The sequence below is a fragment of the Salvia hispanica genome, chromosome 1, assembly GCF_023119035.1.
Source record: "Salvia hispanica cultivar TCC Black 2014 chromosome 1, UniMelb_Shisp_WGS_1.0, whole genome shotgun sequence".
In the NCBI taxonomy this organism is placed as follows: Eukaryota; Viridiplantae; Streptophyta; class Magnoliopsida; order Lamiales; family Lamiaceae; genus Salvia; species Salvia hispanica.
The window spans coordinates 2,256,778-2,328,028 of NC_062965.1; the positions used below are offsets into that span (position 1 = coordinate 2,256,778).

At 34.5% G+C, this 71,251-nt stretch overlaps 8 protein-coding genes and 1 pseudogene across 10 annotated transcripts in view; 5 read left to right on the plus strand and 4 right to left on the minus strand.

The window, feature by feature from the left end:
• LOC125201703 (26S proteasome non-ATPase regulatory subunit 7 homolog A-like) overlaps positions 1-2,590 on the plus strand; it is a 3,948-nt gene extending 1,358 nt beyond the window's left edge. The window contains exons 2-11 of one of the 2 annotated variants that reach the window (XM_048099920.1): positions 7-99; positions 186-267; positions 593-689; positions 893-968; positions 1,088-1,146; positions 1,277-1,399; positions 1,570-1,627; positions 1,730-1,815; positions 2,209-2,287; positions 2,366-2,590. In XM_048099920.1, coding sequence (XP_047955877.1) covers positions 7-99; positions 186-267; positions 593-689; positions 893-968; positions 1,088-1,146; positions 1,277-1,399; positions 1,570-1,627; positions 1,730-1,815; positions 2,209-2,268 — 734 coding nt within the window. In that variant the 3' untranslated portion in view covers positions 2,269-2,287; positions 2,366-2,590. The remainder of the gene's footprint in view (positions 1-6; positions 100-185; positions 268-592; positions 690-892; positions 969-1,087; positions 1,147-1,276; positions 1,400-1,569; positions 1,628-1,729; positions 1,816-2,208; positions 2,288-2,365) is intronic. The other variant, XM_048099921.1, reaches the window with a different exon arrangement.
• An 866-nt stretch (positions 2,591-3,456) lies between these two features.
• Positions 3,457-5,523, minus strand: LOC125220560 (annotated as a pseudogene).
• Positions 5,524-15,312: 9,789 nt separating this feature from the next.
• On the minus strand, positions 15,313-16,613 carry LOC125220570 (formin-like protein 13). Its single transcript, XM_048122731.1, has one exon. The coding sequence runs from the start codon at positions 16,494-16,496 to the stop codon at positions 15,561-15,563; it is 936 nt and encodes a 311-aa protein (XP_047978688.1). The 5' UTR covers positions 16,497-16,613; the 3' UTR covers positions 15,313-15,560.
• Positions 16,614-28,382: 11,769 nt separating this feature from the next.
• Positions 28,383-32,000, plus strand: LOC125199002 (coronatine-insensitive protein 1-like). The gene is made up of 3 exons (XM_048097201.1): positions 28,383-29,035; positions 29,941-30,448; positions 30,934-32,000. The coding sequence occupies exons 1-3, from the start codon at positions 28,539-28,541 to the stop codon at positions 31,732-31,734; spliced, it is 1,806 nt and encodes a 601-aa protein (XP_047953158.1). The 5' UTR covers positions 28,383-28,538; the 3' UTR covers positions 31,735-32,000.
• A 2,356-nt stretch (positions 32,001-34,356) lies between these two features.
• Positions 34,357-36,740, plus strand: LOC125202114. Its single transcript, XM_048100457.1, has 2 exons — positions 34,357-35,100; positions 35,197-36,740. Exons 1-2 carry the CDS (start codon positions 34,424-34,426, stop codon positions 36,062-36,064), a joined length of 1,545 nt encoding a protein of 514 aa, XP_047956414.1. The 5' UTR covers positions 34,357-34,423; the 3' UTR covers positions 36,065-36,740.
• Positions 36,741-45,493: 8,753 nt separating this feature from the next.
• On the minus strand, positions 45,494-48,677 carry LOC125206729 (uncharacterized protein At2g39910). Its single transcript, XM_048105967.1, has 8 exons — positions 48,555-48,677; positions 47,947-48,487; positions 47,761-47,847; positions 47,141-47,331; positions 46,675-46,870; positions 46,448-46,512; positions 46,154-46,255; positions 45,494-46,046 (listed from the first exon to the last, which is right to left on the minus strand). Exons 1-8 carry the CDS (start codon positions 48,593-48,595, stop codon positions 45,962-45,964), a joined length of 1,308 nt encoding a protein of 435 aa, XP_047961924.1. The 5' UTR covers positions 48,596-48,677; the 3' UTR covers positions 45,494-45,961.
• A 1,794-nt stretch (positions 48,678-50,471) lies between these two features.
• On the plus strand, positions 50,472-52,950 carry LOC125219593 (LIM domain-containing protein WLIM2b-like). 2 transcript variants are annotated; one of them, XM_048121646.1, is made up of 6 exons: positions 50,472-50,684; positions 50,817-51,005; positions 51,806-51,905; positions 51,985-52,019; positions 52,109-52,198; positions 52,524-52,950. In XM_048121646.1, the coding sequence occupies exons 2-6, from the start codon at positions 50,871-50,873 to the stop codon at positions 52,737-52,739; spliced, it is 576 nt and encodes a 191-aa protein (XP_047977603.1). In that variant the 5' UTR covers positions 50,472-50,684; positions 50,817-50,870; the 3' UTR covers positions 52,740-52,950. The 2 variants fall into 2 exon arrangements, with proteins under 2 accessions (XP_047977603.1, XP_047977679.1); XM_048121722.1 differs by having other exon boundaries at positions 50,829-51,005.
• An 820-nt stretch (positions 52,951-53,770) lies between these two features.
• On the plus strand, positions 53,771-55,983 carry LOC125213502 (disease resistance protein RGA2-like). The gene is made up of 2 exons (XM_048114092.1): positions 53,771-55,353; positions 55,437-55,983. The coding sequence occupies exons 1-2, from the start codon at positions 53,771-53,773 to the stop codon at positions 55,981-55,983; spliced, it is 2,130 nt and encodes a 709-aa protein (XP_047970049.1).
• A 764-nt stretch (positions 55,984-56,747) lies between these two features.
• On the minus strand, positions 56,748-59,432 carry LOC125204029 (probable sugar phosphate/phosphate translocator At3g11320). The gene is made up of 4 exons (XM_048102571.1): positions 58,683-59,432; positions 58,304-58,407; positions 57,982-58,210; positions 56,748-57,262 (listed from the first exon to the last, which is right to left on the minus strand). Exons 1-4 carry the CDS (start codon positions 59,121-59,123, stop codon positions 57,116-57,118), a joined length of 921 nt encoding a protein of 306 aa, XP_047958528.1. The 5' UTR covers positions 59,124-59,432; the 3' UTR covers positions 56,748-57,115.
• Positions 59,433-71,251: the final 11,819 nt, after the last annotated feature.

Below are 71,251 nucleotides of genomic sequence, written 5' to 3' on the forward strand. Positions count from 1 at the left end.
GAGCAGTGCCTTTTGAAGAAGATGAAAGGGACCATAGCATCTGGTTTCTTGATCATAACTACCATGAATCAATGTTTTCCATGTCCAGAAGAATAAATGGTTTGTTATTTTTTCATGACCTTTTGTTCCCGGCTGAATATATTTTAAAGTTTTGCATCTAAACAACAAATTTTATCTCATGTCAGCCAAGGAGCATGTTGTTGGCTGGTATAGCACTGGTCCAAAACTAAAGGAAAATGACCTGAGTGTACACGGTCTTTTCAGTGAGTAAGATCTCTTTCTAATACTGTTATCTTTTCTTTCGGGCTAATTCATTACAGATATTACTATTTGCTGGTTAGTTGCTGGTTTTTTGTTTCATGATCTCATTAGAGACGTATCATGTTAAAAATGATTCCTCTCAAGCATGGTACAGAAACTTGTTCAGTGTCACTGTACAAACTCGTTCTAGTCACTATATTCTTTATGTTGGATGCTAGCACTCATTCCTACTTCTTCGGTTGCCTTTACTGGTCTGGTGTAACTTGTAAGGAACTTATTTAGTGTCACTGTAAACACTCAACGTTGAATCACACACTTCATGTTGTTTCAGCTACGTCCCCACTCCAGTCTTGGTCATTATTGACGTCCAACCAAAAGAGCTTGGGATACCCACTAAAGCCTATTACGCTGTTGAAGAGGTTAAAGAGGTATCTAGATACTACTGATGTTTTACTCTATATGTAAATGTCAATTGTCTGTTTTTTCGTTCCTTGAGTTTGAACTTCTTCCTACTCTATGGCACAACATGTTCTAAAAAGGGAATGCAAAGATGATAGTTGTACATAAAAACTGCCTTGATGTAGCTAAAACAATCACTGGAGGAGTTTGCTTATATCTTGAAAACTTGCAGAATGCCACTCAAAAAAGCAAGAAGGTATTTGTGCATGTTCCTTCTGAAATCGCCGCTCATGAAGTTGAGGAAATCGGTATGTTACTGCACCAGAATAGTTCTATGGAATACTACTGTTTAGAGTAATCTATGTAATTTTATGATATGGATCATAGACAAACCCCTTATTATTTCCTCTCATCTTGGTTATGACAGGAGTTGAACACTTGCTAAGGGATGTAAAGGACACTAGTATCAGCACCCTTGCAACTGAGGTTATCTTCTTCTCTCCTTTCTGCCTAGTCATGGAAATCATTTCTTCAGACTCTTATACTCCATGTCTCCATGTATGTTCCTGTGTAATCATCTCAGTATGATAAATTGATCTTAATGACATTTCTCCAGGTGACGGGGAAACTCGCTTCTCTGAAGGGATTAGATGCACGATTGAAAGAGATCCGAAGTTATCTTGACCTGGTTATAGAAGGGAAGCTTCCATTGAATCATGAAATCCTCTGCCATCTCCAGGTATCGTTTTCACATTTTTGCTAATATTGATATATAAACAGCAGTACAGCACTTATAATTGGGATTGTATCGCTTCACAAAAGGGATTGTATCTGTTTTCATGTAGTTCTGGTCTGAATAGATAATTTTGAAATAGCATCTCATTTTGAAATGTAACCTGACTTGTGCAGGATGTGTTCAATTTACTCCCAAATCTAAATGTAACAGAACTTGTCAAAGCATTTGCTGGTAATCAAGTTAGCTGATTGATATTTGTTACATGCTTCATTAATCAGTTGCTCTCAGGAGTTAGGCATATTTCTGATGCAACTATTATCTTCCTCTCTGCAGTCAAAACAAATGATATGATGTTGGTCATATATCTGTCGTCCCTTATCAGAAGTGTGATTGCCCTGCATAATTTGATCAACAACAAGGTGAAATATTTCTTTGCTCTTCTGAGTGACGTTTTGCATAAGACAGAATGACATATTTTAAGTCCAGCTTGCATAAAAATGAACTGAGATGGATATGTTAAGTTGCATTGAAACATCAAAATGATTTAAGTGCACAGCCAAAAGGAGTGCCCTTTGTGGCTGATGTATGAGTATATAAGCCAAACTGCATTCTTGAATAATCAAGAGGCAAGTGACTTTTGACATGTCATACGACATTTTTCCGGTTGAGACATGTTATAGCATATAAATAATGTGTTGAGTTTGCTCCCACGAACTAAAAATTGGACATATTTTGAAACCAGAACGACTTGCTGGCTTGATTTTGCGGTGGACTTAATTTGTGGCTCTGACAGTTTAGAAAAACGGTTGCAGATGCTGAACAAAGAGCATGAAAAAACAGAAGATTCGAAGCCAATTGTTGCAACTGCTTGAAGCTTAAAGCAAATTTCCAGTATAGCACTAATTGTGTGAATGATTGAAGCTAAATTGTGTGAATGATTGAAGCTAAAAGCAAACTTTGGAATGGCAGTGCTCTTACAATCCAGTCGAGTCTTGATTCCTCTCTTCGAGTTCTTCCATAGCAAAGCAAAGCCCGGGACTTGGCTATCTTGACGAGATGGTAATCGTTTAGCCATTTTACCTTTATTTGCTGTAATTGAATAGGATCTTCCACAAGGAATGATATTTCTATAGTCTTTCTGATTATGATTCTATGATGAATACATTGTTGAAATTCAGTTACAATTTTCTGTGATTATGTGATTTTACTCAGTTGCAAAGCTTGGGTTGTACACATTTACGTGAATATTTGGGCCATGCAAAAAATACATAAATAAATATCTATGGTATAATTGTGTGGATCAAGTGGTGTACAGAATTATTGTTGACCATTGAAAAAGTGAAATTGAATAATTGTGAATATGCAAAATTAGATATGGAAGATATTGGTGGGGGAAGGCTTTAATATAAATATTTGCAATTTGACATGAAATTGTTTGAGCAATCAATTAAAGTACTAATTAAATACTAATATGTCTGAGTGATAAAATATAATTTGGATATGATGTGTTCCGAGACACAATAATTGAATTTAATTCCACTTGCTAAATTTAATATTAATATCATTCATATTTATACTATTCATGGATTAATGGGTTTATAAGTAACAAAAATACTTCTAGGCTATTGGAGGAAGAGATTTTAATTTATTGACGTTGGGGATTTATTTATTTGTCGCTATGAGTGTTTCAATGGTATCTAATAAGTTTTTTGCCCCACCTTTTCTCTTTTTATAGATTTTGTAGTATTATTTATTTTATTTTTGAATTGCATTGTATCAAAATTGGATTCTGTCGAGTGAGAGACAAGTTGCATAAAAATAACGTAAGAGACCTATTTATTTTCTCATTACATGTTTTTATTATAGTACCCCAAATTAAATAGGAGTTGGAAGGGGACACAATGTCAAAGATTCATTGGAATCCACAATATTTGAAGAACTAATTGTGTTGATTTTGATATTTCATGCTATAAATAACCATTTTTAAACTACTCTAGAAATATCAAACACCGCCACAAAATGCAACCAAAACCATGCTAAAATTAGTAAACACACATTCATCATACCAATGTAGATAGATTGCTTTAATAATTTATTTCTTCCAATTCACGAAAACCATTCTACATTCCCATTCCTCCACATCACCACCTCCATAATTAATCTAAAAATCACCGTTAAAAAGAGAAAATATAACACAATCAATTCCATCTCTAAATGAGTTATCACCCCTGTCAAACATGACTTAACAAACAGTCACATACTGCATGAACTCCGGGTCGGACTCCAGCCCCGCCATAGCCCCGGGCGCCAAAACCACCTCCAAATCCACCGCCCCGCCCCCTTCCCGCCCCGGAAACGCCGATATCTTCCCGTCAAACTTATTATTCTGCCCGCTCCTCACCGCCACCGGCCTCCCCCACCCGAAATCGTTCTCGTACATCGGAAACCTCGGCGAGCTCCCCATCACCACCATCCCCCCGCCCGCGTTCCCCAGCGGAAAGCACCTCGGCTCCCTCTCCCACTCCGCCACGTACTCCCTCACCGCCTCCCCGCCGTACCCCGCCACCGTCGCGTTCAGCCTCTCCGCGCACCACCGCACCCCCCTCCCCTCCACCTCCCCCGCCGCCGCCGCCGTCGCCGCGCTCTGGATCGCGTTCCCGAAGTAGAACGCCTCCAGTTTCGGATCCAGCCGGTGCCGGCAGTTCACCGCCATCCGAAACGTCGTCGTTTTATCCGCCGGCAGCCTCCTCGCCCGCGTGATCGCGCGCCACAGCAGCGCGCACAGCGACTGAAACGACGAGATCTGATTAATCGTCCTCGTCTTCGTCTTCATCATCAGCTTATCGTTGGATTGCTTCCCCATCACCTCCGCCATGTCATTGTTAATTTGATCATTCACGATCGATTTCAGCTTCGAAATCGCCTCGCCGCTGAAGCTGAAAATCCTCTCTCGGATCGGATCGTCACCGAAATCAACGGAAAAACCTCCCTCCGGCAGCCGGAGCACTGCATCAGAGATCAAAACCGATTCCCGCCGAAAATCCGGCGATTTCGAGATCATCGTCTCCGATTTCAGTTTCAAAATCGACTCACCACTGAAGCTGAAAATCCTCTCTCGAATCGGATCGTCGCCGCCGAAATCAACCGCGAAACCTCGCCGGAGCACTGAATCGGAGATCAAAACCGATTCGCGATCAAAATCCGGCGATTTCGAGATCATCTTCTCCGATCCTCTGCAAACCTCCGCCATGTTATTGTTAATTTGATTATTCAGTTTCGAAATCGACTCATCACTGAAGCTGAAAATCCTCTCTCGAATCAGATCGTCGCCGCCGAAATCAACGGAAAAACCTCCGTCGGGAAGCCGGAGCACTGAATCGGAGATCAAAACCGATCGAAAATCCGGCGATTTCGAGATCATCGTCTCCGATCCTCTGCAAACCTCCGCCATGTCATTGTTAATTTGATTATTCACAACCGCGAAACCTGCCTCGGGAAGCCGGAGGACTGAATCGGAGATCAAAACCGAATCGCGATTAAAATCCGGCGATTTCGAGATCATCACATTGCAAACCTCCGCAAATGTGTTAAAAAAATTCCAGAAGGAAGTGCCATCGACAACGGCGTGACTGACGGAGCACGCGATAAAGACTCCATCAGCGAGCTCCGTGACCTGAACAGCGAGGATCGGACGGAAATGCGCGGCGTAGCTGACGGCGCCGTCGAACGCGAACAATCCTCTCACGTGGTCAGGAACGTCGCCGCTGGGGGAATTGAGAAGGTCGGCGGCGCGGAGGTGGGAGGCGTCGGCGTGGATGAGGTCGGCGCCGGCGTCGTTGGAGAGGATGCGGACGTGGCCGGCGGGGTCGGTGGAGAGGCGGCCGGCGAGGGGGGGGAAGAGGGAGAGGGCGCGGGAGAGGGCGCGGCGGAGGAGGGGGAGCGGGGGGGGCGGCGGGGGGAGGAGGAGCCTTTTTGGATGTAGTGGCAGGAGAGCATGGGGAGGTCGGAGACGGAGAGCTTGAGGGGGCTGAGGGTGGAGGTTTGGTCGGGGGTGACGGTGTGTTTGGAGATGATGGGGAAGGTGTGGGAGGGTTTTATCTTCATGGTTTTGATTGGATGTTTTGGAGTGGGAGAGATGGGAGAGGAGGATGGGGTATTTATAGGGATTGGGATGAGGATTTGTGTCGTGTGAAGATAGTGAGTGAGTGATTCAATTGATGGCGTGTTGAAGCCACGTGTTTAAAAGAAGATGTTGTCATTTTTTACTCCTTCCTTCCACATAGAAATGTTAAGAAAAAACGGATAAAAGAAATTTAGTATTCCCTTCGTCCGAATAGATATTAAACGTTTGTTTTTCGGCACAGAATTTTATGGAATGTTGTTTTGTGAGTTGAAGAAAAGAGAGTAAAGTAACAGAGTGAGAAAAGTAGAGATAAAGCTATTTATATTTTAAGAAACATTTCATTTTTAATGGGACAACCTAAAAAGGAAAATGTTTCATTTCTAGTGGGACAGAGGGAGTATTCTTTTAGTAAAAGTCAACATATTTCTTCTCACTTACTTTAATCACTCCCTTACTTTATTCTTTCTTATCTCTCAGCCTTTTTTATTTCCTTCTTTATTCTTCCTTTGCTTAACTCACTTAACAACTTTCTTAAATCTCGTACTGAAAAGAAACGCATCCACTACTATGGAACAGAGGGAGTAGAATATAGATCTCATATGCAGTATATATTATTATTAAGTGATATGTGAATTTGAATGAGTTAGTGGAATTTGGAGCCATCTTTACCATTTATAGTACTAGTAATTATGAATTGGAACTTCTATTCATGGATAGACCAAAATAAAAAAAAATGGGATTGCTATTTACGGACCAAGGAAGTACTTGTTAAGACGTTTTTCATTTTAAGTGATAGTAAATCGATAGTTTGGAGTAATTATAGTTGCAAGTGAATAGAGAATTGCTCCCTCCGTCCCAAATGATTCGTCTCACTTTAATCGGGTACGAGTTTTAAGAAATCTAATGAAAAGTGAGTTGAAAAAGTTAGTGGAATGTGAGTCCTACTTTTATATATTAATTTTGTAATAAAATGTGAGTAGGAATGAGTTAGTGGAATATGGGTCCACTACCAAAAATGGTAAAAATTATGTGGAACGGACCGAAATAGAAAATGAGACAAATTATCTGGGACGGATGGAGTACTTATTCTTGTATGTGGTTAATAATCTCATTTGGATCCAATAAAAATTTTAAAAAATTACAGTATTTATAAAGAAAATGTCTACTTTTATTTATTAATTTTATAATAAAATATGAGCGAGAATGAGTTAGCGAAATATGATATCCACCATTAAAAATGGTAAAAAGGTGAAATGTGACAATTTTATATGTATGAATAAAAATAAAAAAAATGTTACAAACTTTCCAAACGGATGATACTATTATAGATAGGCTCCATTAAGTGGTAGTATGATTTGGTGCTTTGTGTTTTTCTTTTTCCTTAAGTGCATATGCCGTTTTTCAGTTTATGTTCGCCATTTGCACATTTTGAGTATATCTTCTTATCTCCTTTTTTTTCTTTTTCTTTTATTGGCTTTGGCGTTTTTAGGTTTATTCTCTTTAATTACATATTTTGAGTATATCTTGCTATCTCCTTTTCTCTTTTTGGAACTTTCGTTTTCAATTTTTACTCCCCATTTGCATATCTTGCTATAAAGAAATGACGCACTTCTATATGTAAATATCTCACTAAGTATGACCCAATCACTCTAATAACTTAAACCATACTTCATTATAGTTTTTTTTTTATAAAACTTTCGATTTATAGAGATGATTATACAAACGCATCATACACTTGTCAAAATTGTGCATCTTTTAATTTTTAAACACTTGTCATTATAGTTTATTTACTATAATTTCGATTTATCTTGGAGTGGATAAGATCAATGGAAATTATAGATTGATGGCACTTTGGGAAGCAACTCTGTTGCTATTTTTTTTTTTTTGGCAGTGGCAGCATAAGGCTCCAAGTTCCAACTTCAATTGTAATTAACCATCTTGTTTTTAACATAAGGCCAACAAATTCATAAATTATTATTTATTTCTTAATAAACTATCATATCACAAAAATAATTTGTTTCCGAATATTGAATTAAGGTTTGAACACTCTTCATATTTCCCAAAATAATTAAATTTAAAATGAATAAAATTCCCCATGCATGGATATTTCACATTATATATATAGAAAAGAAAAGATCATTTTGGTGTGGTGCAAGGTGAATTTGTTATATGCCACGTCGGATCCCCGTGTATGTGTGACAAAAGAGAAAGACAGTCAACATAAAAATGTTGTTTAACAACAATTATTATCAATATAATAGTCAAATGCCAGTATTTGTTTTTTTAAGTAGTGACAATCAGTCAATTTCTCCTTTGAACTTTTAGTCATTTAAATTAGCATTTACAGATACCATTATAATTAAAAGTCGGACATTATTGATTTTTAGAGTCCAAGTTCTTAGACCTTCAATTGATTGAAATTTTAATTTATTATTTTTCGACCCATAAATATATAAATGTAAAATGTCTGAGAAAATCCCCACCATATTATTATAATTTTCTTTGACAGTGTTAATTGATGCAATGAACCCAAGTGAATTATTGGGATAAGACATGGTATTTAAATAAACATGTAAATATGTAAATAGTATCAATGAGTAGGCATGTTTGTTGCCAATTTGACTGCTGACATTTGCTCTTCAAGTTGCAGTTTTATCTCATATTTTTATTTCACAAATTTAAACATGCATGCATATACTATATCTGAATCAAATTGCTTTATCTTCGAAAAAATATTGACAAAAAATAACTATTAACTATTAATGTATATATCAAATAGTAATACCCCATCCTAAATGTATCTGGCCATATCCCATCCTAATTTTATGAACAAAAAATTAATATAGACTTAATTTAAGTGAACGATTATAATTGATTTTCACTATGATATAGGAGTACTTCGTTATGTATATAATGTTTACTTTAAAATATCACAACAATACTTTATAAGTTGTACTAGTATATATAGACCGTATTAAAATTAGGGGCGTAATCAAATGCAAACTTAAATATTGTACAAAGTTCACGTTATAAGATCTGGACCATTAAAAATCTTAACGGATGACAAAATAACAGCAACAAGAAATATCAACCGTTGATGTTGTGTTGAAATTGTGTTGACACCGACTCACACTGTATTGACATTATTTTTGCTATCATTTTATCTTTATTGATATTTTTTAACGGTCCAAATCATATAATAAAGTTTCCATTTTATTACTAATGTGTGTAAAAATTTTGTGTCATAAAAAATAGTTTATACTTGCCATGTTTAAAACAAATAAAAACAAATTAAGAGTTCTAACATATCAGAACTAGGCCTGTGTAGCCCAATCTTTTTGACGTAAATAAGTAAAAGTCAAGAAATTACAACTCTTAGTACACATTCATGGTATCATATTGCCTCCAATAATCGAATATTATCTATGTAACATATGTAATTTTTCATGAATTGAATGCAACTCTTATTATATACTTCAGCCACTATTATATTTCGGTTACATTTTATTTATTTAAGTGTGAATGCATTTCATTTAATCGATATATATGCATAGATATCATATAATGGGACCAAAACATTCACATTCCTCATTCGATATAACGTAGTCCACATGTATTTAATCTGAATATTCATCCACATTTTCATAGTCAATAAATGGAGAGAGAGACTTCCACTCATTTTTCAGCATTCATGCATTACATTTATCTAAATGCATGAACCGTACACATGTAGCTGAATAATATTCCGAACATATGTATTTTAATTGGAAAATTGGCTTAGTAATATACTACTAATTAATAATTAGTATATTTATAACTAATTGTTCCACCACAAGTCAACTGCATACCAACTAATAGCTTTATAAAGCTTATTTTGTCAACGGAAGTAATTAAGAAGTTATGGTAGTTAATCAGTAGTTACTAGTTTATTTAGTAAATCATTCTGTCAGAAAACAAAATGCAAATTAATGCCCTAAATGCAGATTTTATAGTAGACTATGGTATTTTGGATGCAATTGGCGGAATCTGATTATTTGCATGCTCAAGGACTCGGTATCTTGTTTTATTATATGGATGGACACACCGTTCAGGAGATTTGATAAGAAAATTTGGAGATCCCTCTTGTACATGACCTCTTGATCAATCTGATGGCTTGGGAATAAAGTAATCTTCGAAAAGATAAACCAAATTGGGATGTAGAGAAAAAACTGTCTTCTTTGGAGGCTTGGATTATGGATTAAAGGATGGTGTCCAAATTTTCCTTACTTGCCCGAGCAAGTATGCGAAGACCTACCTAAAATTAGAAGATGGTTGGGACACAAATGAAGTATACCTGGTGAGTTGTGGCTTTTCATCTTTGTTGATGTTTGGCACTTTGCTAGTAGTTTTTGGTTTGTCGATTATTCCTTTTGGGTTGGCTTTGTTTGCGGTGGTAGTAGGTTGTGCTTGGTATGATGTTTTTGTGCCGTTCTTTTGCTTTTGGAGAGCTTTAGTTCTTTGTTTAAGTTTTGTACTCCTTTGCTCACCATGTTGAATGGTATGAGCCTTTATTTTTTTTTTTAAAAGAAACAAAATGCAAATGAGTATATTCTTCAAATAATTGAGTAACGGTGGGATGTATGAATGCATCATTCACTTAATACTCCATTACATAATACTATTACCTTTTTTTATTAATATAAAAGTATATTTTAAAATGTTAAAATGAATACGAGATATATTTCGTATATATAATATAATGGCTAATATTTAAATAAAATTCTGACGAGTCCAATATATTCTAAATTCTTATAAATCAAAATTCCAAGAATATATTCTCCAATTATTTAACAGAAAAAAGTCAAATTTGAGAAGTCAAATTTGTTTGAATTGAGATAAGTACTATATGCATGTACGTACATTATTGGGGAGTTTCTTTTTTAACGTCACATGTTTCCTTATCAAAGAAAATTGGTGGTGTTGGTGCTAAGTTTTAGGCTTTCAATGTAATAAATTGGACATATTTTATGGGTGCTATTTTTAAGGTAGAGGGTTGTAATATGTTTTTTGGGATTAAATTGGTTAAATTCTCATCGTTTTTAAAACTATTTCCTAATGGTTGCTCATTAATTATAGAACAAATTCTTTTTATTGCGATTTTTAATTTTTTGTTATTTCTATTATGAACTATTTTGTGTATTGGACACTATGTTCTGCTTGTCAAATTTGCCTTGGCTTTAAGACCATCTCCAACCATACTCCAAAAATGAGTTTTAGTGTAGAAATCTTCTCCATTCGTACATCAAACTCAAACCTATTTTTGGTGTTTTTTTTTTTAAACAATACCAAATATGGTGTTACTGCAAAAATTTTATGAGATAAAAACTCAAAAATGGTGTAAATTTTGAATTTAGTGTTAATGGTTGGAGTAAAAACTAATTTTTAGTGTGACATTTACTCAAAAATGGATTTGTGTTTGGTGTAAATGGTTGGAGATATTTATATTTTGTAAACAATGAGGCAGTTAATTTTGATTAAAAAATGGAAAAGTTCACAAACATCTCCTCTTCCTATTTTCCCTATTTTCATAAGATATACACGCACACAACATTCCAATTAAATTCTTCACAAAATTATAGTACTACTAATTAATTGTTCAGTGGAACACACATATTACACTATTACATAAAATACAGAATATAAGATTCATGAATGAAAAAAATAACATTCTTAGTGGGATCTGTTTCAAGACTCTTGAGTCAATGGGGCACATATAAAATCAAAGATAAGGCTTGCATGATCAAATGGACTTTGAATAGTATTATACTCCATTTAATATATGTAAGGAGACAAATAAAAATAATATAATGCATTTGTTGACGACTTTTGTGGGGGAAATACATTGCATAGTACAACATGATGTTTTGTTTCAAGAATGTTAATTATACACATCCATCCAAAATTGAAGGGAAAATAAATAAAATTCTAAAGTGATTATAGACAGTAATTGAAGACGACATAAAGTTCATTGTCTACTTGCTTAACACAAACATAAACAAACTTTTGTTGATAATGGTTGTCCCTACATTAGGTTGACTATACAAAAACTAAATAATAGCATTAAAAATAATGAGGAAATGAAAATGTTATTTTTAAGAAAAACATTCAAAGACAACCCAAAGGGCAATGAAACATAACTTAGACCCACATCAAGAATTATTTATTTATTTAAAAAAGAGAGAGAGATTTGACCTGCCATGTGGGAGAGTTACGAATAATAGAGACAGATATCTTTAAATATCGTCGGGAGGGCCTAATTTTCTTTTTAGATCAGTCCAAAATGACATGATATAATTTTTTTTAAATGTCAAATTACGTTGTTTCAGATTTTGTAATATTATTATATTTTGAGAATATAATTTTTTTTTATCAAATAAAAAAGTAAATAAGTTTTTTTTCTTATAAAAGTAAATAATTAAATATTTCAATTAGGTTTTAGCACTTTAGTCCGGGTTAATTGGGCTAGAATTTTTCATTCCTAATTTTTTGTTATTGATCTAATCTTATCAATTCAATTTGTTAGTTTTGGACTCGATTGATATCTCTTTTGATATTAATCAATTTGTATATTTTATTTCTTCTTTTAGTTTTAGAAGGTACGCTGTTTAATTTGATCAACTATAATACTCCCTCCGTCCTAGAAAGATTGTCCCAATTCACTTTTTGCACTCGTTTTGTAAAAATTAGTAATAAATAGGTAAGTTGAAAGAAAGTAAAATAAGAAAAAGAATAATGTAGAGAAAGAATAATGTAGGTAAAACTATTCTCTACATTATTCTCTCTTTTACTTTACTCTTTCTCTATTTTAACTATTTATTATTATTTTTGCAAAACAAGTGTGAAAAAGGAAATGAGACAATCTTTCTGGGACGGAGGGAGTAGTAGCTATAAGCTTTATTATGTTTATATTAAATCCAATCCAATCTTTATACCAAACAGTTTCCAATTATTGGAATTTTCAAGCCATGTGCTTAATTTTAGGGGACTAATGAGAAGAAGAAAAAGAGAGAATGAACTACACATATTTCGGCGGATTCTCTTATGAATGAAATCTGAACTCAAGAACTATTTATAAATTATAGTTTCTAGAAACAATGATGAATTTTCTTTCATTAAAAGATATTTTGAGGATAAAATAGTATGTAATCATCCAATAATTTATTCAAGACAAAGATGCCACTAAGCTAGTCAGTGCAAATATAAAAGGAAACTATTTTTATGTGGTTATATTATGATGGGTCATAAATTATTTGTCTTTTTAATATTTTATACATAAATTTCTCTTTCTAGCATTTTTATATCTAATTTGTAAAACCATTTTATTATTTAATATATTTAATTATAAACATATCATCATTGCGACTCATCATACATGATGGTCAAAATGACTTTCCCAAATCAAAAAATGTGATACACACCATACATGAGATAGAGAATGCCGTGGAAATATTGGGTGAAGAATTATTTATTTTATATTTAAAAAATCCAATAAAAATATAATGAGTGGTGGGTGTTTGTTCAAATATCATTTGCAATAAATAGTGACGTGGGAGAAGTAGACAAACTTGTTATCAATTTGAACAGTGAGTTTTATAGTACTCCCTCCGTCTCCTATAATTTGTCCAACATTTGATCCGACACGAGTTTTAAGAAATGTAATAGAAAGTGAGTTAAAAAAGTTGCTGGCATGTAGGTCTTACTTTTATATATTAGTTTTAAAATAAAATATGATTGGAAATGAGTTAGTGGAATATGGAATCCACTACCAAAAATGGTAAAAGTGAAAGAAGACAGATTTTTAGGGACAAACGAAAAAGGAAATAGGTGATAAATTTTAAGGGACTGTTTGAGTATTTTATATCAAAACAAACTTTTGCTCCCACTCTATAATGTCATTTTGTATAAATAGAGATTGCGTGGGTCTACAAATATTGGTTAAATTTATTAATTATGTACACATTTTTACCCCTTTTAGAGCAACGTTTAGACTACTAGGTTTCTAAATTCAATGGATTGAATTTGTGGTCACCTAGCTAGGACCATTTATAATTTTAATATCATAGTGGAACTATCATAAAATTATTGAACGACATTAATGAACAACATTTAAAGTGAATGAAATTGAAAATAATATATTGCGTACGGTATAATAGGTAGGGCTAAGGCGAATCACTAGATTTTCCATCTCTAATTGTTTAAGATACAAATAAAAATGGGTGTTCTGATTTTAGGTAACTCATTTGGTAAAGACTTAAAAGTGATAAGCATGGAGATCACAAGTTCAGTCTTACATTATATTGGAACAAAATTTCTTTTTGTTTCTAAATAGCAGTACCTCCATGCCTGAAAATTTGTCACTTATTTCAATTTTCGTCCATCCTAAAAATTTATTAACTTTCACTTTTACTATTTTTGGTATTTGACCTCATATTCCACAAAATCATTCTCACTCACATTTTATTATCAAACTAATATATAAAGTAAAATTCACATGCCACTAACTTTTTCAACCCACTTTCTATTACTCCCTCCGTCCGCGAATAGGAGTCCCGTTTTTCCATTTTGGTCCGTCCACGAATAGGAGTCCCGGTTCATAATTACCATAAATGGTAAAGAGACCCCATATTCCACCAACCCATTCCACTCACATATCATTTAAAACTAATATATACAAGTGGGACCCCTATTCCACTAACTTTCTTCCACTCACTTTTCTTAACATTTCTTAAAACCCGCACCGATAAGAAATAGGACTCCTATTGTTAGACGGAGGGAGTACATTTTTTAAAACCTGTGTCAGGTCAAATGGTGACAAATTATAGGGGACGGAGGAGGGAGTACAAAGGATTAACTAGAGCAAATTACTCTAATGGGCTCCTCATGGTTAGACTAGGGCCAAGCTAAGCTAGATTAGCTTGATCGAGTTGACATTTCCAATCACCAAACTAGTCATGTAAACTAAACATTTACCAAAGTAAATTATCTCTCAATCATACTATCTATTAGGCCGTTCTTTAAATGGAGCCTTTTATAAGGTTACATTTGCTACAAAACTTGTTGAGGACAAAAAACTCATAAAACAAATCAAATGCTAATCACAATTTCATATGTATAAAACAAATACAATTGATGTTTTGTTTCTTTGTTATGGGCTTTCTTAGTTTTGGTACATCTTGAAACCACAGCAACATCTGAAATCTCAATAATTGAGCATGCTACCACCTCAGTCGCTCTATCTATTGGTACCAGCCGGGGAACTCCCTCTTTGCGAGCTACTTACTTTATCGGAACCATCTACTAGATTGTGTTCCGACATCTTAAGGGCATCGTTCTAAACTTGATTAAACAAAGCAAATGTGACGTTTCTTACAGACGAAACACACTAGTATATTCAGATCAAAACTGCACAATAACAAATTAGCCCAACTACACAACTGAACCCCTATAAAACTGCATAACAATGCAATGCATATCAATCTCAGCACAAAGTCACTGCAGAAGATCAAGAACTAAAAAAAGGAACCAGACCGGATTCCAGAAATCGAGCACAATGTAGTGGAAAAAGAGTTCACTCCTCGGAATACCAGAAGTTCATATACATATATCAGCACAAATATCTCATGACACACTTCTCAGAGTTCAAATCCTCAATCGAAACACAATTCACAGAAAGCTCCAATCTTTATCTATGAACTTTAACACAAAGCCATAGTCGGATCAAAAAGTTAGAGCGAATCAGATAAAAACTACAAGATAATGCAATGCACATCCATCTCATAAACAAGGCAGTGCAGAAATTCAAGAACTACAACCAACGAGGCCGGATTCTATAACACGAGCATAACTTACTCCTCGCAACACCACAAGTTTATATACATACATCAGCACGCAAATGTCACACAGCTCAAATCCTCCATCGAGGCACAATTTCACATAAAACCCCAATCTTTATATATAAACTTCAACACAAAGCCATACTCATAAATCAAATCACAGATTAAACTAATAATCACTTCGATACTCCCCATACCGATGATCATCCCTCGCAACAGCCGAAGCCACATCATTCTCCACCCTTTCCCCAATCTTCTCCTCCTCATATTTCACACCCTCCTCCAATGTCATCCCTCCGAGAGCCCCTGCCGCCGCTCCCACTGCCAATCCCATCCCCGGCTTCCCCACGCTCCGCTTATGGTAATCATACGGCGTGTAGTCCACCGGAGCGCTCGGCCCCGACGCCACCGATCCACCATAGCTCTGCTGCCGCTCTATAAAAGGACGCGGCGGCGGCGAGTAATAGGAGGAATAGTACCCCGAGTGCGGATCGGAGTAGGAGTAATAAGGCTGCGGAGGCGGAGAAAACGACGACGGCGGCGGGAGAGTGGAATACGGAGAGGGAGAGTATCCTCTGTAAGGCATCGGCGGCGGAGGAGCGGAGAAATTGTAGTAATTGGAGGCGGGGGCGGGGGCAGGGGCAGGGGCAGGATGGTAATTTTCCACAGGGCGCTCGATCAGGCCGATCTTCACGCGGATCTTGCCGTGGGGGCGGCCGGAGGGACGGTGGAGGTCGAAATTCATTAATCGAATCGGCGATTGGGGCGAATCGGAGGCGAGATCTCGGAGGTCGAAGCGGTGGGCGCCGACCAAGGGTTTGGGGGTCTCGGAGGGCTTGGAGTGGAAGACCTCGAGCGTGAGGGCGGAGTCGCGGAGGGGGAGGGAGAGGGGGAGGACGAAGCGCTCGTTCCAGACGGGTCGGGTGGATCCGGAGTCGTCGGGTTTGGTGGCCTGGCGGCGGTCCGGGTCGACCCAGAGGATGACGTAGGGTTTGAGGTCGCCGTTCCTCCAATTGACGTTCTTGAGGTGCTTGGCGGAGACGATGGTGACGTCGAGGTCGTAGAGCTTGGGCTGCTGCGGGCGGTGGGCGGCGGCGGAGGCCATGGCGGAGGCGGTTTGGTTTTGGTGGGGTGGGATAACGTGCGCCGCGGGGGGGATGAGTTGGAGTGCGCAGGATTGTGTAGAGTGAAGAAATTTGGAGAGATTTTTAATTTTGTTTAGTTTTTTTTTTTCCTTTTTGGTTTTTGTGGATAAAAGGTATTGTGGGCCCTGTTTTAATTATGGATTAGGTGAAATTGGTGCAATATTTTGTGAATTATTTTTATTAGATTATATAATAGGGTTTTTGGCTTTTAAAACCAAAAACTTTCCCCGAATTCCGGTTTTTCCCATGAACTTCGAGATTTGTTTTTAAAACCATAAACTTTCATTTCGTTTAATATTTCCCGACTCGACCCGAATAACCCATTTTCGGCCAGAAGCTTCCCACGTGGACTACCGCAAAAATGACATGAAAGCCGGAATTTTCACCCTAAAACGACGTCGTTTTCAACCCAATTCCATTTAAAACATTACATAAATTTCCTAAACCCTAAAATCGGCTTCTTCATCCATTTTCGAAATTGGCTTCTTCATCCATCTTCGAAATCAATTTTCATCCATCCATCTTCTTCATCCATCTCCTAAACCCTGAGATTGGCTACGAAATTAGGCGTCTTCGTTCCAGGTCGAAATTCAAATGTCGTTTTCTTCACAAACCTCAAGCTTCAACGTCAATTGGCCCGAAGGTGAATTCGTAATCTGTAACCATGGAGTTCGGGCTGAGATTGGGACGTCGAGGACTGATAGTAATCCGGGAAGACGATTTTATTGTTGTCCGTCTTGGAAGGTATTCTCCACTCCCTGGCCAACTTTAGAGAAAAATCGAAGAATTGCGGTTGAAAATCCCAAAATATGCGTGAGAGAAAGGAAGAAGATTGAGAAAGGAGCCCTAACTTTTCGATTCTGTTTTTTTGTTTAAGTGTTGCTGTTGTGAATATTATTTAAATGGTATGTTGTTTAAGTTTTATTTTGCCTATTTTATTTTGCCAAATAAAAAGGCCTATTTTATTTTGCCAAATGTTTAAATTGTGACTGTATATTGCCACGTAAACACTTTAAATAACAATTAGGATTAAAATTGACACGTAGACATCCGGGTTTGGCCGGTGACCCGCCGGGGGAAATATCAACCGACATGAAAGTTTATGGTTTTAAAAACAAATCTCAAAGTTCATGGAAAAAACGGGAATTCGGGGAAAATTTTTGGTTTTAAAAGCAAAAAACCCTATATAATATTACCTTATTCCTAATTTATGAAATATACAGAAGATATTTATGAAAAAAGTAAATATTACTTTGAATTATGAATATTTTGAAACGGTGATAAATAACATTATATTGTAGGCAGATGAAATTATATATTACTCCATTCATGTCATTGGGAGTTTCAGTTTACTAGTGTAGTGCTTTCGTGATAATGAGTCTTTATTTACTATTTTAGTTCATCCGCATTTAAGAGGTTCGATTCAATTTTTTCTATTAATATTAGGTACATCACACATTTCATTAATTCATTCTACTCATATTTTATTAAAATTGATATAAAAAACTAAATTTCATATTACACAATCCTCTTTTCACCAACTTTTCTTTATTGTAGTAGAATTTCTTAAAACATGTGTTGAATTCAAATGGACCTCCTAATGACCACAGACGGGGTGTTAAATTTTTGCTCTTGGTGTGGCACCTTTGTGTTGATACTCCCTTTGTCCTATTTTAAATGGCGCATCTTCTATTTTAGATGTCACACTTTAAATGATACATTCCTTAAAATAATAATATCACTTTTTTTTACATTCTTTATCCCACTCAATATGACCACATTCTTGAGTAGTACGAAATTTTAAAAAGTATTATTAGGTGGAATAAAATAGAGAGGAAAAAATATATTTAAATATTTTAATGAAAAGAGAGAAGAGAAAGGTGTTATTTTTAAAATTAAAAAATAAGCATTGAAAATGAAAGATGATTATTTTGAAACAGACGGAGTACTTTATTTTCTCGATTTTGACTTGTAAAACAACATTGCAATAACTTCAGTGTCAAATCATTATAGAGAGAGAGAGTTATTGTGGATTGCTTCAATAAGTAAATAGAAAATTTTGCTACCCGCCATTTTGGGCTTTGCCTTAATACAAAGCCCACTTACTCAAAGACTATAATTCTTTTTGTCTCTACAAGCTTGTTGTTGGGTTCAATTGATATTTCTCTCCCATATCTTCTATTTTGGGCATAGCTCAGTCTTTAATGATTGATTATATTCAATAAATTATTGTCTTTCTGGATAAATTTATATATTCCATGAAGTTAGATGAGGAGAATTATCACTGAAAAATATTGCATTGACAACAATTGTTACCCGAGACTTTCCTTATAGGGAAAATGGATTTTCTTGATAAAAGAAAAAAGTTATCCATTTATATTCTTATTTCCACCCTAATGATTCAAATTTAGTTGATTTACCATGCCCAATATGCAATATACTTATATCTTTCGATTGCATCATATCGGGAGCATTTGAATCAGCCGACTTCTAACTACTTATCAAATGGTGTGGTGAACGTGGACCACACAAGGGAAACACTAACGGATCAGAGATGATCGACAACATCATTCTTAAATGCAGCATAGGCACGATCTATGATTTTATCATTCATAGACGAGGATAAGATTCATCTATTTAGCAGCACTTTAGGATTTTTAGCAATCAAACAAAAAAAAAACTCATTTCAAATGATTACGGTGTCATAACATAATTCATTTGATCTATAAATTTTACATATATTTTCTTACATAACTAGTGTAGGATATAAATTATATTAAAGCCCATAACATGTATATACAAATTTCATAAATTAAAAAAAATATTAGTCTCTATTTCTAATGTTTCAATCAATCTTAATATGATGATAACTAATAAATGTTGCAGTTAATATGGGTAAACTCTAATAAATTTGGTAGGCCTATACGCAATACTGATAACAATAAGTAAAATAGTAAATTAGCTCAATTGTACTAGCAAGCTACTATTACATATTTACAATTGACCATTTTTTTTTACTGCTACTACTATTTTCTTTTGTTATATGTCAGTATTTTTATTCTGAAATGATTTTGGATGAAATTATTTTTATATATACATGTCAAATTTATTATTTGTAATTGTTACTCCTATTATAATTCTGAATTATTTCTGTGTTGTTATTTTATTGCTAATCATTTTCAAGGGATCCAGAAGCAAACACTCTCTATTGTTTCAACGGATTATTGATTTCTTTTTGAGAATTTGAATTATTGATTTAAAAACGAGAAATATGAAAAAATATGCCGAAAGCTGAAATTAGACCATCTCCAATCGTACACCAAAACTCATTTTTGGTGTAGATAATTTCTCCAACCGTAAACTCAAACTCAAAATGTGTTATAACTATGTGCCCACACTGATTGCAATATCTGCTAGTGCTCACAGCCTCTCACGTCTGTACAAATTCATAAAATAACAAATTAAAAGAATATGAATTTAGACAGCAAACAAAAACAACTGGAATTTTGAATCTAATGCGAATTACATTTGGTAAAATTATTTATGAAAACACTGTAATTGTATTTATGTAAATTAATTGTATAATGTAGGCCCACCCTACATAAATTCTTCACATGTAATTTGAGGCCCACCAGCTAAATTTATGATTGGGCCCTAAAACTTTTTCAGGAGTTCCATGATGGAATAAAATTCCAAATTAAAATAATTTTCAAATTTCCAAAAAAATCATTATCGTTGTCATTTTATTTCTTCTAAATGGTTAATGATGGTTTTACATTTAATTCATGATATTAGTGACTCCAACCCCTAGTTTATTGGTCGTAGAAAAAATGTATTAGCAACTTAATTGCATATTATAGACTATCATTATCACTTATCACTATGTCAGTACTTTTACTTGGTACATCCAAATTAAAAGAACTATAAACACTTGGTAGAATAGTCTCATTCCTACAAGGTAAATTTCAATGACTCTTGGAACCATTTTACCCATTTTTTAAAAATCGACTATAGCTATACAAATAATTAAGTTGGTACATTTTTTTATAAAAAAATGATCAAACCCCAAAGGGAGCACATGTTGTCACACAATCAACATTAACCAAACTGAAATTAAAAAAAAAAAAACACAATAAACAAGGCACATAATGCATTCTAACAAATCAATAAAGGAATAAGAGATAAAGAAGGCAACAACAAGACAACATTAACCTAGACCAGAGTTTGGTCGAACAGCAACAATAGCCACACAACATAAAATAGAGCACATACCAGTAAAACGAAGTGGAATCAAAGTCATCTCTCTAAGCCGAAGACTAAAGTCTATACTTCCATTCGTATCAACTTTATCAATAATTATTAGATCAAGAAATTAAAAAATAACATAAAATTGTTTTTTTTTTTTAAATACTAAATCTTCAAGATTGAAAATGTTGACATTATAGCTTTTCCAAAACAACATTTCTCATCATTGCATTTAACTTACTTGAATTTTCAACATCACAACAGAAGTCCCTTTAGGATGGCCTAAATATGGAGTTTATTTTAGAAATTCTATATCACCTTTCATTTTCACTATATTTAAAACAGTCTATTGATTTAAATTGATAATCCCAGTGAAAACAAGCTGAGTTATGTAGTAGGAATAAATATTTTGATTACTATATTTCTTTTTATTTATAATTCACACTCACTCATTCAATGTTTTTTTTTCAATTATTGAAAATACTTCATATCAGTGTAGACACCATTTGATCGAAGAAAAATTGTTTACCAACTAAATTGTAATATATCATCGAATTACTTAATTAAAAAAATAAAAAATAATAACATTTCAATGTCAATGTTAGTAATACATCGTCGAATCATTTAATACGTTACTTTATACGCATTAAAAATTAATTAATATATATAATTTAGCTGTCGGAAAATGAAATTTGTTTGGACCTTATGCAGCAGTTGCATTCAATAGATTAATTTATTGATGTTTGAATTTGCAATTCAACACCGTGATTAAGGTACTATTAAGCTATTACTTTATTAATCGCCTAGGATAATTTCATGTACATCTCTATAAATGTAGGATTAATATAATTTTATCACAATCTTTAAAATGATTTTACTAAACAATTTAGTAATTGTGTCAATTATATCGCAATCTTTTAATTTATTAAATTTGTTCCAATTTTTTAATATGTACTCAATTTATCAATTACTATACCTTAATATTTTAATTTATTAATTTTAATTAATTTGGTGCAGATGAGGACATGTAACATTGCTATTATTTGGTACAGATGAGGACGACACAAAGTATTGCTATAATTTGGTACATTATAACATTGATCCTCAAATATTATTTTTTGGAATTTGACATATGGAATTATATTTCTCAATTATTTCCATCGTATTTTATAAAATAAGAATTTTCACATTTTCTTATTCATTATTTTCATTCCAATACGCGATAATATAAGAAAATATCTCGTGGTAATATTATCCCTCAATTTTTCATGATAAATTTATATCTAAAGATGACGATGCGCCCTAATCCGAATAACAACTTAGAATATTTTTATGATAAATTTATGATAACAACTTAGAAATTTTTATTTGTAAAGGTGAGATTCGAACTTGTAACAAGCTATACATACACCATTTGATAACGTAAATTCCACAATCCATAAAATAGTTGGTTGAAATTTCTTTATGCTAATTCCGATTTCAAAGTATTTTTCTATTGAATCATGATTCGATACATCATCTTTTTTATCATAAAGAAAGATACATGAACAAGTATTCGATACCCTTCAAATCTCCTGAGTCAAAGTCAAAATAACACTTGGAATATTTATATGTAAATTACACCCATACTATTTTATCACAATTTTTTAATGTTTATTGATTGTATCTCAATTCTTGCATATGAGCTGCACTCCACAATCCATAAGCGAAAAAAAAAACATGTACTGTAGTTAATACATTTAATTAACATATAATCAACTTAAATAGAATTTAATAACCCTAATTAATAGTATCATAAATCGTGCAATTAGTGATAGTTAATGAGTGCGCGTAACACCAGCGCGCACTGATGGGAGAATATGCCGTATCAATATCTTCATTTTTATAATTTATTAATTTTATCCAACATTTTTCAAACTTAGTAGAAGTATCAATTTTATCATTAGGATTTCACTCCAATGGTTGAGCCATAACATTTAGTGTCAAAAGATATCCTATTATTTTGCTCTGAAAAATAAGATACAATAATATTATATTTCACTTTGATTTTTAACTTTTATAAATAATAATATACATAAAATTAATTGATAAAATTGACACAATTGATCTATTCTGTAAAAATATGGACTTTGGTAACAACACAAGTTTTAATATGAAATTGGTAAAGTAATTGGTTGAATTGTTATTAATGGAAAACGAAATCCAACATAAGAGATAAAAATTACCAAAATTGGAAGAAAATAATTTTGTGGGACAAATCAAATTGTAAAAAGAAGACTGTTTTTATGAGTGGAGGAATATGATATGGATAAAAAAAAACTACTACTACTAATTAAAGTTGAGACATTTTTATTATCAACCCAATATTTATTGAGGAAAAAAATAGTGATCACTTCCATATGTAAAAGAAATATTTTATACTTAGAGTGACTATTTTTTGACGCCTAAACTATTAAACTCAATTAATGGTTAATCAAGTCACTACAATTCATTGAACTTGAGCAACAAAATAATTAAATGTATAGTTTTATCTAATAAAGTAGTAGTATATTATTTTATTTTTAATAAATGTGACTAGCATTTCATTTACTCGCTCCCTTATAATACTACTCCGTATTATAAAATAGATATCTCATCATAATAAATGTAAAAAACAAATAACACTTTTAATTTACTAGTAAACATAGGCAATATATGATCATAAACATCATTATATTGCAAGATATTAAATCATAATTTAGTTGATAAGATGCATCTTTTCCTCCAATCAACAAATTAGCAGTTCAATTTGAACACTATATATAGATAAATGAAGAACTATCTATCATTGATAATTTTTTATATAAAAAAATTGTTATAGTGCAACATATGAATCAACATAGCTAATCTAGATATGGACCCTATTAGTGAGATTTATTGATTTTGAATATTAATGCGTAGTGTATGACCTTGTATTTGTGATTTAGAAATTTAATAATAAATTAAATTTTTTCTTTAAAATAATAAAAAATCTAAAATGATGAAGGGGACCACCAAAGTCCAAAATTGATGGTTGATGTGAAATATTGTAGTGGTCCATGGTCTTGTATTGCCGCAATCAAAACAATATCTTTAATTACATAAATTCATAGCCTTGCAACTAATCAATGTATTCATACTACTATTCATAAATTGTGAATGAAGGTTTTCCAGTTTTATTTACAGATTTTATTTATTTATTTATTGGAATCCAATTTCCATTACCTATCTTATTTAAATGGAATACAAAATACTTAAGCTGAAGATGGCAAACAAAAGTACAATCTTAGGGCAACAAATTCAACCAAAACTTGCCTACGAAATGGAGAAAATGGAGATGCAAGAGGTGTTTCGTCAATCGCCACCGGCATCGGACAATGAATAAAAAGACGACAACTCGACATAGAAGACACATACGAATTAAACACCAAACAAAGACAAGACTAGAAACAGCCAACAACGCAACACAAAACAACAACAAACTACACTGCACCAAATCCTTAAGTAAAGCAAAACCGCAAACCGACGCCCAAACGAAATGAATCGACATACTCGAATCAAATCGGTAATCTCTAGCTAACTATAAGTGAGCTCCAACCTCCGTCCCAACATCCAACATTCCTTAATTATTCCACACCAATATATATGTTTCATATAGATTATCACCGGCTCTGCCAATAAATATTTTATTTTAATTTTAATATTTTTGGTAAAATGACCCATATTTTACTATAGTTTATTTTATTTATAATTTATTATAAAAATTATTCTATAAAATAAGATGTTAATATTTCTTTATAGATGTTAAAACTTGTTTCGAATTGAAGTACAACATTTAATGGCATAAGAAAAAACGTACTGTTTTATTTATTTCATTTCACCTAATCTTACACAATAGTCTATAGATTATTTATAGCGAGCTGAAAAAAATACCAAGTTCGTTCATGCAAAGGACGTTAATTACTTTCCTAATCTATATAAAATCTTACCAATTTAAATTATCATGTAGGCATAGACACAATTATTAATCCTACTAATGCTAAAATATAAGTTTGATGTTTTTAAATATTGTGTGAAAAGGGGAAAATTGTGTAGGCTGCGTAGACAATTTAAATTATTATATGCCGTATGCACAAATTTTATACTAGTATAATAACTTAGCTAAACTCTATGGGCTAAAAGGTCAAATGACTAATATAATCATCTTTTGACTTAGAACAATAGCTATAATCATTTAAGTAAGAACTACATATAAATATAATATAGATTTATTGAACAGAATTTCATTTATTGCAATTTTTTTTATCAATACATAAATACTCAGAGGCGGGAATTGGCGAGGAATCTACCAAGAACGAAGACAATTTAAACAACAAAACACGAAAGACGCGAAAAAAAAGAAACACAAATACCTAACAAAGAAAAAGGATAACAAATAATAAATGTACACAACAATGTGATGACCCGCCGATCTCATTTGATAGAGTCATCGATCTTGCAATATACAACATATATAACTCCTACACGACAAACGAAAGAGGAAGAAACATAAAATCTATAAAGATAAACAATAACTAAATCAAAGCTAATTATTTATAATAAAATAAAATAGAATAGAATAAAATAACCAGCAAGGTTTTTAGCATTAAATAATAAACTACTACTAATAATTAAGGAAAAATTTCAGATTTGTTATAATTTTATTTTAGCTATATATAGTTTTAAACCAATAGCTCAAATGGCTACAACTACAAAACAAAAAATGCGTTAATGTCACAAATAGTAAAAGATGTACTAATTCTTTTTAATTATTTTTTTTTACAATAAAGCTTAAAGCTGGATTGGTGAACAACTGGTTGAAGCATAAAAGTAGATATTTTTTATGAGAAATTAAAGTTTAACTCAATTAACAAAAACATTGTTTTAATTAGATAAACAAGACTTCAATCTTTAGAAAGCCAAGGATGATGATGATATTATAAGAATGTTAATTCAAGACACTCAAAATATCACACAGTATATTGTTACTAACTTACTAAGTTGATCTCCACATGAGTGGGGGACCCAAAAATGAATCAACTATTGTTTTTGTTTTTTATTCATAAATATGTTTGCATATGTATGTATGTACATATGTGTGTGTGGTGTGTCATTGTTTGATTGAGCCAAGGCAACTAACTAAAGTTACTTTGAAAGAAAGAGTAAAGTAAACTAGATAATAGTACTAATTTAATTGCATTATTAAGATCATAAAGTCAATTTCTCCAAGGCCTAGAGTCTGGAATATTTTGTCTCAAATATATATAATAATATTAATGAGCCCACCTTGCCAAAGATTATTTGCTGTGATGCAATATGTGTGATTTGCAGACAAGAAATATATTCCCATTTTACATAAAATAATAAGCATTTGAGTAAGGTACAAATCTGGGATCCACAATTTGTTTTTTCTTGCTTATAACAAGTTCATTTAGGTTAAAAAAATCAGCAGCCTATAGATCTTAAAGCTTAAGGGGGAAAATCCAATAAAAAAATGTTTTAAGGAAAATATTTAGCTATATTGAGTTGCGGGTTTATTCTCTTTTCACTTTCGCATCTTAGATTTAGCCGTGCTCACACGTCGTTGCAAGTTGCTGAGTATGCGAAGGTTGTACTGTACGCCTAGGTGCGGTTGAGCATGCTAATTTGTGGTCCAATCGCAGGCGCAATATGGCATTAATTAAATATTTTAATAATTAAAAAATACTCCTATTTTCATTAAATCTGCTATTGACTAATATCGACAATTAGAAATGGACAACAAGAAATATCTAAATTATTAAACGAAATTCTTATGTAGTCTAGAACATTGGGAAGCAATTATTGCAACAATTTACAGTGATGTATATGTTTGGCCAAAAGTTTAATCAACATTGGCCTACATGCTGAATTTTAATAACTACAAGTGGGCCATAAAAACATAAAATATGTGATTGTAAATATAAAATTTGAATGTTGAATCAAGTCACAAAAAGCTGTAAATTGATGCATGATCTTCTAGAATAAAATGACAATTAATTTCTTTTTTTCTTATATTACTGGAATTTTTATTCGTACTATACCTGATCTAACTGAGGCTTCATTTTGATGATTCACTTTCATTATTATTACTTATTAGGGTGATTAAAAAGGTGAAATAGACAAAAGTGATAGGAGTATATAAATAGAAAATCCAACTTTTACTGTTTAAGGTTTGTTTTGCAATGAATTTTGTCATAGCTATATGGGACAAAATATACGGAAATTAAAGTATTTTTCTTCGAGTAATAATTAGAAATTACTATAACTTTTATGGCTTTTTTGGAATTTAATAGAGTGCCATGTGAGGGGATATATCATGCATTATCATACTACTATAGTCCAAATATTTGGTAACAACCACTTTATATCGTTTGAGAATCTTAAAAAGGATATTGTACGTTTCGAACTCTACAAAATTTTAATAATTTGGAACCTTAAATTAAAAGCAATCAACTCGAAATATATGAGAAACTATCATTATAAATCAAACAAAACAACAAGACCATGCATGTTTATTTATTTATTTTAATTAATTATCAAGTAGTAATAAATACTCCATATTATGTTCTCCAATTAAATTTGATCAATGATTCAGAAAAGTGGAGTATAAAAAAGTTAACAAATCCCCACACCCATTAGGTTCAGTTCCCCATTTTCGATACAACAAAAATTGACAGGTCTCCCCTCAAAACAGTTACCATGACAGGAAAAGCACTAAGGTTTCTTGCTTTTATAAATTTTGGAATAATACTTAAATAAAAAAAATGGATTTTACATGTTACTATAGTTTCTTCAGAAATTACCGAGCGTGGAAAAAGTCGAGAAGATTGAGGATATATCAAGCACTTTCCGAGCACTTGTATACGTCCTTGAAAAATTAAGGACATATCGAGTACTTTCCAAAATAATTTTAAAAATTTCCGAGCATTCGAAATTGTTTCTAATTTAATTTTAATATATTTTGAAATTTCTGAACACATTTATGTGTGTTTTTTTTTTATAAGTTTACTTAAAAAATTCAAGAATTATCCAAGTACGTATATTGTGTCATAAGTGGAGTATCATTATTTGCACAAATGTATTGAGAAAATTATGTTACATATAGTATTATTTGAACATTATCACTTGATACTTCTTTCGTGTAGTCTATATTAACATTATTTATTTCGTATACAACATTAATAACGACAATATTAAGATAGTTAAATAAAAACAAAATACATAATGCTAACGCCCACTTAATTATCTATCCGAACCATTAAAATCATGATTAATATCATTAATTTCACAGTTACATACTACTACTCCACAATTCAATAATCAATTTGCTTTTATTCATCAAGTTCAGTTATATAGAACAAAATTAAATATCCACAAAATTAGTAATATAAAAATAATTTCAAAAATGACACTAATATTATGCATTACTCCCTCCGTCCGCGAATAAGAGTCTCATTTTTCCATTTTGGCTCGTCCACAAATAAAGTCCCGGTTTATAATTACCACAAATGGTAAAGATTTACTGCTGAATCGCTCTCCAATCAATCCCCAAATCCACAATCAATCTCGCCGGCGCTCATCCAGTTCATTTCTCTTCAATCGATCGACGAATTCGCCAATCCGGCAGCCGAATCGTCGATTCCACATGCCGAATTCGTAGGCGAAGCTGATCCCGAGCGATGGAGGAGAGGGAATCGAAGAGACCTAACGGCTTCAGCGCCTGCGGCGGCGCGTACCACACGGTGGGGGAGTGCGTGATCCCGTACGTGCAGGACCCGCGCGACCGGGACGCGGTGTCGCTGGTGTGCAAGCGGTGGTACGAGATCGACGCCATCACGCGCAAGCACGTGACGATGGCGCTCTGCTACACCGCCACGCCGCAGCGGCTGTCGCGGCGCTTCCCGCGCCTGGAGTCGCTGAAGCTCAAGGGGAAGCCGCGCGCGGCGATGTTCAACCTGATTCCCGAGGATTGGGGCGGATTCGTGACCCCCTGGGTGGAGGAGATTATCAGGTCGTTTTCGAGGATGAAGGTGCTCCACTTCCGGCGTATGATTGTCAAGGATTCAGATCTCGAGCTGCTCGCGAAATCGCACGGGAAGGTTCTCGAAGTTTTGAGGCTGGATAAGTGCTCTGGTTTCTCTACCGATGGGCTCTTGCTCCTAGGCCGATTTTGCACGTACAAACCCTAACCCCTAATTGTTTTAATCTGATTTAATTTTGAATTGATATTTTTTAAATTTCAGTTACACCTTTCGTCTTTATTTCAGTTTCCATTTTTTAACATGATTTTTTGAAGCAAGCTCCTGATCTCTGGGAAGAATTTCATGTGTTTATGTTTTTAAGAAAGCAGTTACGCATTGAATTTCTGATATTTATTACTGTTGAGGTGATGCTAGCTGGTAGTTGCTGGATCTGAATCGTTTGAAGAAAGCAAATCAGATTTGGTTTGCCGATGCATAAGTTTGACTTTTCGTTTTCAACAAGATATGGCGGCGATTTGTAGCTCTTATGTCCAAGTCAGCTCGTCAGATTCAATTTAAATTGATGATTCAGGGGTGGTTACGGTTATCGATTAACTGATAATCGAACCGAATAGGCCGGTTATAACTGAAAATCTTGGTTTCAGTTGGCGTTTATTAAAAAGTTTGGTTTTGGTTACAACTGTGCAAAACTCGTGCATACCAATGTTTGTCGGATCGAATCGAATGGCTGGGCTTAAAAAAATTAAAGGAATTATGTTTTGCTAAATGCTGTGACGTAATTATGAAATATGACCCAGCTAATATGAATGTTTATGGTAAAAGGTCTCTATTAGTAGAGCTATATGGTCAAGGAAGAACTGTTTATGATGTGTATGCATTCATATAATTGTTAGCTTCAATGTAATAAAGGAATATTAACACGAGGGTGGATTTTGTTGACTTTCTGCTAGGTTCATTAGTTGATATCACATGATGAATTCAGACTAAGGAGGATTACATTCAAAGTTGGATAAAGTTATCATTTTTACTGCACTGTGGATTGCAAGTGCTAACTCTAGTTTGAGAATATGAAGATCTGAACATTTTTTTTTCTGTGTAGGAATTTGAGAAACTTGCTATTGGAAGAGAGCTCAATAATTGAGAAAGACGGAGAATGGCTGAATGAGTTTGCAAGGAACAATACAGTTCTTGAAAGTTTGAATTTCTACATGACTGATCTCGTGAAAGTCAGATCTAGAGATCTTGAACAGATTGCAAGAAGATGCCCAAAGTTGGCCTCAATGAAAATTAGTGATTGCGATGTCTCAGACCTTATAGACTTTTTCCGTGCTGCAGCTTCGTTAGAAGAGTTCTGTGGGGGATCTTTTAGTGAGCCCCCTGGACAGGTTGGTGAAGGTGTTTTTAATGAGCAATTGGAAAGGTATTCCAACGTTGTATTCCCTAATAAGCTATGCCGCTTGGGTCTTACTTACTTGGGGAAAACAGAATTGCCCATTGTATATCCTGTCTCTTCCCGACTTAAAAAATTGGATCTCCTTTATGCTCTGCTGGATACTGAAGGCCACTATCAGTTACTGCAAAAATGCCCTAACCTGGAAATTCTTGAGGTAAATTTTAATGCTTTTGTTTGCCATTTGAGATATATGCCTTATTGCTAATAAAATGTTAGTAATATGCTAGATATATCTGTCTGAAGAAGTGCCCCATTAGATTGTATGCAAATTTTTGTTGAAAATACAGTGCCTATCAGTATTGTCCTTGTAATAACCTGGTCTTAATCAAACAGTGGCTTCTAGGTACTATATCGGTAAATCGGTTGATGTTTACCTTCGTGGTTTGTAAACTTTCTGAGCACTATGCATCTTTGTTCTTGTACGCGGGTTCGTGAGAAACAGATGACTTAATTAGAATAGTAAATTGATCGATACAAGAAGGCAGATTGCTGCTATACAGCATGACCAAAAGTTTATGATTTTCAACATACAAGTTATGAGTCTATGCTTTGTATGGGCTGGAGTTTTTCAGTATTTGATGCAGCAATATTTGTTTTCTTTGTGCATATGAAACTAACCTTAATGACAATATTGAACAGACAAGAAACGTCATTGGAGACAGAGGATTGGAGATTCTGGGTGAATTCTGCAAGAAAATGAAAAGACTGAGGATAGAGCGTGGAGCCGATGAACAAGACATGGAAGATGTCGAAGGTGTGGTCTCCCAGAGAGGACTGATGGCTCTGGCACAAGGATGTCTCGAATTGGAGTACTTGGCTGTGTACGTGTCCGATATCACAAATGCATCACTGGAGTGCATGGGAACATACTCGAAAAACCTATGCGACTTTCGGTTGGTCTTACTGGACAGAGAGGAAAGAATCACAGATCTCCCTCTCGACAATGGAGTCCGGTCTCTATTAATGGGTTGCCACAAACTGAGGAGGTTTGCATTATATCTACGGCCCGGTGGCCTGAGCGACGTGGGTCTGAGCTACATAGGCCAGTACAGCCGCAACGTGAGATGGATGCTTCTGGGATACGTAGGAGAGTCAGACGAAGGCCTGTTGGAGTTCTCAAAGGGTTGCCCGAGCCTGCAGAAGCTGGAGATGAGAGGGTGTTGCTTCAGCGAGCGTGCACTGGCAATGGCAGCCCTCCAGCTGACTTCTCTGCGGTACTTGTGGGTGCAGGGGTACCGAGCATCAGCAAACGGCCGCGATCTGCTGGCAATGGTGAGGCCGAACTGGAACATAGAGCTGATACCATCGAGACAAGTCGTAGTGCAGGACCTGGAAGGAGGGCCGATAGTGGCGGAGCATCCAGCGCACATACTCGCGTATTGGTCCCTTGCCGGCCCGAGAACAGATTTTCCATCAACTGTGAGGCCCTTGGCACCTTGAATCACACTTTCTTGTTACTTTTGTTTGCATACACACTTTTTTTTTCCTTTAGTTGCCTTGTCTATAGATCATGTCTTCTTCTTCTTCTTCCACTTTTTCTGAACTTTGATCTAGAGATTTTTAACTAATAAATTTTGCCTTGTAGAAGTGACTTCAATAATCTGATTTCTGTAGGGCTAAAACAGGATGTTGTTGTTTGTGTATAAATTGTAAATACCTAATTGTTTGATTTCTTCCACATTCTAATTGCTTCATGTGATTGGTCATCTTTGTTCTATATTTGGTAATAGTATATGTCAACATGAACCTGTTTTGGAACTCTATTGATGATTTTGTTGTTTTTGTCTATCTTGTTTGATTTTTGCTTTTGAGCATGTTTTTTTTGTATAAAAATAAAATAAAAAATTTCTATAATTGTTTCTAACTAACGTCCAAACTGTTATTAGACATATTGATTGATGATTCTGCTTTGTCAAAAAAGAAATGTGGAGTAGATGATTAAGATTTGACTCCAACTTTCTTATGTCCTACCAAAGAATATCACAACCAAATAAAAAAAAATATTCACCAATTTTATTCCCACTTGCAAATGTGCCAAGTCTTCAACAAGACAACAACAAAGGTCCAAATTCAAGAAAATGCTTCTTTTTCAATTCAAGTTATCTTGAGCAAATAGAAATTGTCTAAGATATTTTCTATTTCACCACTCAAACACTAAATCCAAGAAGAAAATATTTATGTTGTCTCAATTTTTTTTATTTTTTTTATTTCAGTTAATTAATAGTACTCCTTTTCAAGCATTTCTATTGTTAATTAGCCATATACTCCGATAATACTACTCCCTTCGACTCATTTGATTTCTAAGCTGTAACAGTAAAACTTCTGCTCCAGCTTATGGACTATGGAGTATTTGATTTCTTTTAATTTAATTTGGTGGGGGTGGGTTAAGAAATGGGCCTTTTTACTTGACTTAAAATACTTTTGATTTCCCTATTTTGAAAAAATGTCAGCAATTGTTCCATTATTTCAATTCCGAACTAGGTTAATGCAATTACGAAAAATCAAATTTTAACATTTATAATTATTATTTTTTCAAATTTTAAATTTCATAAATTCGTAATTCTATTTGTCCTAATTTAAACAGATATGATAATTGTCTTTATTTTTTTTTAATTATAGGTTTAAGTGATTTGTTTTAAAAGTTTTAATGTATTGATTGTGTTATTTCACTTTTAGGTTAATGGAAAAAAATCTTAAAAAACTTGAATTTCTACTAGTTCTTTTAATGTTGAATAAGAATCACAATAAGTGGAAAATCATGTGATATTTGATAACAATCCGACGACATTGAATTTGAAGAAAGAGAAATTAAGGCCGATCATGAATTACTAAAGTCTATTAATAGTTTTGATGTGAACATTTGAGATCGTATTTGTAAAAAATATGCATTACGAAATAATTTTGAATCATTTTAAGAATATGGATTCTCATAGAAAGACAACTACCTCGCACAATATAAGATATTGATATTTATATTCTATATATTTTTGTTAAAATATAATTATTTAAATATTATATTTATTGTCTTGTTCAATTCGACCCCACGGTTATGAATTTCTGGATCCGCCATTGCCCACTATGCCCACCCTCCTCATCACGATTATACCTGTTGTGACAGAATAGAGCAATTGTGTAAGCGAGGTAAATAGAAACGTAAAGAATACACATATTTACGTGGTTCACCAACGTTGCATTGGCTACGTCCACGGGCGGAAACAGAGAACGGATATTATTAAGAGTGTTTTCAGATTACAGAGTTATGCTCCTTACTTCTATATAAATAGGCGCACAAATGACGGGCTAGGCCCAATACAAAATTAATGCCTAAAACAGAAACATGGCATAGCGTCGGGCCGAGGGCAAACTATTCAGGGCATACATAAGAAAAATATGAATGATGCCCAAGTCATGGATCTTTCACAATAGAACTTCCGACAAAAATTTGTAGCATTAAGTAACAATTACAATTTGAGAACTATTTATAGAAGGAAAAACCCTTAACAAGTAGTATAACCCTAATCTAACTAGAATTCCAACAAATTCTCTCTCTCTCTCATTCTAACAACCTCCTCATACTCCATAATCTATTAATTACTCCATTATGCCCCCTTAGTATTGGATTAGTATTGGATCATATTCTTTTTTAGATTCTCATTGAGTCATTTATTCTTTTAGCAAAATATGGTTTAATGAAATCTTCACGTCCATCCCAAAATATTTCTGGCAATGTAAGAGGTAGTTACAAAATCTGGGTCAACTTCTAATGGGAGGTCAAAAAATAAAGATAAGTGGTCCCGATAAATAATGTGGTGCATGAGAGTCTTCCATCTTCATTAATCCACCACTACGAAGACCAAGCTTTTGGTCGTTATGGTATTGGACTTTAGTCTAAATATTAGAATTTAACTCAAAACAATTACTATCTGAATACCTCAAAATCGAGACAACAGAAATATAAAGAGATGCTCTTAGTGACTCGTGGGACATGACTATACTTATGAGGTGGAATATATACAACCATAACTTCCAGGGACGACTTGTGTTGACTCGGCAAAGACTTGATGCTCTTTTGATTGCACTAAGACTCTGCGGTACAACCAAAATCCACGAGAAGCAGAAATCGAAACTCATGGATTATTATAATTCTCCTGAGCAATATTCGCTTGATTCAACAATGCCATGGATAGGCATGTACATTGCAGCAGCTTCTGCCGTCTGCACACTTGCAATGGCGGCCGATGCTATCAGTGGCTTCCGAAGCAACAAGTATTGGCTCCCGTGTAAGTATTTCTCTCTCAACGCTTTCTCGCTTACAGTATTAGCCGTAGCCATGAAACTGCCCATAGATCTAACAAACGTGGACGTCACCTACGACGATAGAAACGCGAGGATTGGCAGCGTTGTTTTGATGTCGACTGCTATGAGTAATTTCATGACATCTTTGGGTTCCATGGAGAACAATGAGATTGTACTAAACCTGGCAGCTTTAGGCATTCTTGTCATCACTATTGCTGCAAATGTAATCATTCATCTTGCTCAGATGCGGACTGATGTATATTCAGTGTTGCTGCCCGAAATGGCTATTTCTGTTTTCATCGGGTTATCCTTCCTTTCAATATTATGTTGTGTGTCTCTGGTGGCTCCGGGAGCCAAAAGATATATAGGATTGAAGTATGATCAAATGCGCGAATTAGTCTCAAGTAGACAAGTGGAGTGGGGAAGGTCTAGTGTTGATGAAGTCGAAAATATGGTGAAAGCGTATTGGGTGATGGCTCAAACTAGCAGATCCCAATTCGTTCTCGCAAGGTCTGCCATTTCTTGTATTTCGGGACTCTTTTGTGTTTGCATAGCTCTATTGTTGGTAGAAGCTCGGGTTTTAGATGGACTTGTGTACTTCTCTAGGGATGCTGACTATATGGGTGAGGAAAGTGAATCAAACTATGGCTGGTCTGTCCGCTGGATTTTAAACACTCAGTCAATTGGAGTGGCAATTGGAACTATCGCTCCTCTGTTCAGATGGTTTGTTGCTTCATGGCTAAAGATTTCTGAGACGGAGCGAAGGAGCTTCAGAGATGAACTCAAGGTTGAGAAGTACTGGACTTGGAGGCTAGTGGAGTGGAGAGACAGATCACTTCCTTTTCAACTTCAAAACCGCTTTTGCAAGAAGCTTCTTCGTGATGCAGTAAGATCCTTTCTGAATTTCTGCATTCGAGTTCAGATTCTGTTTGTTTCAGCTGGAAAATCGGTTTTATTCCTCTCTGCTAGGCTTGGTAGTGCAGTTTTCTTGTATTTCTCCAAAAACAGAAGTTCTGTTTTAGTAGAAGAAACCGAATCAAGGGAAGGAGCACACGCGGATTTCAGGCAATATGTTCTTCTGCTTGAAGGTGAGCCACAGTTGCCTAATAAAATCCTCAACAACATCTGCAACGAGGCGGATAGGTTGATACAAGTAGGCGAAAAAAGGCAGCCCGTGAATCTGATCCAACTCTTCAAAAAATCTTCAAACTTCTCTGGGGTGGGACGATTTGACAGCAGCCAAGTTCCAAGCTTGCATTCTCAAGAACCTCCAAATTGTTGGTCTTTGCCCGTGGTGACTTTGACCGCCGTTTCACTTGCTCTTACCGGGATTGCTTATGAGAAGGCTAACCAGTTATTGGTTTGTATGAGTGAGGGCTTTCCCATTGTGAAGCTCATCGAGGAAGCTCTAGATGGAACCGGAGAGTTAGAGAACATCATAAAAACAGCTTATGTAGTTTGGGATGAAGTTTAAATCAACATGAAATGGGATGGAGAGGATTTGAAGAGCATGAGAGTGAGAGGCACAGCGTGCAAGGAAACACTCCAAAGCCTTTCTAACAGGGCAGGAAAAACCGTGACGGATTTTTTGGCTCAGACGAATGATATTATAATGCAAAACCCTTTGAATTGGCCTCCTAGAGTCATTGCTGCTAATTCAATGTACAGGATTTCTGAGACGATCTTGCTAAGAGTAGGAGATGGCGAGCACCAAGATGATGACGAGCTATTTGATAGTATATCGAGCACCATCTCAGATATACTAGCAGCATGCCTCACCAATCTAGTGCAGGTCATCAGGTTAAAGTGTCACAGAAACGACATCAGAGAAAGGGAGGAAAGTGTTAGGAGAGCGGTGATTCTTCTTGGTGAGAGCAAAGAGATTCTTGAAATTCTGCAGCTGCGTGTGCTTCCGAGTTTGGACGTGGAGAAAGCTGCTAAGATTGACGAGTGGAGGGCATCCATGGCGATGGATATAGTATAGTAGGAGTAGTAACTTTCATGTTGTTTATCTACTTTTAGTTATATGGTGTAATATTTCTTGTCTAGGGTGGCTATAACCTTTATATGTGTAATGTCTTATTTTGTTTTGGAGTGTTTTGCATTTCAGTTGCAAAAATAAAATAGAAGTATGTTCTTAACTTTTTATATGCTATTGCTTCTTAAAAATAAAAAAATATGGTTATGTGTCACGTGTATAATGCCACAAAGAGATGGATGTTCATTTGATAAGTCGGATAAAAACTATAAGTGTATTCAAGATGAAAACTAATCATATACTCCCTCCGTTCCATAGTAATAGAGACGTTTCTTTTCGGCACGGAGATTAAAAAAAATTGTGTTAGGTGAATTAAGTAAAGAGAGAATAAATTGGAAAATGAAAAAGATACAGAGATGAAGAGAGAAAAAAGTAAGAGAGAGTAAAATATGTATAGAAAAATGTGTTGACTTTTATTAAAAAGAGAAATGACTCTATTACTATGGAACGTACCAAAATGGCAAAATGACTCTATTACTATGGAACAGAGGGAGTATGAGAAGACTAATTTAAAGATGAATTTAATCTAGAAAGGAAATCAAGTTCTACATAAATTCGGGCACAACAACTAACAAACTAATGAAGAGATAAACTAAAACTCCTAACCAGACCAACTCTCATATGCATGCAGACGTGCAAACTCAAGCTGGGGCTTTGAACTTTAACAAATCGACCCAGCAACTATAACGCTATTGGGCACGGATGTTATTGGGTATTTTACGGTAATACTTTCCTCTGTCCCATAAAAATATGTGCACTTTCCATTTTCGTCCGTTCCACAAAAACATGTGCATTCCATTTTTAGAAAGTTATAGTATCAATATAGGATTTCTCAGACGATCTTGCTAGGAATGGGAGATGGCGAGAACCAAGATGACGACGAGCTATTTGAGAGTATCCATCACCAACTCAGGTCTACTAGCAGCATGCCTAACCAATCTAGTGCAGGTCATCATGTTGAAGTGTCACACAAACGACATCTGAGAAAGAGAAGAAAGTGTAAGGCGAGCAATTATTCTTCTTGGTGAAAGTAAGAAGATTCTTGATATTCTGCAGTGGCATGCATGTGAGCTTCCGAGTTTGGATGTGGAGGTAAACAGAAACGTAAAGAAGACACAGATTTACGTGGTTCACCAACGTTGCATTGGCTATGTCCACGGGCGGAAACGGAGAACAGATATTATTCAGAGTGTTTTCAGATTACAAAGTTATGCGCACAAACGATGGGCTAGGCCCAATACAAAATTAAAGCCTAAAACAAAAACATGTCATAGCGTCAGGTTCAAGGCATACTGACAATACGCATGGTCGGCATGCTCATCCTCCTCATCACGACCACAAGCATGGTCAACATGCTCATCCTCCAAGTCATTATGATCACAGTCATGCTCCTCCTCCTCAACATGTCATTATTGATGAAAATTCGAAAGCATAGCATAGTTGAAACACTAACAATAAGGACACTTTATACAAATTGAGATCAATTACTAGCATTTAAATATTTTTAAATCTAACCATAATTTAGAATGCAAAAGAAAGCGTCTAAAAGTTGAGGGCAAATTATCTTAATCTTTTGCTTTTTAGGACACTTCTATTTGTGTCAAATAATTTTAGGTGGAACACCAACAATAAGGACACTTTATGTGTTGGACTCAGTTGGTTATATAATTAGACACGTAAATTAACGTCCATAATAGCAATTAAAAATATCCTTAGCCGTTCTTTTTGTTGTAGTGGTATTTCTTTAATAACTAGGCATTAGAAAAATGTAATGTAGATGTGGATAAATATAAAAAAAAATTAAAGATGTGTTCATAGCACGGGTGTTACACTAGTTATCATAATAAGCAAAGTAATAAATTCGTTTTCTTCAATAATGATACATTTTTAAAAATATTCCGGTGGAGGAGCATGGCGGCGATGTTGAGGCGGAGGAGCATGATGGTGGTGTTGGAGAGGAGAAGCATGGCGGCGATGCTGAGTCGAAGGAGCATGAATTTGGTAGTGTTGGGGAGGAGGAGCGTGGTGGCGATGCTGAGGCGGAAGAGCATGATGGTGGTGTTGGGGAGGAGGAGCGTGGTGGCGATGGTTTCTTGGTGAGCCATGGCTTCGAGGAGAGGGAGCGTGACGACCTCGGCGGTGGCGGTGGTCGTGCTTGAGCAACTCTATATTCGATAACATCTCTTCATCATCATTATTTCCGTATGTAATAGAATCCAATACATCTTCATCTAAATCACGAGCTAGAGATGGGGTCATCACGAGAATCAAAACTCCAATGAGCATTAAGAAAGAGAATGTATGAGACATTTTGTTCAATGATTGTATTTTCGATGTGAAAAATTGAAGAAAACTTATGATATTTTATACTGGAGGTGAGGAGTAATGTTAAGTTTGTTGGTCAATGATATTAAATACGGAAAATTTACGATTAATGCAATTTTCTCATTTTATTTATTATTTTCAAATATAAGGTAAATGTAGATAATAAAATTTTGTTCTTTCCATTTATAATTACAGGTAAACAATTCTGTGAATAAGTAAATCCCCGGATATTTTAAATTCTGTGAATATTAACGCACGGTTTATTTGACTTGAGTCCAAACTTCACAACTATTGAAAATTTCCACTATTGAATTAACTTAAAAAAATTTCACAACTATTGAATTAGTTTCGACTTTTTGAAAAAATAGTTACTTCAATTATTTTTTTTATAGATAGCTAATGAAAAACCTTCTGACAGTGTACATCTTGCTTAAGCAAGTACGAAATCAAATTTTGGGAAGGTTGAAATATGCCTCAGCATAAATAGTTTTTCTTTCAATTAAAACTATCTCTTTGATTCGAAACACTTAAATAATTATTAATTTTTTAAAATAAATAAATTTGACCCCCATATTATATACTATATTGCGAAAGTGGATGTCTTGAAGAACAACTTTTACAATAACTACATCATTAAGAATGCTAAATTGCGTTTGTAAATATATTATCAACACTTTAAATTAAAACGTCTTTATTATTTGTGTTCCAACTAAAATTAGAGAATGCATATAGAAGTATCCTTTAAAAAATAAAAGATTAAAATAATTTATCATCAACTTAAGAACGATTTTTTTACTTCCTAACTTATAATTATTTTTCAATATTTTTAACGCAAATAATTGCATCGCCATTTTTCATATCTTTAAAAGATCAATCTTTTATAATGGATGTCCTCAAATTCCAAAGTGAAGTAACAAGAAATTTCCACATTGGTATAGAAAGTTTTGATTTTAAATATTTTAAAAACAAGATTTCACATTAATTACTTGCTACTTAGAAAAACTATTTTCTCTTGATTAATTAATTGACAAATATAGGAGTTTAACAAAAGCGGAATACATTTAACTATTAAATATAGTATTGATAATTACGTTAAGAATTTTAAGGCATAATTAATAAAACATAAATGAGAAGATAAAAGCGGTTAAAGCATAAAAAAAAAGAATAATTGGTTGAATAAAGTGATTAATATCCACATGGATAAATTCGTCGTTTTCATCTTCCTTTATTTGATTGATTCTCATTGCTATTGATTATTGATCATATAGCTCTTAGATGTCTTATTTAGACGAGAGATATTGAAGAAAGTTTAAAACATTTTATTATAAAAGAAATTTGATGTTATATTTAGATTTGTGGGTTAATATTGTTGTATCTCATATGTAAAAATCCATATCTATCATCATCACCATCACCATTTTCTAATTTAGACATTTTTAAAAAGAAAATGGAATTGAACAATGTGTCTGAAAGTTTTCCTTATAAACTCTTGCAACTTCTTTCCCACCGTGAATAGAAAATGCAAGTCAAAATAGTGCACTTGTATAACCTTTTACTTTTATTACATTGACTAAATAAAAGTGGAAGCTAAAAAAAATATCTTTTAAAGGATACAAGTATTGAGATGTAATTAATAGTGTTTAATTTTTTTTAAAATTAATCATAATTTAGCACACAAAAGAAAGTGTCTATATGTGACTGTGTGAGGGCAAATTATCTTGACCTTTTGTTTTTTTAGGACGCTTTTATTTGTGTCTTATAATTTTAATTGAGTTACCAACAATAAAGACACTTTATAAAGCGTTGATTGTATAATTAGACACATAAATTAACATCCTTAATAACATTAGAAAATGTCCCTAGACGTTCTCTTTGTTGTAGTGGTATTTCTTTAATAAACATGCATTAGAAAAATGTAATGTAGATGTGGATGGATATAAAAATAAATTAAAGATACGTTCATAGCACGGGTGTTACAGTACTTATCATAATAAGTAAAGTACTAAATTTATTTTCTTCAATAACGATACATTTTTAATAATATTTCGGTGGAGGAGCATGGCGGCGATGCTGAGGCGGAGGAGCATGATGGTGGCGTTGGGGAGGAGGAGCGTGGTGGTGATGGTGAGGCGGAGGAGCATGATGGTGGTGTTGGGGAGGTGGAGCGTGGTGGTGATGCTGAGGCGAAGGAGCATGATGGTGGTGTTGGGGAGGTGGAGCGTGGTGGCGATGGATTCTTGGTGGTGAGCCATGGCTTCGAGGAGAAGGAGCGTGACGACCTCGGCGGTGGCGGTAGTCGAAGCGGTGGTCGTGCTTGAGCAACTCTATATTCGATAACATCTCTTCATCTTCATTATTTTCATATGTATTAGAATCCAATGCATCTTCGTCAAAATCACGAGCTAGAGATGGAGTCATCACAAGAATCAAAACTCCAATGAGCATCAAGAAAGAGAATGTACGAGACATTTTGTTCAATGATTGTATTTTCGATGTGAAAAATTGAAGATAGCTTATGATATTTTATACTGGAGGTGAGGGGTAATGTTAAATTTGTTGGTCAATAATATTAAATACAGAAAATTTACCATTAATGTAATTTTCTCTATTTATCTATTTTCAAATTTAAGATTGATAATAAGGAAAATGTAGATAATAAGATTTTGTTTTCCATTTATAATAAAGTAATTCCTCGGATATTTAAATTATGTGAATATTAATGCACCGTTTATTTGACTTAGTCTAAACTTCTCACTATAGTTAATAAATTTTGAAATTTGCGTATAAAAATCTTCACAATTATTGAATTAGTTTCGAGTTTTCAAAAGGACATATAATTATTTTCTGTTTTTTCATAGATAGCTTATCATTAACCATTTGATGGTGTGCATCTTGCATAAGCAATTAAAAAGTCAAATTTTGGAAGGTTGAAATATGCGCAGCATTAATTAGTTTTTTCTTTCAATTAAAATAATCTCTTTGAACTGAAAAGTTTAAATGTTACTTAATTTTTTAAAATAAATAAATGAATTTAACCCCAGATAATATACAAATCATTAATTTTTTTTATTAATCTTCTTTATAAAATGTAGGAGAAAATCAAAATACAATACAAAACCTTCACTACAAAAAAAATAGCAAAATATTTTTAATGCATTTAAAAACGAAAATTTACATTTATAACTATACCATCAACATTTTTAAAAAGTATATAAGGGATATAATGGAAGTGTTCTAGAAAATAAAAAAAATGAAGATAATTTTTATTATCAGCTTAAAAATATTTTCTTTTATATCCTAAATTATAATTATTTTATAAAATTTTCCAAACACAAATAATTGTATCTCCATTATGATCCTAAATGAATACTAGCGCTTGTCCTCAAATTACAAAGTGAGGTAACAAGAAATTTCCAACTCATTCATTTGGGCCTCGGACAATTTTCATTTCAGACTAATTGGGTGTAAAATTTCAAAACTTTAACTCTTTTTATGAAATTTATTAAACCAATCCGTTTTAGTATATTAAATATTAAATTAATGATTTAGCTCAAAATCATTACTTTAATTTTAAAATTAAAGGCATGAGACTTGTTCATTCCTAACTAAATGGTTACGATATCAATTTCTGCCTTTGGATATGGAACAGCTCTAAATTTTTGTGTCAACTGTCTCATCCATTGATATATTTACAAATTAGTATGGAAAATAGTTACTGAATCTGCCAGTGGATACCTTTAGTAGTTAGGCTCCTTTGCAGCCTAAGTGTCCTATTTCCTTCTTAATCTCAGCCCTTGGATCCTTGAATTGGATGGTTGTGATCAATGCATTATTAGTCTATAATGTTGCATTACTAGCTGTTGTGCATTATTAGAATGAAAATGTGCATTATTAGTCTATAATGTTGCATTATTAGCCGCTGTGCATTATTAGAATGAAAATGTGCATTATTAAATGACACGTGGCATTAATCTAACCGTCAGATGACAAAATCGTGGGGCTAGGATTAAGAAGAAAAAAGGACAAAAGATATGAAAAGGATTTGAATACATCCCTATATATATAATATATATATATTGCTGTATAAGCGTTGTCACATTGTCATTTTAAGAGGGGTTGTCATTTTAACACAAACCTATATATATATATATATAGGGTATATAGGGGTATATTCAGATGAAAACCATAATGTATATTAAAACATCAAACCATGTAAATAATGTACATTATACACACTAATAATGTATATTTTATTCATGTATAATGTACTGTTCTAAATATTGTACACACTCATAATGTACATTTACATTATATGAATTCTGTACATTATGCTGACAGTACATTATACATGAATAAAATGTACATTATTAGTGTGTATAATGTACATTATTTTACATGGTTTGATGTTTTAATATACATTATGGTTTTAATCTGAATACACAGGGATATATATATATATAGAGGGAGATGATCAAAATAAGAATGCATTTAAATCCAGAAATGCAGCCCAAATCTTGACCCTAGGATTAGATGATCTAATGGTCAATAATTAACCAAAAATACGGAAGGTCATAATTAAGTAGTTTTAGGTCATATTATAAGATTTGGGTTTATGTCATGTTAAGATCATTTTAGGTCATGCTTTGTTAGCATGACCTAAAAATAAACTAACTATGACCTAAAAATGCCCTACGTATGACTTTGTTCTGCGTTTCTGTATTTAAATCTGGTCTTCATAGATCAAAACCATATATATATATATATATATATATATATATATATATATATATATATATAGGGGAGCACTAGGGTGCCCCCTTATTTAGAGTCACAACGTACATCCAATCTGGTGCTGCCATGTGGCACAAAACATGCAATATTTTAAACACAAAAATGCAATCTAGTTGTATATGCATTTTCGCAGATTGCATTTTAGTTGTATGTAAATTGCATTTTATAGTGTTGAGTTTTGCATTTTCACATAAATTGCATTTTTTATTGTTAAGTTTTGCATTTTCACATATAAAAATGCAATTCGTCTATATATAAAATGCAAATTAAACAGTCAATATCAAAAATGCAAAACTCAATGATAAAAAATGCAATCTGCATATAACAAAAATGCAATCCGCCGAAATTCATTTATAGCTTCTACAAATGCGTATTGCATTTTTCTGTATACAATATTGCATTTTTCGTGCCATGTGGCAGCACGTGGTTGGATGTACGTTGTAACTTTAAAATTAGTTGTTATACTAGTACACCCCTATATATATATATATATATATATATATATATATATATATATATATATATATATATATATATATATATATATATGGTTTTGATCTATGAAGACCAGATTTAAATACAGAAATGCAGAACACGGTCATACGTAAGACATTTTTAGGTCATAGTTAGTTTATTTTTAGGTCATGCTAACAAAGCATGACCTAAAATGATCTTAACATGACATAAATCCAAATCTTATAATATGACCTAAAACTACTTAATTATGACCTTCCGTGTTTTGGGTTAATTATTGACCATTAGATCATCTAATCCTAGGGCCAAGATTTGGGCTGCATTTCTGGATTTAAACACATACTTGTTTTGATCATCTCCATATATATATATATATATATATATATATATATAGGGATGTACTAATATGCTAACTAATTTTAAAGTGCTAACGTACATCCAATCACGTGCTGCCACGTGGCACGAAAAATGCAATATTATATACAGAAAAATGCAATATGAATTTCGACAGATTGCATTTTTGTTATATGAAGATTGCATTTTTTATTGTTGAGTTTTGCATTTTCGATATTGACTGTTTAATTTGCATTTTATATCTATACGGATTGCATTTATATATGTGAAAATGCAAAACTTAACAAAATAAAATGCAATTATGTGAAAATGCAAAACTTAACAATAAAAAATGCAATTTTCCTATAACTAAAATGCAATCTGCGGAAATGCATGAACAACTTCACAAATGTGTATTGCATTTTTATATATACAATATTGCATTTTTCGTGCCACATGGCAGCACGTGGTTGGATGTACGTTAGCATTCTAATTAAGGATGCGCCCTATTGCTCCCCTATATATATATATATATATTGCATTGAGATTTGATCACATGACAAGATTGTTTAGTACTTGGTGTGAGGGTGATAACCACTAAATTGGAGCATCTTTAGCTTTAATCATACTAAAAATTATATAGATACCATAATATCAATATTGTGGTTCACATATTTTTTTATTTACTTTTTTATTGCAAACTCATTGTTTTTAGTTTCTTTCTTAGCTAAATGGAGTTATATTATTATACCAGTCTTTGAAATGATTCAACAAAAATAAACTTTTACTAGTATCTAAAATAAATTTCATATCCCATTACATTTTTTTCATAAACTTTTCTTCGTAAAATCATAATTTCTTAAAAACCCATGTCAAGTCAAATTGAGTCATTTAATCATGGACGAACGACGTATCTTCAAATTTTTGCTAGAAGAATTTAGATATTGAAACCCAAATATATTATGAAAAGAATATCTTCAACAAAAGTTGTATTGCGATTTGCAAAAGTTGGTTCTTGAAATGGTAGAAACACCAAAACCAAAAAGAAAATAAAAAGCTCTCCTTGCGGAAGAAACTTCTTTTTCATCTTCAAAGGGCCTGCAGAGTCCGAATATGCATCAAGATCGTCTGGTCCTTTTCACACTCGGTAAAGTAGCAACGAGCCTTTCACTTGCGTACCAGCAAAAGCCTAATGAGGGTGCAGCAGCCATCGTAATGTGCCTAAAGTCTGTGGCATTGGCGTCTCAAATTACCTTTCTCTCAGCATCGTAGAATTGAGGCCACTGCATATGCACAGGGCGTATACCAATGGGGCATGTCATCATTGAACTCCAGACGTACCAATCGTATTTTTTCTGATTTTACCTCAAGGGAGTGAAAGGCACGAGCGTATACCAATAGGCGATCTCTTTAGGTTAAGGATGGCACGAGAGGTGCTAAGTTTGGGTCATCTTTATACTTCAACCAGGTTGCATCGAACTGTGGTCTTTTCGACCTATGAATCAACAGAAGGATAAAGATGCAGAATATAAATCCATGTAGGAGGAAAATATGACAAGAAACCGATTTTTTTTTTAACACTATAAACAGCATGACACTCACGTCTGGATCAGCTTTAGAATCTGAAGAGTTAGTGATCGAATATCTTCACGAGCTACTTTCAATGCTGCATCCTTATATAGAGTTACAAGTTCGTCAATCAACCTGAGAGACAATAATAAACATTACTAAGTTGAAACTCATTAAGAAATCAGAGCGCCATAAAGGTCGGCTTGAAGATCTAAAAAACATAAACTTTCTGGAAAATGGAAAGTAAATAGCTGCATAGAAACTTCCAGATCTTGATGCTCAGGTAGTTTTCATATTGCTGCTACGAGGAACAGCTCAAAAGAATACCTTTCTATGTGTGGAGAATTCCTTATCCATGTAAGTCTCACGACAGCCGTCAAACGTTCAAGAACCTGAAGTAAGGAAGGTGTATATGAGGAACAATGATAGTTTTAGAGCAACGAGTTAAAAGCATAACCAAATGAGTTATAAATGGTTCACGTTAAGGGTCTTAAGAAGTGCATAAAAAAGTAATGGTTCTCACAATACATAAAATCATTAAATGATAGTCTTACCAATAAAACAGTTTCGTCATCATCAGCATGCATCCATTTGAAGAAAAGGGGGAAAAGGCGTCTAAAATGGGCTAGCAGTACGAGTCCAAGAGTGTCGAGCAAAGGCTCGCTGTGTGTTAGCCACACAACACGCCGCTGCTTATTTCTTGGTTGCCTTTCTAAATGGTTTAACATCTCACTCAGCAGCTTCTCACACCTAGATAAAATAACAAAGTCAATGAACAAGAAATCGGCAGAACTATGCCTATAGGTCTGCTACCTTTTAAAAGTACAAGGTTACGCTTTACGAGAAAATAAAAATCCATAAATTAAATCTTGCATCTCAATTGAAAGGAGGATAAGGTGACTTTCGGTAAAGGCATACTTTTTTGTTTACTTTTTTTCTATTTGTCTTCTAACGAATAGTCCGAATAATTCTCTAAACAGATAGTACGAGGGGGGCATAAGCAGACGATTAAATCAATACCATGAACTACGAGGATTATTCTTCTGAAGTAACGCGATGAGAAGCACTGACATCTCCACCACATACTGCCATATCTCATCATCAGAAGCAATGTTTTGACAGCAAGCATCGAGAACTACATCCGCATATCCACCAATCTCTGCAGCATTTACTGTTTTCGCAAGATGTATAAAGCTTATCATGCCTTGGCCCTGAAGAGCAAAACCCAAAGGCTCAGTTTAAGGAGGTAATGAAATATTTCAGAAATATCAAGTATGGAAGTATAATGACGCCAGAAAGGATAAAAGAACTACACAGAGATCCACAACCAAGCTTGATTAAAGTACAAAACCATTTCAAGAAACTAAACTAAAGGTTAAAAGAGTGAAAAAATACAATCACTTCTGCTACTCCTTTTTAACTTCACTCATTTTAGTCTTAGCTCCAAAATTGAGATAATTTATATATCAAATATTATATAGCTACCCCGAAAGTTCGATTAGCTATCCACAAAATTCCCGAGGAGGAACCACAAGTACTTGGCAAGCATAAAAGGCAACAAGACAGCAGGTTAAAGACTTACAATGTATGAAGAAACAATATAAGAAAAGTAAGAAGTAAACATCCACTACATTACTTACTTTCACTTCTGGAGACCAGTGATCAAGCGCCGTCAACAAACACGGGATCATCAACAAGCAAAGCTTCCCTATATATGGAGCATCCACCTATAACAATTAACAAGCACAGATCATCAAAAATTTCATTTTTTAAAATCCAATTTCACAATAACAAAGAATAGCAACAAATTCAACACACACAGTGACCTGTTCAACAATCCATCTCAGCTGATAGGCCGCCAAAACAGCGGAGGCCACTGGAGCCCGAGCACTTGCAGCTGAAACTCGATCATTCTCGTCTTTCGCATCAATTGCACTCTCCTTAATTCTATCCTTCAGCAATGGAAAGATCTCCGGTATGAGCTCGATCAAGAGCTTCTTTCCATTATCTGCCGCACCACGCAAATCCAACTCCAGTTCAGCTACGCCTTTCGTCGAACACTTGGCGTGCGCGTCATCGTCGTCACCATCACCGTAGTAAGCACTCGAGAATTCTTCGAAAGCGGAAGCGGCGTGAATTGAGAGTGAGCTGGGGATCCACGAGAGGTGTTGGGAGGTGGAATTGGAAGCGGAAGCCAACGCCGCGCAGAACAAGGCGAAGTCTTTGATTTTGCTTGGGAGAGCGGCGTCGGAGATTGCTGCGTCTGGCAAGAGAGAGATGAGCTCCGATTTAACGGAGAAAGTGGCGTAGGTTTCTGGCGGAGCGTAATGGGTTTGGAGGAGTGATTCTTTCAGAGGTTCTGATAATCTGCGGAATTAGGGAAATTAGAAGAAGTTTCGCACCGAACCCCCAAGAATACAGAGAGGGAAGTTACCTGATGAGATCTTGAAGAAGGGAAGAAGATGAATTCGCCATTGAAGACTGGTCTGCACTTCGCACCTTTCTTGTTCGATGAAATGTTTAATAACATGAATTAATTACGTCATAGTATAATTTGATACCCCAATTTCATCATATTGTTTGCGTATTAATATTCGATTTTGCTTATATCGTTTTAGTATTTTAATAAAAAAAATTAACTCTAAAATAATTGCAAAGAAATATTCAATATTTCAATTTTTGATTAAAATGTCCATACAAAATACTTTTGGATGTAAATATATTCTAAATTTTGTAGGATGAAATATATAATACTCCCTCCGTTCTGCTTTAGGAGTTCCGGTTGAGTCGGGCACATGTTTTAAGAAAAGAGTGTTTGAGTGTGTAATAAATAAATATTGTAGTGGATGTCCGGACCCACTTTTAAATAAATGTTATAATGGATGTTGGGACCCACTTTTAAAACTTTTGTATTAGTTGTAGTGGATGTTGGGATCCACTTTTAACCCTTTATAAGCATTTTTTATTAATTTATCTCAACCGAGACTCCTAAAGAGAGATGCCCAAAATTGATTAATTGGGACTCCTAAAGTTGAATGGAGGGAGTAATTTTTTATGAAAATATCTTCAAAAGAAGTATTTCATCCGTTCCTTGTTAATAGAGGTATTTTTTTTAATAGAAAATTAAGAACAGTGTTAAATGAATAATAAATTATACTCCTATTTACAATAAATTAATAAGTAAACATTTTTCTTACCTGGAGATAGAGAATTCAATTAAGATTCCTAACTATTTAATTCTCCTACTTTCATAAAAAGAGAAGTACTACTCCACTATGAATATACTACTCGTATAAGACTGATCAATAGAGATTTTTAATTAGGCGTAGTGGCTTATGAGTGGATCCAAATAATAGAAGAAAGAATGTCTTCCAAACATTAAATAACTTCTAATAATGATATTCCTTAGTAAGGCTAGTAAGATTTTATTCTCTTTAATCAACCTCTTTTTAGGCCACCAACAAGTAAAACAAGTAGTTGGGCCCCACACCAACTCATAGGATCCATAGACATACATCCACAAATTTACCTATAGGCTATAGTCAATTTTTTTTCTTTCTCTTTTCTTAAAAAAAAATATAGTATTAGTAAGCATTTTACCATCTGAGTTACATTTCATCGTTCTATCTCTTTTTCATCTGATCTCTTCCATTATTAGTTGGAGTTGACACCACACCGTAGTTCCTATTGACGAAATCACATACAATATCACTAATCTAACTTCTTCAATTATCATGGATCATCTCATCTCTTTCACAAATTTTGATAGTATAATTATCTCTTATCCATTTCTCGTATTCATTATTCATATTTATAAGTCATATAAGCGAAAAAATACGGGTGGCAATGGCTTTCAAGCCCATTACCTCGAACTTCGTAGCACCCCATCCCATCCATCCTTTAGCCTCTCCGAATTCATTTTCGTTTTAAATGAACTGCTATTTATATACTCTTTCCGTTCTAAAGTGAGCGATATGTATTTCTTATCGAGATATTAAAGCAAAATGAATACTTATTCTTTAAGCAAAACTTACTCTTTCTTCTTTTCCGTATATTCACTATTATCTTTCAATTATCTCACCTGACACCTTTCTTAATTTTCGTGCAAAAAATAGTCACACTATGCGTCATTTAAGTCAATACCAATATTAGCGTTTCGCCAAACTTTTCCCCCACGTGCGAGCTACCCCGCTCATCCCATAGCTTAATGGCCCTAATCCAACGCGCAGTTCGGTTCGCTTTGGTTCCGCGCCAACGCGACGCACCAAGATCACCGAGGTGCGGATGCCCTTGACCCTAAAAAAACAGGACAAAATAGAACTTGTTGACAAGGTTGAGGAATATCTTCATTACAAGAGTCAAACTGCGCAGATATTTACCATCTCTTTCTCTCTCTCTCTCTATATCCACAATCATCATTATTCTTCATCATCTCGTGCTCTCTCCCTTGTCGAGAACGCATAACTAAAGTGAGATTCGAGGTGGGGAGTCCCATCCACCAATTTTGCACCTTTACGGCTTTTCTTCAAGCACCTCGATTGCTTTTTTTCCCTCTTCCTTCGAGGTAATGTAATTTTGACCAGATGGGTTTTTAACATTCACTCAAAGACTCCATTTTGATGTGAATCCTTCGCTTTAAGCTGTAGATCGGCTGTTACAGTGGAAATCACTGCTTGATTTTGGAGTTTTTTTGCAGTGACTGTTACAGATCTATTGATTTTTGGGTGGTTGAAAGAGGTATAGAAGAAGAATGTCTTTCACTGGGACGCAGCAGAAATGCAAGGCCTGTGAGAAGACTGTTTATCCAGTGGAATTGTTGTCTGCTGATGGAGTTAGCTATCACAAATCTTGCTTCAAATGTTCCCATTGCAAAGGAACCCTCAAGGTTGCTTCTCTCTCTCTCATTGTTGTGTGTTTTCTGAGATCAAATCAAGGTGGTTTATTTCTTTTGTGTTGCAATTATTTGTTGTATGCTGCTTTGGTTTTGGAAGAATTTATTCAAGATCCATCATTTTTCTATGTTTAGACTTTTAATTCTTGATGTTTCATGATTTGCCTTTTGTCAAGTTTGTATTTTGATGATCTGTTAACAAATGATGTGATTACAGCCATATTTATATGTGATTTTGGGATATGGGAGTTTCATTGTGATTTCTTACTTTTGTTGTTTTCTGTTTGGGTCTCATTATACCTAATTGTTGCATATAATTTGGTTGTTTCGAAGCGAGAATTCACTCGTTAATACGAATGCATCTATGAATTGTGCCTAACCATGATAAAGGTATTAGTTATATGATGTTTGGATGAAGATTCATGGTAAAAGTCTCTCTGAAAAGATGTTAAACTTCTTATCGATCGATTATGCAATGGATAATTGCAAGTGCGTGTGATACAGGAGCCATATTGTTCGATTGGTCGCCTTTCATCTTTACAAATAATGATTTCTATATCATTTGGGTTATCGGTGTATATAGCATAACATACTTTCGATGTTTGTGAGTTAACATGTCAAGATATTAGTGATCAGTTAGGGAGAAGCTCGAATTGTTGAATGAGTACATTTGGGCATTTGAAGTGTGAAAGTTGCACCAATTGCTTTCTAGTGAAGATAATAATATGTTGATCCTTTCGTTCTCCTAAGGGTCATGTATACTGATTCGTGAATTTCCCACCGTTTTTTCACAGCTGAGCAGTTATTCGTCGATGGAGGGTGTTCTCTATTGCAAGCCTCACTATGAGCAACTTTTCAAGGAGACTGGCAGTTTCACCAAGAACTTTCAGTCACGTAAGGCTGCAACTCCTCTCTATCTTTTAACGATTTTTCGTTTTCATTTGTTTAATCAGTGCCGTTGCAATTTCTACAGCTGCAAAGTCAGCTGAGAAGTTAACCCCGGAGATGGTAAATTTCCAAAATTTAGGCCTATATCATTTGTACCATGCTCTTAAGAAACGGCCTGACTCTTTTTCCGTTTTTCTGCAAAATTCCAGACAAGATCGCCTAGCAAGGCTGCTGGCATGTTCTCTGGGACACAAGAGAAATGTGCAACGTGCGGTAAAACAGCTTACCCACTTGAAAAGGTATGGATACCGATTAAACATCAGATAGAGTGACATCTGAGGCAACCCCGAAGCTGTAATTTTAGTTGCAAAGCTCTGATGTGGCTAAATCTTTTACTCATAGTGCACATTTCAGCCCCTGCGATATTCACGTAGCATTTGGCATTCACTGTGTGTGCTTACGACCTAAATTTTGCTCAATAAGCATCTATATACAGATTAGGCTTTATGTAGAAGATGGATACAGTTTTTGACAGAAAGATGTTTGCTTTTTCTCGCATGTTATTAGTTCGAACACTGGCAAGGGACTATAATACAATGCATCTCATTTCATCATTTCTTACAGGTGACTGTTGAAAGCCTGAGTTACCACAAGTCCTGTTTCAAGTGTTCTCACGGAGGATGCTCTCTAACTCCGTCAAACTATGCTGCCCTAGACGGCGTCCTATACTGCAAGCCCCATTTTTCGCAGCTCTTCAAAGAAAAGGGGAGCTACAACCATGTGCTCAAGTCTGCATCAATGAAACGCCCGACTGCAGTTGTTCCCGACTCTTCAACATGAGGTGCCTTCAGTATTTTTACTATATCGGCATGAGCTTGCCTTTGTGGGTGTGTTTTTCGACATATTTCTGTTTGATTTCGATTCCTGCAACTCTGAGGTAACTTTCACTACAGCTGATTGTAATGCATTCATTGCTGGTGACAATTTGGGGGAAGTTGTGTTTCCCCTCTCTGTTTTTAATGACATTTAAATTCACAAATCATTTGCCAAACTTGTTTCATGTTTTTTACCCTACAATACCTCATTTTATTGTGTTAAGTTTGGCCAAAAAAAATGGTCAATGTTCATGTTGACATAGATAGCTGGGAAATTGACATGGCATAATCTATAAAATCATTCGGACATTTCTATCCATATATGTAGATCTCAAACCTATGAATGGGGATATTCCCGAAACTCACATATGAAAAGAATGTGAGTTCGACAAAAAGAAAAGCAACTTGGATAACGCATCAGATCGCCCTTCGTAAGAGAGTAAGAAAGTTGAATACTCCCTTCGTCTGCCACCGAGAGGAAAAAAAGTGGTTATGCATATTAATTGTAGGGAGAAAGTTACTAAAGATAGAAATGTGTTACTTCTCCCAACTTTTGTCACAGTTTGACTGGGTACGAGTTTTAAGAAATATAATAGAAAGTGAGTTGAAAAAGTAGGACGTGGGTCTTACTTTTAAAGTATTAGTTTTATAATAAAATGTAAGTGTGAATAAGTTAGTGGAATATGAGGTCCATTACCAAAAATGGTAAAAGTTGAAATATGACGAATTTTGTTGGACAAATAGAAATGAAAAATGTGAAAAAATTTCATGGACGGAGGGAATATCAGGCAATCAAGTTTCATGCCCGTATTGGCTTATAAAGAGCTAGCGGGAGAATCAAGTTTATTGACAAGGATTATAGCAAAAGCAAAAGCAAAGCAAAAGCAAAAGAAAAGCATATCCAATTCTACTCTGGTTTCCTCATTGTACCAATAATCCGTTTCCATTCCTAAACTCTAAACCTTCTCTCTGAAACAATTATCACCAGCTGAAAGAATGGAGGGAGAAGCTGCTGCCGCCGTCCTTCAAGTACTTGTTCAAAACCTCATCGACCATTCCAAGAAAGAGTTCTCACTTGTCCGAGGCCTCAAAAAAGAAGCAGCAAAGCTGACCGATCGTTTGGGTACACTCCAGCAATTCTTGAAGGATGCAGAGATGCGTACCATTCCCGGTGGATCTGTCAAAAGGTGGCTCAAGAGGCTTGAAAATGTGGCCTTCGATGCTGACAACGTTTTGGATGAGTTCAACTATCATCTCCTCTGCAAACAAATCAAGCCCATCATGCCCAACGAACCCATCAAACCCATGAAACATAAGGTACTCTCATGCTTCTCCTCACCATGCGTTAAATATTCACGCTCCCGAAATATGGCTCTTAGGATCCAAGAAATCAATGAGAACTTGGAGGTCATTAACAAAGAGGCTGCGGATCTTGGCCTCAAAGAGATGCTTGCCACCAATGTGCCCACTTTGCCTGATGTGTCTCGTGAAACTGACTCGTTCACTCTTGATCCAATTTTTATTGGAAGAGATGAGGAGGTCTCGAAAGTAGTTGAGATTGTTATGACTAGTGTCACAACTGATGAACGTGTTTCTATTCATGCTATTGTGGGAATGGGAGGATTGGGGAAGACTACTTTGACTAGGAAAGTCTTTCATCTTTTAAAAGAAAAGAATCTGTTTGGATCATATATTTGGGTGCATGTTTCTCAAATTTTTGATCCAATGGCTCTTCTAAAGAAAATCCTCAAAGAGTTAGCTCCTCATAAAATTGAAACTGAGATGAGTAAGCAAGATACTATGAAAAAGTTGGAAGAAAGTTTGAAAGAAGAAACTTATCTTCTTATTCTTGACGATGTTTGGAATCAAGATCGTCCCGCATGGGATGGTTTTATCCAATCCTTGTTGGGCGTTAGTTCTATTAAGGGAAATGTTATTGTTGTTACCACCAGAATTAAGGAGGTTGCTTCAACTGTGAGTCCACATTGTCCACACGAGTTGAAAGAGTTATGCGAAGAAGATTGTTTGTCAATTATCAAAGAAAAAAGCTTTGGAAAAAAAGATTTTCCATTGGAATTTGAGGCTATCGGGAGAAAAATTGCGAAAAGATGTAAAGGTTTGCCGTTAGCCGCCAATGTAGTTGGTGGAGTATTGCGAAATAAAACTAAAGCAAAATGGATCTCAATCGAACAGAAATGGCTTGCACACAATGAAGGAGCTCATATCACAGATATATTGAGGTTGAGCTATGATGAATTGTCTGTACCATCACTCAAGAAGTGTTTTGCATATTGTTCTGTTTTTCCTAAAGGTCATGGATTTGGAAAGCAGGAATTGGTTGAGTATTGGATGGCGGAAGGATTTCTTGAAGTTGATGGAAATAATGACTTGGAAGTTGTGGGAGAAAACTTTTTCAATATACTTCTGGACAACTCTTTACTGCAAATTACAAGAAGATATAATGATCGGGTGGAATGTGTGATGCACGATCTTCTGCATGATCTTGCATATTCTATTTTAGGTGGTTCTCAAGATGCATCTGACATCGTCCCAGTTCGATACATGTCCCTTGAAGACAAGTCAAAGGGTGTTTTGGAAAAAAATGCAAAATATTTGCGAACATTATTGTCCATGGATAACAGTTATGGTAACATGCTCTCAGAGTTCAAATGTCTCCATGTTTTAACTTTTGGAAGCTGTCGAGTTTGGAGATATTGGAATGCCCCAATTTGAGAGGACTACCAGACGGTCTGTGCACCCTCAAATCTTTGGAGAAGTTGATTATAAGGGATTGTCCAAATTTGGAACATATGGGCGTACAACAATCAGAAGGAAGCATCACCCTCACATGTCTTAAAGAGTTGGAGATTGAGGAGTGCAATGCTTTGGTGTATCTGCCATGTGAACTGCTAGGATCCTCGCTTGAGACACTGAGGTTGGTGAATTTAAGTAGCCTAAAGAATGTAGCCGAGATAATTGACTGTCTGCCTAAATTGGCCCGTCTAACACGTTTGAAAATTCTTGGTTTTCCTCGATTTTTGGCCTTTAACTATTATAGAGGTAATCATATCCTGGAATTAGATTTTAGTGTGATGGGATCAATGGAGACTGTTGATGGCATATTGCAAGGATGCAACTTCTCCTCAATTAGGGGATTGGAATTGAAGGGGAGGGAAGGTTGGAAAAATCTGCCGGAGATTTGGAATTGAAGGCTCCAATTCCATAGCCCCAATTCCGTGGTACCAAACGGATTTATCTCATTATTTTAGCATTTTAATAAAAATGCCCCATGTAATTGCAAAAAAGTACTCATTATATTAATTTTGAGTAATTCTGTCACAATATTACATTGATTAAATAAATATGTTATGTTTTGCCTAAGCACATGGAAAATAGTGGAAGATATATATATATTTTTCCACAACTTTTTAATCTTTTCACATAATTTGCAATGTGGGTAATTTTTCTCAGTCGTTTTCCCACCTTTTTAATTCCAATTTATGATTATATTTAATATTATATTACTGTGATAATATTTTTGCATGCTTTCCACCACTGAAAACATTTGACAATAAAATGGTTTGATGAGGCAGGAGTGGTGACAGAAAAAGATGATGCAGTGTGCAGGAAGGAATGTTGGAGAATTTTCTTGGAGTGAAAAGCAATGCCAAAATTCATACAGTAAGAAAGATTGACAATTGTACTCATTTTACACATGATTATGGCATGATAATTAGAAAACGTTAAGGTATTTAAGAAGTTTGGATTGATTGTTTCCTGTAATTAGTATCCAATTCCAATTCCAATTCCAATTCCGTGTACCAAACGGAGCCTAATAGTCATTGCTAGGAATTTCTTCAATTATACCCCTTGCAGTTTAGCATTAGTATCAAAAGTAAAAACCACAAAAAGGAACAATTAAGTAACAATATTGAGAGATTGTTCTTTAGGCACAAAAAATACACAAACAAAATTGGCTAATATAGTATTCTTTCATATATCATTTGATGAAGTAAGGATGATAACAAATTGATAAACTCTGTGTATGTCTATAGTTAATTGACATTGTAAAAAAATTATAATCACAAGCTGTGTAAATGGATCGAATCTTTCCCAAAAGAATTAAGGTAAAAGTGAGCTTACTTTGAGAAGCCAAGATTGGGAAAAATTAAGACATTTGAGTCACTTATTTATACTTCTACTCCACTACTGCTGGTACGTGTCGAACCCTTTGTTGCTCTCTCGCTCTCCTCCTTGGCCCTTTGGGCAAAAATACGTCTTCCCGGGGCCAAGCTCTGTCAAATTACAATATGGATGACGTCTTTGTTGATGGCCGCGCTCTCATTTGCTGCGCTTCTTGGCTTCACTATAGAGGATAACACCAATGACGGTAAGGGAGTATCCAAGCATCCCCGTTACAGAGACGGGATTCTTGAAGATCAGTATGGAGACGACCACTGCTACTGCCCCTTTCGCATTTCCAAGCACCTGATATTCATTGAGGAAACAACAGGTCAGTTTTAGCTGGAAAATCCGCGAACAATTATTTCACATAGCCACGGTATTGTGCAATATAAGATCATGATGTATGATACGCAAACAAAAGATAATTTGATCCAAAACAAAATCAGGTACGAGCAAGCCAACGATGTTAGGTGAAATGGAAGAGATTTTAGAAAGGCTTTCCACAAGATGGAACGATATGGGGATTCCTTCATCCATTAGACACCTATGAGCTGTCGATATGTTCCACACACACTCAGAAATACACGAGGGAAAAGATTCTACCCAAAATGATTCTTAAGTAAATGTCTCAGAAAACATGAGGGAAGAGATAAACGCTGTTCGAAACCACTGAAACAGCCTCCGCAGGTAGAGATATACATGTAACTTGATCGTGCAGAAAATGAAATACACCAACTGGGTAATATGAACAAGAAATATGCATTCCAACAAATTATCACATGTGAAAATAATATCAAATTATCAATGATTCGCGAGGAAACGCTCTTTAGATTGAATGTGCTTATTTATCAGACAAATTATCTACATATAGGTAAAGATACAATCTTCATCTACACTTTCTGCCTTTTAGATGTGAAAAGCAAAAGGAAAAAAAAAAGTTTGTTACTTTTCACCAAAAGTTGAAAAATCATTAAGAATTGATAAGAGAAAAGCTATGACATATGAACAAGAAGAAAAAATACCTGAAGAGTTAGAGCACTGGTGTGTTTCGTGACCAGAAAGTTGGTCAAATTTACGAAATACGCCAGCGCAGAGTTGAACAACAGCAACCAAATAATTCTGACATCTTCTCTAGCTAATGCTAATGTGATACCAACAACGTTTTCCTCCATAAAAAGCGTAGCGGGAAGCAGCAACACAACAGCTATAGGAGCCATGTACAGCAGCAGGTTCATAGAATTCAATTTTTCCCTTCATTGAAAACAAAAAACTTTCAGAAATCCACATAAACGATACGAATCTCTTCCCTATCATTAACCGGTATACAAACACGAGGAAGCTTACCCTTCAGACGAAAGCAAAATCCCCTGAACCACTGATTTCAGTGCCCTTGCAGCTGTTGCTCCGACACACATTAGAAAACCGAACAAATGGAAACTCGGCTCACCCTAACAGCAAGAATTCGAACCGAAATCAGCTACCACTCGATTAACTAATCCGAATAATGACTATATCCTTTGAAGCTAGAACTAACACAAGATCATTCAATCCCAATTATCATTCAAATTGCAATTTAAACCCCTTCTTTTAATCGATAAACCCCACAGAATCATTTTCCATTATATGAATCCCCCAATTCACGATCCCAAAATCATCTCAACAATACAAAATCACAAACAAAAGCAGCCTAAATCAAATCAAGCAATCAACCGATCACACATACCCCACTGGCGATGACGACTCCGGTGACCACAGGAATCAGAGTCACGTAAGTCAACCACGCCTCCCTCTTGAGAGTCATCAAGTAGGCGAAGACGGCGGTGAAGAAGGGCGTGGTGGCGCCGATGGCCTGATTGAAGCTGACCGGCAAGTACTTGAGCGAAATGTTGCCGCTGACGACCGAGGTGCAGAAGATCAAGCTGAGAGCCGAGATCTTCATGAACTGAACCCTAGATCTTATCGTCTGCATCGGCACGACCTTCATCCACGCAATGGCGATGTAGCTGAGCAGCGCGCACGCCGTCATGTGGCACATGGTGAGGAAAATCGGGTACTTGAAGCCGTAATTGCTCAGCAGGTACTTGTTCAGCAGCAAAACCCCAATGTTGGACGAGTACCACGACGTCACCAGCCCGATCGTGAAGAATCGGCCCGTGGATTTCATCGTTCTGATGATTGGATTGGGAAATTGCCGAATCAATTGGGGGAATCAGCGATTGAAGTGTATAATTTAGGGATTGAATTGGGGGAGTGAGGGGTTTTTGGATTGATTGGATCAATTAGGGCTGAAAAGGGGGTGGATGGGGAGAGACGAAAATGTGGGATCCGAATCCGATCATCGGAGCAGCATTGGCTGAATTCGGAGGGATCTGGATTGACAGAGACGAGAAAGATCGGAATTTGAGAAGGAGATTGGGAGAGATGAAGAAATGGCGATTTCACAGTATGCAGAGAGTCAGTGAAGAAGAAAGTCTTTAATAACAGAGAGGAATTGTTTGGGTTAAAATTAAGATGGATCAACTAATTACTTTATTGAGGTGAAATGTAACTGTAATTACTATATAAGTATAAGTTGGTTTTATAATTAAAAAATTATGTTAGTTGATATAGAGATAAATAGTGGTGGTTTGACCTACACTATTTATTTAGTTTTTTTAATTACAAAATTTGTATCTACTACATTAGTATAGAACATTGGTAAAAATAAATTAATAAAGTTTTACTCCCTCCGTCCCATAAAAGTTGAGTCGTATTCCTTTTTCGTCCGTCCCAATAAAGTTGAGTCATTTCCTTTTTTAATAAAGGACAAAACATCTAATCACTCTTACTTTATTCAATCATTTACTTTACTCTCTTTTTATCTTTCCTACTTTTTTCATCTCTCCTATTTATTTAATATAAATTCTTAATCTCCGTGCCCAAAAGTTTTGTCTCAACTTTTATGGGACGGAGGGAGTATTTAGTACTACCTCCGTCTCTTAAATTTTGATACACTTTGATCCGACACGGTTTTTAAGAAATGTAATAGAAGGTGAGTTGAAAAAGTTGATAAGATGTGAATCCTACTTTTAAAGTATTAGTTTTATAATAAAATGTAAGTATGAATTAATTAGTGGAATATGAGGTCCACTACCAAAAATGATAAAATGTGAAGTGTGTCAAATTTTTAGGGACAGAATAAAATAGTAAATCGTGTCAAAATTTGAGGGATGAAGGTAGTATCTACTGCAATAAAGGTGATTTGACCTACACTATTTATTTAGTTTTATTTAGTTTTTTCTTTTTCATTCTATTTGCTAGTACAACACATTTGGTTTTTGTAAATTTTAATCAATAGTTTAATTTTGATATTATTAAATAGAGTTTGTTATACTGCATTAGTATATTTTAATATGGTTATTATTCAGCATTTAATTTCATTTAATTCAGTTAATTGTCCATAACTAGGTAATAATGTTTCTTCCCAAACTAGATTATTTTTCTCATAGAAATTAGCGCCAGAGATAATAACTTACAAAAATGGTAAAGAATATCATACACATGCAGTTTCGTAAATACCAAAGTATCTCAAAAAAAGCCTTGAAACATTCCTTAATTTTTGGAAGCAACATTTTCATTTTTTTAACGAAGATGACACCTTCCTATAATTTTAACATTATTTTTATATTCGGCACCTACAGCTATAGGTTATTCCTAATTGATCATTCGGTAATAAATTTATCGTCCACTTTGTATCTCGTCAAACACTACTAACCCAAACTGCATGTTCATATCCAAATTTACTATAAAATCTGTAACTTGATTGCCTACTTTAATATTGTGATTCCTTATTATATTGCAGATTACTTAATTTTTGGAAGCAACATTTGCATTTAATGGTTAATAATATTGTGATTTGCTATGATTCTAGTTCAAAGAAAAAAAAATCATTTCTTAACAATTTAGTAAAATGTTTAATTCACCTTAAAACCATTTTTTTTTACTTCGGATAACTATGCCCTTCATTGGAGTGGAAACATAATCAAATTAAAAGAGGTGGTAAAATAAGAGATTTAAGCATTAAATAAACTTATAATATGAAATTTATTCATTTATATTAAATTTATAAAAGTACATTTTTATGGTTAATCACAGCGAATGCATGACACGCAACAGTCATGTTATTCAGATGAAACTGAAAAGCAAAGGCCTAAATTGAGTAGTAATCACACTTAATGCACTCGATCCCATATTATGGGCTTTTCAAGAAAGATTTTCAATTGCTAGTCATATAATATAAACTAAAATAAAAATTAATAAGTGGTACTTCCTCCGTTCGCTGTTAAGAGTCTCATTTCTTGTCGGCATGCGTTTTAATAAATGTTAAAAAAATTTATGGAAAAAAGTTACTAATTGAATACGTGTCTCACTTGTGTGCATTGGTTTTAATGAAATACGAATAGAACGAGTTAATGAAATTTGGTACCCTATTACAGTTATGGTAAAAGTGAATCAGGACTCTTATTTGCAGACTGACTAAAGTAGAAAAACGGGACTCTATTCGCGGACAAAGAATAGTAAAGTTAATTCCAAAAATTTCAATTATCCCAAGATGGTTTTTTCTTGACAAATTTGATGCAAAGTTTGTATATAAGTAAAGTTTTAGTGATATCAAATAACAATGATGTAAATGTGTAATAATGTGGTGATGGTCGTCTAAAAGACATCCTTTGAGAGTAAGAAACTACAGATATAAAAATTAAAATAAAATAAAGTAAATTTGGTCAAACATGAGGAGTAATTTTTTAAAAGTTTTGTGACTCTTCATTCAAATTTTGAAATATATCCCGATAAATCTGAATTTCACCGAACTCTATAATTTTAAAAATAATTAATTCTAAATAATATTCCATCCATTTTTAGGGCGTCCTTAGATAAATGACTCATATAATCTTTTATCAACCACTTTAATCTCAATTATTTTACAGCCTTTAATATTATATTCTTTCTTATTAAAATTAAACTCATTGGACACCAATTAATTTTCTCGTGGCAACGGCAAAATAGAGAGAGTATTAATTTAGCTTGAGCCCAAAGGCCCAAATATCATTACTAAACGGGCCACGTATTCCTTAGATGGGCTTTAATAACCTAGGTCTGATATGGAACACACTAGATTATTTTCACATTAACTTTTAGGCAAATCATGAAATGAAATTATTGGCTTCATTACAAATCAATTGGAATATATATTGGTAGGAGACATAATCAAGTAAAATTTTTACCTCTCGACATGAGAAATTTAATTGATCCATTGTATAATCTACAATTATCATTAAAATATAGCATTCCTACTATCTAATTACATTATTAAATGTTCCTTTAGTCCTTCATTATACTAAGATATAGTACAAGTATTCAACAAATGAAGATTACATACTATGAAGTTAAACTTACAAATATTTATTTGCTCACTAATAATTAATCCTATTTTCCTCTCAATAAATTATGCCATAATTAATTGTCAATGAAAAGACTAACATTTTTTAAATATAAAAAATGATCGTGTATATAATATATTAATTTTGACTTGGTCCAAGTAATTTTAGGACTAAATGAGAAGATTCCACATTTTTAAATGAAGAGTGATAAACCATTACCTATGCACTTAATCAGATTTTGATTGGCATATTTAATTAAACATTAAACCTTCTTTTGTGCCGACGACTCAACAGTAATCACAATTGTAATAATGATTACTAATTTACTATAGCTTGCAATTTTTTCTACCACTAATAGCATCCCCAGTGGGGACGGACTTCCCATAGCCTTCCCGATGGACTTTCCAAAAACACCTTCTGCCACGTCATAAGGACCTCTCACATCACTGCCACGTCATAAGGGCTTCCCATTGCACAGTGATAGACATCCCATAGCCTTCCCGCGCGGACTTCCCGCAATAAAAAAACTCACAAATTCACCAAATTAAACAATTTACGGAATTAATAAACAATGTACGGTATAAAAAATTCGGCATGAATGCGTGGAAAATGCAACGATTTTATTTTTTTTTAAAAAAGCATACATATGCGTTGAATCTATGATATGTTTTTGTTTTAGGCCTTCATTTTCAACGAAAATACATGCGTTAGAGTTTTTAAAAAATTCGCATATATAGAGTTTGCAACGGGACGTCCGCCGCGAACGTTCGTCGGTATGCCACAATGGCGGACGTCCGCCCGCCGTTGAGACGGACATCCCGTTAACGCCGCGGATATCCCTTGTCCGCATCGGACGTTCGTGTCCGCCTCCATCCTGCGTAATGGCGGACGTCCGCGACAGACGTCGGGCACGCTAGTCAGACGCCCGACGGACTTCCGCCGCTGCTGATGCTCTAAGTTCGGTAAAACACGAGTTCAGAGAAGCAAAGCCGCTTTCTAGGAAGCTGCATGCCTAGGTGGGCCCCACAAAGCGCTCACGCGCACTAGGCCCGTGTACTTGCCCTAGGAGCCAAGCTCCCTGACTGGGCGAGTGCACACCCAGTAACTTGACAAAAAAATTATTTATTGTGCTTTTAATTTATGCATATAATAAGTTATTAAACTTTTATTCAATATTAGAGACACTATATATTTTATTACTACTAAATTAATAGTCTCACACTCAATTCTATTTTTTTTTAAATAATTACTAGTACAATTATATGACTCCCTTAGTTGACCCCAACTCGATACCTACTCGAATATTTATTTAGAATCTATGTTTAATTATTTTTGTCACCCAACAAATGCAATTAAAGTGGAAGACCAAGTCAACACCAACACTACTCCCATAAATTTTAATAAACTCCACAAGTCCATCAATGCTTGACTTTTGACACCTCTAATTAGTCATGATCAATTATTCTACCCTATATAAGGTCTCAATACTTATAATTAACTGTAACACAACATACAACATAACACAGACAACTCATTTAGCAACGATATTATACCAGTAAAGGAAGAAAAAAAAAAAATGAAATTTCCCTTTACACATTGTGTAGTGTTGTTCTTGATGGGATTCTTGCTAATGCAGAATCAATTGGTTCTCTCAATGCACAATCCTTACGTGAGCAACCATAGAAGGCTTAGGCATTCACTGGGGCGGCCTCCGTCGCCAGTCACCGCCCGAATGCAGAACCAGGGGGCAAGGATCCCCTGCTGTGTAGAGAGCATTTATTTTGGATCCCCAGCAGAATCAGAACACGCCACTCTCGCTCCATAGCCGGGGCCGCTAGCCCCCGCCCCCATGCCTAAATTGTTAAGCATTGTGTGTTATTTTTGCTAAGCGAAACTGCGAAACCAATGTATTTTATTTTTCCAGTAATTGAATTACATTGTGCAATATTTAGCCAAATTTCGGTTAGCATGCGCCACGTAGTGTTTGAAATCAAAGTATTAAATCACGAAGTTTCAAATTTTCTCGATTATTTCATTTGTAGTATAAAGATGTTGTCTTTTGATGATGTTTAAATGACGTTATTTTCTTAAAATATGAAACAAAAAAATAAAGGAATTTAAAAAAATAAACACTTATATTAGAGTATCCACATCCGTGCTCTTTGGCAAGAGCACGGATGTGGGCCCCGGACCCACTTTTATTCATTTTTTACTCCCTGCTCTTTGACAAGAGCACAATACCCACATCCATGCTCTTCGCAAGGACATGCTCAAGGGTCCCACCATTCCAGTATTTAATTTAAAGAAAAACATTTCCACAATATTAAAATGAAGTAAAAATATCCGGAATACTATTACAAATAATAAAAAAAATTAAAAATTACATAATTAAAATCCTAAAAATTTAAAATTACATAATTAAATGAGGAAGATGTAGATGAGTTTTATGAAATGGATGATGAATGTGTTGTATGAAAAAATGGATGATGAATGTGTGTATTTATAGATGTTTTTGGGATTCAAAAATTTAAAAAAAATCAAAAAAATTTCAAAAAAACGGTAATAAACGGCTATATTTTTTGGGAATCCAAGAATATATATTTTTTTATTTTTGTTATTATTTTCATTTTTTTTAAAAAAAGAAAAATCCAACGGATAATCCATTGGCGAATAGAAACGCGCCACGTCAGCATGCTCACTGGCACGGACGTGCTCAATGCATCGAGCAGCGCCGTGTCAACGGATTGAGCACAGCGGCGACCAGCGGTGCGCCGCGCCAGCGGCACGGACGTCGTTCGTGCCAGTGAGCACCGCTGCGGATGATCTTAGTGAAACACGTCGTTATGAAAATCATCAAAAGATGACATTTGTAAATAAATTAGACAATTAAAAAAATTAAACTTTAATAGTAATCAGTATTTTAATTACAATTCTTATGAGATTGACTATGGTTTAATTTTTTATATTAAGAAAAATACACAAATAATGATATGATACTGGAAAATAAACTACTACTAGCTAGTATAAAAATACTAATTTAAATATGTTTAATAATAATTTATAAGGGATTATTATACAATATTTTCCATATATAAAAATCCCACGAATTGGAATAGAAACCAAAAATCTATTCTCCAATCTCCATACAATATCCCTTAAACACAGAAAAGAAAATGTGAAAGAGGATGCATGAATATCAAATTTGGGATACTAGTGTGGGAATGTACCATACCGACGCTGTTTTAAATTACATATATTAATTGTTAGATATAAGAGCAATTTAGTCAATTATAAACGCCAAAGTCTTATATACTCCTATTTGCAACTGGTTAAATAATGTCTGTGGGCTATTAAATTTTTATCCATTATTTTTTGGGCTCAATAATAGCCATACTATCACTAAATTAACAGTCACACACACACACACACATACAATTTTTTTTTTTTTTAACAATTATAACAGTTGACTCCAACTCCATTCGGCCATACCTACTAGAATACTTATTGATTGTAACTTAGTAGAATATTAACGAATGCAATTAAAGTGGAATTCCGAGTCAAAAACAACACTACTATTAGTGTTTCGGGATTGAAGATAATTACCTAACTCAATAACCCCAACTATGTATTAGTGCTTGACTTTTCACTCATGACCAAATTATTTTACATTATATAAGATCTCATAGAACACAACCTTAGTAACAACAATATACCAATATAGGAAGAAAAAAAAATGAAATTTCCCTTTACACATTGTGTAGTGTTGTTCTTGATGGGATTCTTGCTAATGCAGAATCACTTGGTTCTCTCAATGCAGAATCCTTATGTGAGCAACCATAGAAGGCTTAGGCTCTCACAGGGGCGGCCTCCGCCGCCGATCGCGGCCCGGGAGCGCCACCAGGGCGTGCCTCCGTCTTCGCCGCCGCCGCCTGGGCCTCCCTCTCCTTGCCGGATATGTTAAGCTTCTCCATAATAATGCTATACTACAAATTAATGTTGTGATGTTAATCTTTTTTTAATGAATAAATGTGTAATTTATATTCCTCCAATGGATTATAAATTTATTATGTATGAAACTATGGATCATTGTATTTTGTTTAATTTTTAATCAATTATATATAAGTTTCATGTATGATTTCTTAGTACCACCATTGTAATGAAGCTCAAAGCAAAGACAATTTAATGGTAATTAGGGTGTTCTGGTTGTTGAATTCTTAATTTAATTGGTTTTATGTAGTAAGTATTATTTATGCTATAACTATTGAGCAAGTGGTGAATTTGCTATTTATGAAAACTATGACCAACAAAAAAATATCCATATTTCAACGAAATAATACTATTTTGTTTTATTCACTTTAATATAAGGAAAAAAATTATAATAAACCGTGATGATATAAAAAAAAAGCGTTACATGAATAAATTTGTGGTCGGATTTTGAATCCAATAGTGAGTGAATTTTCCATATTTTGAATCCATACATTTTGACAGTCAACACAGTTTTTATTTTAAAAGGAATTTTGAGTTTTAATTTTTAACTTTTCCCTGTACATTAATTTCTTTTGGCATTTGAGAAAATATTGCGTAAATTGTTTACTATTTTTATGCTACGTAAGAGAATAGTTTAACTGTGGAAAGCTTATCCTATAATTTTTGGACTTATGTGGGAAGTAAAATGGTAGCTAGCATTATCATTCGGTGCAAAATTTAATATTATAAATCATTGAAAAAGAAACTACTACACGCATTGCATTAATAATGCATAAATTTGTCTCCACTTTGCTTTTTTTTTTGGAAGTCAACATTTACAACATTAAATATATTGATCAACTACTCTTATACTACAATTTTAACCCCTAAAACAATTATATAATCAAAATAATCGAAAAATTACAGCTAATCATGAATTTATTTATTCATACCTAATCACATGCATGGGTCCAATTTATGTACGTATAGTACTTTGACTTTTGTAAATAATAAAAAAAGAAAAAAAGGAAAGGGATCACTCCTCTCATTTTCACATTGTTTCTATATAAGCTCAAATTTGCAATAATATTGACATAAATTCCTTAATTTTTTGGAAAAATATGAAACTCGCATTCTTCATCGGATTGCTTCTAATCCATTTCCATTTTTGTCTCTCAATGCAGGATAATCCTTTTGTGAGGAATGAAAGAAGGCTTAGATTTTCGCTGAGGCCGCCGCCGCCGCCAGCCGCCTCCAAATCATATCGCCAGGACGCGCCACTCTCTCCACCGCCGCCAACGGCGGTGGTGGCAACTCCGTCGCCGCGGCGGCCATGCCTAATATGTTAAGCTTGTGTGTATTTCTTTTCACCTATACCATGGCATGTATGATGATTTATCAATGTATTTAATTCAAAATAATAAAATTACATTGATTCGGAAAAAAAGAGGGATTCTAGTTGTAAGATATCTATTGAAACTGTCACTGGAATTGAGATCTTATCCAAAGAGAAAGATTTTTTTTATGCAGTTAGTTTTTAATTTCATTATTTGATAAAAAGAACTTTTTATAGTCTGGTAAATATGTTGTGTAATAAGAGGTGGACACACAAGAAAATATTGTGTAAATAAGAGAGGTATTCAATAGACATTTGTGTGAATGGTGTATTCCATATGTTATTCACATAGAGTCTTCTCTCTTACAGAGAGCATGTGTGTTACATGGTAAGAGTATCAAGCTATTCTAGGTGTGCATCAATCTACATTAAGTACAAATCAATTTCAATAATTGGAGCATATTCTTCACCCTTAACTTGATCTTCTTTCTTATTCTGACACTCCCCCTCAAGTTGAGTAATGTCATCACTTATACTCAACTTGCCCAAGACTTCATTAAACACCCTTGCATTCACAGTTTTTGTTAAAATATCGGTCAGCTGATCTTTTGAACGAACAAATGGCAATCCGATGATTCCCCCTTCAATCTTCCGCTTTGTTCTATCATGCTGAACCGGATTCTCTGATATGCTGATGGCTAGTATGATTGTTACGACTGGAACGATGGGGTGTGTGTTAGAAGAAGCGGTTTGTTACCGCCGAGTCCTTATTTTGGGCATAAAAAGAGGGTCTCTCAATATTTAAAGTTTTATATCTCATGAAGGAAGTTTCTAAGACACTGTTCCAGTTTTCATAAGCGGCTTTTCGATAATGTTGACTTTGAGCTAAACATAGTATACTATATAACTAAAGTTGTAACTCTTGGACTTATGTGATTATAGAAAAATAGTACTATTATTGTGTACAGTATTCAATGTAAATCATTGAAAACGAACGCAATATAACACGCATTGCCATGATACACGATATAATAAAAAATTGTGTTCGTGCTCTATGCGTTTTTGGAATCTAATTTTATTGGTTTTTATACAACTTGGAACACATCTAAGAGATTATATTCCCTCGGTTTCGACTTATTAAATCAGCATTTCTTTTCAATTCTTTGACTCCTCTTTGCACGCCATTAACTAATTATTTTTTCTATATTAATACTTCTTCGGTCTGCCAATACTTGTCCTACTTTTAAGAAATATAAAAAGAATCAAGTGGAAAAAATTACTTCATACGTCTCTAAAGAATATGTATTTTGAGTTCGACACGGATTGTAATGTAAAATTTATAAAATAAGAGAAATGTAAAGAGAAAGAGTAATTAAAGTATTATTAGTGGAAAATGAGTCTCACTTCATTAAAGAGAAAAGACTTTTCAAAATTAGAAAATGCATATTCTCGTGAGACAGACCAAAAAAGAAAATAACGCATATTTTTGTGGGATAGAGGGAGTAGTAAAAAGTGGAGTCTGTTACAAAAAATAGTACTCACAAAAAATAATACTCCCTCTGTCCACCATTTAAAGAACCATTTTGTTATTTTGGGTGGTTCACGATTTATAGAACTATTTACTTTATTTCATATTTAGTATGCGGAGCCACGTTCCACCAACTTTTTACCAATATAAAATTAACTTTAAATGAGTCCCACATTCCACTCATTATTTCCTTATAAATGGTAGCTACCGAGGGAGTAGATGAAACAAATATTTATAGACAGAATAGGAAATGGGATCATCTTCGTTGAAACACACCAAAAAGTCAATCTTCGTTGGCGCTAGGGAATAGTATAATTTTACTCTCCTAAATAACCGTACCAAAAAAAAAAAGCAAATCCCAGAATTCATTCATGTCAGACCAGACAGAGTGATTATATAAACAAAGTTATCGCAAGATTACAGCTAATTAATCCCATTATTTACACATAATGCTTGACTTTCTGACTCTAATATTATTATAGAAAAAAAGAAAATGAAAAAAAAGTACACTCCTCTCATTTAAATTTTCCGGAGCGAATCTCCTACACCACTGTTTATATATAATCTTACTTTTGTAATAAAATTGACATAGATATCTTAATTTTCTAAAAAAGGTATGAAATTCATTTTCTTCATCGGATTGCTACTAATGCATCACCACTTAGGTCTCTCAATACATGAGGATCCTTCCCTGAGGAATGCCAGGAGGCTTAAAGATTCGCTGCGGGCCCCGCCGCCGCCGGTCGCCGCCAAATCGTTTCGTCAGGACGCGCCACTCCCTCCGCCATCGCCCGGGCCGGTAACTCCTCCGCCGCCTTCACCACCGTCCCCATGCCTGAATCATTGATTCCTTGTGTTGTGTGTAATTTCTTTTCATTGACACCAATGTATTGTTTTTCCTTTCGATTTTTCAATAATATTATGCAATTTTTTTACTTTTACGTACCTTCGTCCCCGATTAAGAGTCACACTTTGACCGGACACAAGTTTTAAGAAATGTAAAGAAATATTGGTTAAAAAAGTTAGTGGAATGTGAGACCCATTTGTTTATATTGGTTTTATAATAAAATGTGAGAGAATTGAGTTAGTGGAATGTGTGACCTACTTACTATTTATGGTAAAAATGAAGTGTGACTCTTAATTGGGGACGGATCGAAATGGAAAAGTGTGACTCTTAATCGGGGACGGAGGAAGTATTTCTCAACGGTTCATTTTGTATTTTCCAAATAGAGTAGTACTATATTGATTTATAATTTTAATCTTTAAATAAAATTCACCTTTCAAGGGCAAGTGAAAAAGTGGAAGAACTATCTTACACTTTAATTCTACAAGATGCATGGCTTCTCCACTGATATAGATATTTAGATCAAAATGTAAGCACGGATTTGTTTTTTTTGTCACTCCCAAAATGCTTCAAACTAATTGGGGTTGGACAGGAATTATATACACCTTCCAACTGCCTCACTCATCCGATGTGGGATGGGTTTATACCCAACACTCGGCGCCCCCGTGAGGCTCATGAAGTCTCCCAAGAACGGGAGCATTGCTGAGACGAAGGTCGTTATGCCCAAGTAGCCGCCTCTCGCCACAATATGGTATTTTATACTCGTTACCATATTCTTTCGATCGGATTTGAATCAAGCAAAATCAATTGCCTTCGGATATCCCAGAGTTCCAATCCATCTTAGTAAAAAATAGATTGGTCTATTCTACTTTATACACGGAAAACTGTAAAAAAGTCTGAAGTTTGGTCAAATTCTGGTCTATCTTGCAACTTAAAGAATATTACTCACTCACGTCCATCGTTTAAAGAGTTATTATGACTTAAGGATGAATTTTAAGAAATAATTTGATTTAATTATGAAAAGTGAATATCTATCTTAATTCCTATATTCAAAGAAACACTCACCTATTGGAGAATAAATAGACTATCTATTTAGGCTCTCAAATGTTAATTTGTACACACATAAGACGGCCCAAATTACATTTGTAAAAGGGCCATGAATTCTTTATATGGGTTTCAATAACATATATCGTATCTT

Bases quoted from the DNA above. Each gene is read 5' to 3' on its own strand.
- LOC125204029 (XM_048102571.1), bottom strand. From the start codon at position 59,123: ATGAAATCCACGGGCCGATTCTTCACGATCGGGCTGGTGACGTCGTGG. The intron at 58,408-58,682 runs GTATGTGTGATC...TCTTGCTGTTAG, and splicing joins GAGTCGTCATCGCCAGTGGG to GGTGAGCCGAGTTTCCATTT. The intron at 58,211-58,303 runs GTAAGCTTCCTC...TTTTCAATGAAG, and splicing joins ATTTTGCTTTCGTCTGAAGG to GGAAAAATTGAATTCTATGA.
- LOC125206729 (XM_048105967.1), bottom strand. From the start codon at position 48,595: ATGGCGAATTCATCTTCTTCCCTTCTTCAAGATCTCATCAG. The intron at 48,488-48,554 runs GTAACTTCCCTC...CTAATTCCGCAG, and splicing joins CTTCTTCAAGATCTCATCAG to ATTATCAGAACCTCTGAAAG. The intron at 46,256-46,447 runs GTATTCTTTTGA...ATTGTCTCTCAG, and splicing joins AATTCTCCACACATAGAAAG to GTTGATTGACGAACTTGTAA.
- LOC125220570 (XM_048122731.1), bottom strand. From the start codon at position 16,496: ATGGCCTCCGCCGCCGCCCACCGCCCGCAGCAGCCCAAGCTCTACGAC.
- LOC125202114 (XM_048100457.1), top strand. From the start codon at position 34,424: ATGGATTATTATAATTCTCCTGAGCAATATTCGCTTGATTCAACAATG. The intron at 35,101-35,196 runs GTCTGCCATTTC...GTACTTCTCTAG, and splicing joins TCCCAATTCGTTCTCGCAAG to GGATGCTGACTATATGGGTG.
- LOC125219593 (XM_048121646.1), top strand. From the start codon at position 50,871: ATGTCTTTCACTGGGACGCAGCAGAAATGCAAGGCCTGTGAGAAGACT. The intron at 51,906-51,984 runs GTAAGGCTGCAA...CAATTTCTACAG, and splicing joins CACCAAGAACTTTCAGTCAC to CTGCAAAGTCAGCTGAGAAG. The intron at 52,020-52,108 runs GTAAATTTCCAA...GCAAAATTCCAG, and splicing joins AGAAGTTAACCCCGGAGATG to ACAAGATCGCCTAGCAAGGC.
- LOC125199002 (XM_048097201.1), top strand. From the start codon at position 28,539: ATGGAGGAGAGGGAATCGAAGAGACCTAACGGCTTCAGCGCCTGCGGC. The intron at 29,036-29,940 runs GTACAAACCCTA...TTTTCTGTGTAG, and splicing joins CTCCTAGGCCGATTTTGCAC to GAATTTGAGAAACTTGCTAT. The intron at 30,449-30,933 runs GTAAATTTTAAT...AATATTGAACAG, and splicing joins CTAACCTGGAAATTCTTGAG to ACAAGAAACGTCATTGGAGA.
- LOC125213502 (XM_048114092.1), top strand. From the start codon at position 53,771: ATGGAGGGAGAAGCTGCTGCCGCCGTCCTTCAAGTACTTGTTCAAAAC. The intron at 55,354-55,436 runs GTCAAAGGGTGT...ACATGCTCTCAG, and splicing joins TACATGTCCCTTGAAGACAA to AGTTCAAATGTCTCCATGTT.